The sequence below is a fragment of the Astatotilapia calliptera genome, chromosome 5, assembly GCF_964374335.1.
Source record: "Astatotilapia calliptera chromosome 5, fAstCal68.1, whole genome shotgun sequence".
Classification (NCBI taxonomy): domain Eukaryota; kingdom Metazoa; phylum Chordata; class Actinopteri; order Cichliformes; family Cichlidae; genus Astatotilapia; species Astatotilapia calliptera.
The window spans coordinates 2,121,470-2,175,248 of NC_137426.1; the positions used below are offsets into that span (position 1 = coordinate 2,121,470).

Genomic DNA, 53,779 nt, shown 5'->3' on the forward strand with positions numbered 1-53,779 from the left:
AGCAACCAGGCTCACACCTGCCTGCTTAACGAGCTCTGCCTGCCACTGTACCAAGATTCATCTTAAGCACTTCTCTTTCAACTGCTGCTGTGTCCACAGTGTTACAGCCATCATTTTACCCTCAAATTGTCGCCATTATTGTTCTCTTTCCAACACCGTATCTTTCAAAGCTCAGGCATTTAAACTTTTTAAACTGTGTGGATCAAAGTGGAGGGATCACATTTGAGTCATTCAGTGATTCAAAGAATATGACCTTTTAATATTCATTCAGATGTTTTCTGACTCTAAATGTTCTTTTCTCATTTCTTAGGGTTTTCTAATTTACATTTAAAACATTTTCAGTTTTTTTCCAACTCCTTCTTCTGTGTAACCTTCAGCTTTTAGCAGTTCAGCACCTTTGTTTTCAGGTTAAATTCGGGTTTTTTTTGTTTGTCTCTCATTCAATATTTTTAACTCAAAATTCAGCAATTAATTCATTTCAGTGCATACATTCAGATTCAAGCATTCACACTGCAGTTTCTTCAGAAAATGCACTTTCTAGTTATATTTTATTATTATTATTATCTATTCCGTACGTTTTTTGAAAGCCTACTCCTTCAAAACCGTTCAACTTAGAAAAACCATTCAAACACCATTAGATTCCTATTCTTTTGGACAACATTGCTTCTATTTTTCATATTTTTAACATTTATATTTTTAATTTTATTCAACTTTATTCAACAAAAATTTATAATGTATTTCAATGGGGAGACCCTTCAAATCCTCATTCAACTTACTCATTTTTAAACTCTTACTACTTCCACATACATTGACATAGAGCCACCATTCAAACTTTAAAACGAAGACAAGACATTCAACTATTCAACTTGTATTTATCTTTTCAATATCTATTATACTTTTTCTTCAGTTCCAGTTTAAGTTTCATGATGTTTTTTCACCCGTTTCAGAGTTTATAATGGGTGTGTATGGGACGGAATGTTGGGGCTAGAGTGAGGCAGCTCAACTGCTAGAGTGAGAGGAGCAAAAAAATTAATCTTAAAATCTTTTTTAAAACTGCTGCTGTGTCCGCAGCGTTTGCTCTACAGGTATGATTTTACCCTCAAAACGTAGCCATGGCTGTCCTCTTTCATCCAATGTGTTTACTATTGTACTAGGTGTTGTGGTTCTTTCATAAATGTCACCAATGCACAGCCTCCTCCCTCCAACTCTTCCATAGACTCTAATGTTAAAATGGCTCAGAAGGTTCGTTTGAAAATCAGAAGAGCATGGTGTCTTTCCACTGTCACCACGTCCATATAATAAGCTTCACAGGCATGAAAACTGAGAATTAGGTAGACTAGACATTGCTGTCGCTCACGGTGAAAGAATTTTGTCAATACGACTTTTACTTTTCATTTGGGAGCGATTTGTTTCGGCCTGACTTTTCTGTTCATTTTAAGCAGCAAAAGTGAGGCGCATGTCTGTGTACGTGTGTATGGAGCCATTGGGTGCGGTCACTATAGCAACCAGGCTCACACCTGCCTGCTTAACGAGCTCTGCCTGCCACTGTACCAAGATTCATCTTAAGCACTTCTCTTTCAACTGCTGCTGTGTCCACAGTGTTACAGCCATCATTTTACGCTCAAAACGTCGCCATCGTTGTTCTTTTTCCAACATCTTGTCTTTCAAAGCTCAGAGATGTAAACTTTTTAAACTGTGTGGGTCCAAGTGGAGGGATCACATTTTAGTCATTCAGTGATTCAAAGAATATGACCTTTTAATATTTTTTCAGATGTTTTCTGACTCTAAATGTTCTTTTCTCATTTCTTAGGTTTTTCTAATTTACAATTAAAACATTTTCAGCTTTTTTCCAACTTCTTCTTCTGTGTAACCTTCAGCTTTTAGCAGTTCAGCACTGTTGTTTTCAGGTTAAATTCAGGTTGTTTCTTTTTTTTTTTTTTATCTCATTCAAAATTTTTAACTCAAAATTCAGCAATTAATTCATTTCAGTCCATACATTCAGATTCAAGCATTCACACTGCAGTTTCTTCAGAAAATGCACTTTCTAGTTATTAGTGTGAATGCTTGAAAAGCATTCACAGTATTGTTCTTCTAATCTTTATTCTATTTTATTCTGTATTCCGTACGTTTTTTGTACTCCTACTCCTTCAAAACCGTTCAACTTAGAAAAACCATTCAAACACCATTAGATTCCTCTTCTTTTGGACATGACTGCTTCTATTTTTCTCATTTTTAACATTTATATTTTTAATTTTATTCAACTTTATTCAACAAAAATTTCCCAAAATTTCCCATGTATTTCAATGGGGAGACCCTTCAAATTCTCATTCAACTTATTAATTTTTAAACTCTTACTACTTCCACATACATTGACATAGAGCCACCATTCAAACTTTAAAACGAAGACAAGACATTCAACTATTGAACTTGTATTTATCTTTTCAATATCTATTATACTTTTTCTTCAGTTCCAGTTTAAGTTTCATGATGTTTTTTCACCCGTTTCAGAGTTTATAATGGGTGTGTATGGGACGGAATGTTGGGGCTAGAGTGAGACAGCTCAACTGCTAGAGTGAGAGGAGCAAAAAAATTAATCTTAAAATCTTTTTTAAAACTGCTGCTGTGTCCGCAGCGTTTGCTCTACAGGTATGATTTTACCCTCAAAACGTAGCCATCGCTGTCCTCTTTCATCCAATGTGTTTACTATTGTCCTAGGTGTTATGGTTCTTTCGTAAATATCACCAATGCACAGCCTCCTCCCTCCAACTCTTCCATAGACTCTAATGTTAAAATGGCTCAGAAGGTTCGTTTGAAAATCAGAAGAGCATGGTGTCTTTCCACTGTCACCACGCCCATATAATAAACTCCACAGGCATGAAAACTGAGAATTCAGTAGACTAGACATTGCTGTCACTCACGGTGAAAGAATTTTGTCAATACGACTTTTACTTTTCATTTGGGAACGATTTGTTTCGGCCTGACTTTTCTGTTCATTTTAAGCAGCAAAAGTGAGGCGCATGTCTGTGTCCGTGTGTATGGAGCCATTGGGTGCGGTCACTATAGCAACCAGGCTCACACCTGCCTGCTTAACGAGCTCTGCCTGCCACTGTACCAAGATTCATCTTAAGCACTTCTCTTTCAACTGCTGCTGTGTCCACAGTGTTACAGCCATCATTTTACCCTCAAATTGTCGCCATTATTGTTCTCTTTCCAACATCGTATCTTTCAAAGCTCAGGCATTTAAACTTTTTAAACTGTGTGGATCAAAGTGGAGGGATCACATTTGAGTCATTCAGTGATTCAAAGAATATGACCTTTTAATATTCATTCAGATGTTTTCTGACTCTAAATGTTCTTTTCTCATTTCTTAGGGTTTTCTAATTTACATTTAAAACATTTTCAGTTTTTTTCCAACTCCTTCTTCTGTGTAACCTTCAGCTTTTAGCAGTTCAGCACCTTTGTTTTCAGGTTAAATTCGTTGTTTTTTTTTGTTTTTTGTTTAATCTCATTCAATATTTTTAACTCAAAATTCAGCAATTAATTCATTTCAGTGCATACATTCAGATTCAAGCATTCACACTGCAGTTTCTTCAGAAAATGCACTTTCTAGTTATATTTTATTTTTCCGTACATTTTTTGTAAGCCTACTCCTTCAAAACCGTTCAACTTAGAAAAACCATTCAAACACCGTTAGATTCCTATTCTTTTGGACAACACTGCTTCTATTTTTCATATTTTTAACATTTATATTTTTAATTTTATTCAACTTTATTCAACAAAAATTTATAATGTATTTCAATGGGGAGACCCTTCAAATCCTCATTCAACTTACTCATTTTTAAACTCTTACTACTTCCACATACATTGACATAGAGCCACCATTCAAACTTTAAAACGAAGACAAGACATTCAACTATTCAACTTGTATTTATCTTTTCAATATCTATTATACTTTTTCTTCAGTTCCAGTTTAAGTTTCATGATGTTTTTTCACCCGTTTCAGAGTTTATAATGGGTGTGTATGGGACGGAATGTTGGGGCTAGAGTGAGGCAGCTCAACTGCTAGAGTGAGAGGAGCAAAAAAATTAATCTTAAAATCTTTTTTAAAACTGCTGCTGTGTCCGCAGCGTTTGCTCTACAGGTATGATTTTACCCTCAAAACGTAGCCATCGCTGTCCTCTTTCATCCAATGTGTTTACTATTGTCCTAGGTGTTATGGTTCTTTCGTAAATGTCACCAATGCACAGCCTCCTCCCTCCAACTCTTCCATAGACTCTAATGTTAAAATGGCTCAGAAGGTTCGTTTGAAAATCAGAAGAGCATGGTGTCTTTCCACTGTCACCACGTCCATATAATAAACTCCACAGGCATGAAAACTGAGAATTCAGTAGACTAGACATTGCTGTCACTCACGGTGAAAGAATTTTGTCAATACGACTTGTACTTTTCATTTGGGAACGATTTGTTTCGGCCTGACTTTTCTGTTCATTTTAAGCAGCAAAAGTGAGGCGCATGTCTGTGTGCGTGTGTATGGAGCCATTGGGTGCGGTCACTATAGCAACCAGGCTCACACCTGCCTGCTTAACGAGCTCTGCCTGCCACTCTGCCAAAATTCATCTTAAACACTTCTCTTTCAACTGCTGCTGTGTCCACAGTGTTAAAGCCATCATTTTACCCTCAAAACGTCGCCATCGTTGTTCTTTTTCCAACATCTTGTCTTTCAAAGCTCAGAGATGTAAACTTTTTAAACTGTGTGGGTCCAAGTGGAGGGATCACATTTTAGTCATTCAGTGATTCAAAGAATATGACCTTTTAATATTCTTTCAGATGTTTTCTGACTCTAAATGTTCTTTTCTCATTTCTTAGGGTTTTCTAATTTACAATTAAAACATTTTCAGCTTTTTTCCAACTTCTTCTTCTGTGTAACCTTCAGCTTTTAGCAGTTCAGCACTTTTGTTTTCAGGTTAAATTCGGGTTTTTTTTTTAATCTCATTCAAAATTTTTAACTTAAATTCAGTAATTATTTCATTTCAATGCATACATTCAGATTCAAGCATTCACACTGCAGTTTCTTCAGAAAATGCACTTTCTAGTTCTATTTTATTATTATCTATTCCGTACGTTTTTTGAAAGCCTACTCCTTCAAAGCCGTTCAACTTAGAAAAACCATTCAAACACCATTAGATTCCTATTCTTTTGGACACTGTTGCTTGTATTTTTCTCATTTTTAACATTTATATTTTTAATTTTATTCAACTTTATTCAACAAAAATTTCCCATGTATTTCAATGGAGAGACCCTTCAAATTCTCATTCAACTTACTCATTTTTAAACTCTTACTACTTCAACATACGTTCACATAGAGCCACCATTCAAACTTTAAAACGAAGACAAGACATTCAACTATTCAACTTGTATTTATCTTTTCAATATCTATTATACTTTTTCTTCAGTTCCAGTTTAAGTTTCATGATGTTTTTTCACCCGTTTCAGAGTTTATAATGGGTGTGTATGGGACGGAATGTTGGGGCTAGAGTGAGGCAGCTCAACTGCTAGAGTGAGAGGAGCAAAAAAAATAATCTTAAAATCTTTTTTAAAACTGCTGCTGTGTCCGCAGCGTTTGCTCTACAGGTATGATTTTACCCTCAAAACGTAGCCATGGCTGTCCTCTTTCATCCAATGTGTTTACTATTGTACTAGGTGTTATGGTTCTTTCATAAATGTCACCAATGCACAGCCTCCTCCCTCAAACTCTTCCATAGACTCTAATGTTAAAATGGCTCAGAAGGTTCGTTTGAAAATCAGAAGAGCATGGTGTCTTTCCACTGTCACCACGTCCATATAATAAACTCCACAGGCATGAAAACTGAGAATTTGGTAGACTAGACATTGCTGTCGCTCACGGTGAAAGAATTTTGTCAATACGACTTTTACTTTTCATTTGGGAACGATTTGTTTCGACCTGACTTTTCTGTTCATTTTAAGCAGCAAAAGTGAGGTGCATGTCTGTGTGCGTGTGTATGGAGCCATTGGGTGCGGTCACTATAGCAACCAGGCTCACACCTGCCTGCTTAACGAGCTCTCTCTCTCACTCTGCCAAAATTAATCTTAAACACTTCTCTTTCAACTGCTGCTGTGTCCACAGTGTTAAAGCCATCATTTTACCCTCAAAACGTCGCCATCGTTGTTCTTTTTCCAACATCTTGTCTTTCAAAGCTCAGAGATGTAAACTTTTTAAACTGTGTGGGTCCAAGTGGAGGGATCACATTTGAGTCATTCAGTGATTCAAAGAATATGACCTTTTAATATTCTTTCAGATGTTTTCTGACTCTAAATAGTCTTTTCTCATTTCTTAGGTTTTTCTAATTTACAATTAAAACATTTTCAGCTTTTTTCCAACTTCTTCTTCTGTGTAACCTTCAGCTTTTAGCAGTTCAGCACTTTTGTTTTCAGGTTAAATTCGGGTTGTTTTTTTTTTATCTCATTCAAAATTTTTAACTTAAATTCAGTAATTATTTCATTTCAGTGCATACATTCAGATTCAAGCATTCACACTGCAGTTTCTTCAGAAAATGCACTTTCTAGTTAGTGTGAATGCTTGAAAAGCATTCACAGTATTGTTCTTCTAATCTTTATTAGTGTGAATGCTTGAAAAGCATTCACAGTATTGTTCTTCTAATCTTTATTATTATTATTATTATTATTATATTTTATTTTTCCGTACGTTTTTTCAAAGCCTACTCCTTCAAAACCGTTCAACTTAGAAAAACCATTCAAACATCGTTAGATTCCTATTATTTTGGACATGACTGCTTCTAATTTTCTCATTTTTAACATTTATATTTTTAATTTTATTCAACTTTATTCAACAAAAATTTCCCATGTATTTCAATGGGGAGACCCTTCAAATTCTCATTCAACTTACTCATTTTTAAACTCTTACTACTTCCACATACATTGACATAGAGCCACCATTCAAACTTTAAAATGAAGACAAGACATTCAACTATTCAACTTGTATTTATCTTTTCAATATCTATTATACTTTTTCTTCAGTTCCAGTTTAAGTTTCATGATGTTTTTTCACCCGTTTCAGAGTTTATAATGGGTGTGTATGGGACGGAATGTTGGGGCTAGAGTGAGGCAGCTCAACTGCTAGAGTGAGAGGAGCAAAAAAATTAATCTTAAAATCTTTTTTAAAACTGCTGCTGTGTCCGCAGCGTTTGCTCTACAGGTATGATTTTACCCTCAAAACGTAGCCATCGCTGTCCTCTTTCATCCAATGTGTTTACTATTGTCCTAGGTGTTATGGTTCTTTCATAAATGTCACCAATGCACAGCCTCCTCCCTCCAACTCTTCCATAGACTCTAATGTTAAAATGGCTCAGAAGGTTCGTTTGAAAATCAGAAGAGCATGGTGTCTTTCCACTGTCACCACGTCCATATAATAAGCTCCACAGGCATGAAAACTGAGAATTAGGTAGACTAGACATTGCTGTCGCTCACGGTGAAAGAATTTTGTCAATACGACTTTTACTTTTCATTTGGGAGCGATTTGTTTCGGCCTGACTTTTCTGTTCATTTTAAGCAGCAAAAGTGAGGCGCATGTCTGTGTACGTGTGTATGGAGCCATTGGGTGCGGTCACTATAGCAACCAGGCTCACATCTGCCTGCTTAACGAGCTCTGCCTGCCACTGTACCAAGATTCATCTTAAGCACTTCTCTTTCAACTGCTGCTGTGTCCACAGTGTTACAGCCATCATTTTACCCTCAAATTGTCGCCATTATTGTTCTCTTTCCAACACCGTATCTTTCAAAGCTCAGGCATTTAAACTTTTTAAACTGTGTGGATCAAAGTGGAGGGATCACATTTGAGTCATTCAGTGATTCAAAGAATATGACCTTTTAATATTCATTCAGATGTTTTCTGACTCTAAATGTTCTTTTCTCATTTCTTAGGGTTTTCTAATTTACATTTAAAACATTTTCAGTTTTTTTCCAACACCTTCTTCTGTGTAACCTTCAGCTTTTAGCAGTTCAGCACCTTTGTTTTCAGGTTAAATTCGTTTTTTGTTTTTTTGTTTTTTTTTTAATTTCATTCAATATTTTTAACTCAAAATTCAGCAATTAATTCATTTCAGTGCATACATTCAGATTCAAGCATTCACACTGCAGTTTCTTCAGAAAATGCACTTTCTAGTTATTATTATTATATTTTATTCTGTATTCCGTACGTTTTTTGTAATCCTACTCCTTCAAAACCGTTCAACTTAGAAAAACCATTCAAACACCGTTAGATTCCTATTATTTTGGACAACACTGCTTCTATTTTTCATATTTTTAACATTTATATTTTTAATTTTATTCAACTTTATTCAACAAAAATTTATAATGTATTTCAATGGGGAGACCCTTCAAATCCTCATTCAACTTACTCATTTTTAAACTCTTACTACTTCCACATACATTGGCATAGAGCCACCATTCAAACTTTAAAACGAAGACAAGACATTCAACTATTCAACTTGTATTTATCTTTTCAATATCTATTATACTTTTTCTTCAGTTCCAGTTTAAGTTTCATGATGTTTTTTCACCCGTTTCAGAGTTTATAATGGGTGTGTATGGGACGGAATGTTGGGGCTAGAGTGAGACAGCTCAACTGCTAGAGTGAGAGGAGCAAAAAAATTAATCTTAAAATATTTTTTAAAACTGCTGCTGTGTCCGCAGCGTTTGCGCTACAGGTATGATTTTACCCTCAAAACGTAGCCATCGCTGTCCTCTTTCATCCAATGTGTTTACTATTGTACTAGGTGTTATGGTTCTTTCATAAATGTCACCAATGCGCAGCCTCCTCCCTCCAACTCTTCCATAGACTCTAATGTTAAAATGGCTCAGAAGGTTCGTTTGAAAATCAGAAGAGCATGGTGTCTTTACACTGTCACCACGTCCATATAATAAACTCCACAGGCATGAAAACTGAGAATTCAGTAGACTAGAAGCTGCTGTCGCTCACGGTGAAAGAATTTCGTCAATACGACTTGTACTTTTCATATGGGAACGATTTGTTTCGGCCTGACTTTTCTGTTCATTTTAAGCAGCAAAAGTGAGGTGCATGTCTGTGTCGTGTGTATGGAGCCATTGTCACTATAGCAATCAGGCTCACACCTGCCTGCTTAAGAGCTCTCTCTCACTCTGCCAAGGTTAAACCTAAAAATGTTAGATTGTAGTAAGATTAACTTTTTCAAAAGTACAATAAGACAGATTTGACAGGGTTTTGCCACAGATTAATAGTTTGTCACTAGTTAGTATATGCCAACTAAGTAGAGCATTGTGATTGGCACAAAGGTTTTTCAGATCTGGGCAGTTGGAGTCAGTTGATGACTTCAAAATCATCCTTTCTGACTGGATAATTAAAGCTCTCAGCATCTATCGGTCTGTAGTTAATTTCCCCACCTTTTAACTAACGTTTAACTAACCTAATCTCATTTAATGTCTCTGTTTATAGTCTGTATAGTTTATCTCCCCACGAATACACTCAAAGTAGTCTTAAAATAAAACCCACAAAACAGTTCAAGATTTAATACTTTTTATTTGCTCATTTAATGCCAGTTGCCCTGTTTTTCTGTATGTCACTCATTCGCTTATACTTGGGCAAAAAGGACCAATTTTTACACTAGTATAGTGTATTTTTTCCCTCTATCTCTCTATGTCTGTCACACACAGAGACCAACACACAGACATGTATATGCTCATTATTGCTGTTCAAACTGATGGTCAAATTTCCAAGCACCACCTGAACGCCTCATCTGTTTTTAACCTATCACTGGACCAACTGTCGTCATTCCGCTTTGCTCTCTGCTGTGGTAAGTACAGTACACTCAGTACTGCAGTGTTTTATTTTTATGATGGAAAAAATACATGTTTGACATTTAAACTCACATATCAAGTCCAACAGAGTTAAAAACAATTCAAAGAAGAAAGAAAGAAAAAAGAATAACCTTCGCTATCATTTATATACGTTTATTACGTTTTGCTGTTAGCAGCAGTGCTAACGCTAGCTTCAATGCTAATGCTAGCAACAATGCTAACGCTAGCTATAGTGCTAACACTAGCCTTAGCAGTTGTTAACTGACAAAAATAATATTCCTGTGATATTTCTTGCCGGTCAGTGAGACAAAAGTAAGAAATTAGCTTTATTATTGCCATTGTGGCTCAGTTTTAACAGTAAGAGTGCTAGCGCTAGCAGCAGTGCTAGCGCTAGCAGCATTGCTAACGCTAGCTGTAATGCTAATGCTAGCTGCAATGCTAACGCTAGCTGCAATGCTAACACTAACTGAAGTGCTAATGCTAGCCGGAATGCTAGCGCTAGCAGCAATGCTAAGGCTAGTAACAGTCTAACAGTAGCCTTACATAAGTGGCAATACTTCAGTTAACTAGTTTGAATTGTAAAATGACTGCTGTATCAGTTGGTGTGCTATATTACTCTATAATTACCCTGCTGACTAGAAGTTCAGTGTATCATGTCGTGTGGGCTTTGTATTTCTGTTAGTCTGATAACACTGTACAGACAACTAACGTATTATTTCTCGTTTCTTTCAGGAACCTGACTGACACTGTGCTTTGCCTGGTAGGTGTGCACATACTGTAAGAGAAGTAGACCAAAATAAAAAAATTATATGACTAATATAAGCTGTAAAGTGATGGGTTCAAACTTTGTGCTAGACCTTTTAAACACAATTTTATAATAAATACACATAAGTTCAGCTTAACAATTGGGCTAAAATATTTTTTTCGTACATTTTTGTAGTCACACTACATGTGATTAATTAATGATTCACTCAATCATATTTGTATTTAAAAATATTATTGCTGAATTTAATTAAATATTTATTCTTTTAAAAAGTGCCCAATTATGCAACTTTTTGCACATGGCAGCCGACAACAGTTTAGCTTGAATATTTGTTTTGTCCTTTTGCAGTAGTCACATTTAGTTCATACAATTACCATGTGATATAATTTTAATAAAATTATTATTTTTTCTTGTTTTTTGTTCAGAGTGTGTAGAAGAAGAAGAACAAGGACCAGATCTCCAGTCTTCTCTCTCACATCCCAACCCCCCAACCCCTCTATCCTCTGTCCTGCTCCACCTATTGTCTCTGCCTTCTTTCCATCTGTATTTCACTCTGTGGTTTGTGAGAAATTTTGCCAAACCAACAATCCTTTTGCGGTTTGATTTAAAGCCGTGTCTCTCCTGCTCTGTCTGTTCTCTCTGCTAAATTTTCTCTCTACCTGTTTTTCACTCTTGGCTTGCTGCTGAAAAACGCCAAGCCAACAAAGCAATAAAGAGTGCATATTTTGCCTCAACCTATGAACAAACTGAACAAACAAAGAAAAATCTGCGGTTTGATTTAAAGCCGTGTCTCTCCTGCTCTGTCTGTTCTCACTGCTAAATTTTCTCTCTACCTGTTTTTCACTCTTGGCTTGCTGCTGAAAAACGCCAAGCCATTAAAGCAATAAAGAGTGCATATATTGCCTCTACCTGAGAACAAACTGAACAAACAAAGAAAACTAATTCACGGTTTGATTGTGATTTCCCAGCCGTGTCTCTCCTGCTCTGCCTGTTCTCTCTTCTAAATTTTCTCTCTACCTGTTTTTCACTCTTGGCTTGCTGCTGAAAAATGCCAAGCCAATAAAGAGAGTGCATAATATTCTCTCAACTGAAGAACAAACTGTCAAACGAAAGACAACTGTTTAAGACAAATAAAAACTGAAATATAAAAACAAAGACAACATCTCCTGGTGTGTGCCACTCTTATCTTGTGAACATATTTTCTAAAGACTAAGAAACACTTGCAGGTGTGTGAAAATGCCAAGGAAGCAGAAAAAGTCACAAGCTGCAAAACAACGCTGGAAGAAGTTTCATGAGTTTCACAAAATACCAACATGTGAACAAGCTGAGTTTGATTTTCCTCAGAGCTCTGCAGAAAACAGTGTGTCTACAAAGACCAATTCTGACAGTGTCAAACAGGCAGGTCAACATGTTCCTGCACATGTACAACAGGTATCTTATGCTGATGCTGTAAAGAGTGGACTGCAGCATAAAGTTAATGAACAACATGAGGTGTCAAGTGCCCCACAGGTGGGTTATGCTGACTTTTTGAAAAGAGGCTGTCACAGTGATGTGGCAGGACCATCTCATGCAGAAAGAGTGAACCTTGAAAACCAGCCCTCTATTACACTTGTCTGTGCATCTCACAGCCAGGCACATCCTAAATATGGACACTCCAGAAACAAGCAGTGCACATGCAACTCACTCACATTTCTTGCATTCCTTCATGAGAATGAAAACATGACTACAGCTGACCTTAATCTGGTCTTGGATAAAGGTGATGTGATGTACAAAGAGGCCAAGAAAAGATTTCCTAAAAATATTCATTTGGCAACCGATGAGCTGCCAGACAAAGTTGATGCTCGCTGGTCTATGTATGATGTCGACATGACACAGCCTTCCCGGTATGGGACATTTGAAGAACCTCCAGAGGAGGCAGTAGATACCTTTCTCAGCTTAGAAGCAGGACTGAGCTGCCTGTTGTCAGATGTGCAGTATGCCTTACTGATTATGAGTGGATTGTGTATCGCAGTGTTCAGATCCACATCAGGCAAATATGGTTTCTTTGATCCACACTCCAGAACACCCAGTGGTCTTCCTCTATTACTACAGTCACGTAATCGTGGTACAGCAGTGATGCTGAAATTCACACTCCTCAGTGACATGATTAAGAGGATCCAAGATTCTTATGAAATGATGGAGATATCACCCTCTTGTAACTATGAACTGAAGCCTGTGCAGTTCTACAGTATGAGCACAGTCAACCTGAGTGATACTATCACAGACACAGTCTGCAGACCAACAGCTGCCACTGCTGTGGCATCTACTCACTCTGATACAACTGTTGATGAAGCAAACTCCTCTACTCCAAGGAGAAACACAACGACTGATCTGACTGAGAACATCTTTTGTCAAATGTCCATTTGTACGCCACCGGTGAAACAAAAAGAAGTTCACGTGACTCAGTTCACATCATATGAAGATCAGAATGAACCTCCTAATATACCAACTGAAGAACTATGCAGTGAATTAAGTTTCCTTCCATCAAGGGATGCTTTTTTATGTCAATCAAATGCTGCAATAACAAATGTTGCTTCCTGTGATCTTTCTGATATAGTTTTACAAAAACTGAAAAAAGTTAATAAACAACAAAGGCACAAAATGAAAAGAAGATTAATGGCATCAGAGAAACCCAGAAATCAGAGAAAAGAAAACCAAAAAAGGAAAGAACGACAAAAGTATGCTTCAAACAAAGAGTACAAAGAAAAGAAAAAGTCTTGCACAAGCGAGGCATATAAAAACAATCCTGAAGTCAGACAGAAAAAACAACAGTATATGAAAAGACGTTATTGTGAGAATGATGAATTGAGACAGAAACAACAGAGATATATTAGAAGACGTTACTGTGAAAATGATGAATTCAGAAAGAAACAAAAACAATATGTTAAAAAACGTTTTTCTGAGAATGCTACAGTTAGAAAGAAACAACAACAATATATTAAAAGACGCTACTGTGAGAACGATGAATTCAGAAAGAAACAACAACAATATATTAAAAGACGCTACTGTGAGAACGATGAATTCAGAAAGAAACAACAACAATATATTAAAAGACGCTACTGTGACAATGCTGAATTTAGACAAAAACAAAAAAACTATATCACTAAAAGGTATCAAGAAAACCCTGAATTCAGAGAGAGACAGAGATCTCGAGTGACTCAGCGTTATGCACGTGATAACGCATTCAGAGTAAGACACAGACAACTAATGAAACAACTAATGCGAGACAGGTATCAAAGTAATCTTGCATTCAGGATTATGCACAACATGAGATGTGCAATGAAAATAAAAAGGAAATACAGATGGGTGAACAGACAAACCCAAGAGAGTGACAACAGTGTGATCAACGAGGCCATATCTGTGTTCAAATCACAAATCAAAGCTGGACCATCATACCCATGTACTGTATGCTTCAAGGCTTCATTTCCAAACCAAGTGCGACCCTGCACAAGGTCAAAGTATGTCAAAAACCCACATGTGGTTGCAACATGTTTGACTGGAAGATTTGTTCATGTTTGTGATGAAAACTGCAGAAATGAGCAGTGCAATGTTCCCGATGAGAGAAAGAGAGAGTGGATTTGTCACACCTGCCACGATCATCTTAAAAATGGATCCATGCCAGCGCTTGCTGTTGCCAATAAACTGGATCTTGCTGATACTCCACCTGAACTGTCTGATCTCAACATACTGGAGAGACATCTCATAGCCAAGTGCATACCATTTGCCAAGATCATTCCTCTTCCCAAAGGCAGACAAAGAGCAATTAGAGGAAATGTGGTCTGTGTCCCATCAGAGGTACAGGAAACTGTTGAAGCATTGCCTCGATTAAGAATTAATTCTCAGGTCATGAGAATAAAATTGAAGAGACGCTTGTCTTACAAAGGTCATCAGCTGTTTCAGACTGTAAGCTGGTCTAAACTTGTGCAAGCACTGCATAAACTCAAGCAGATTCATCCACAGTATAAGGATGTGAGCATCAGAGATGATGCTGAGCTGTGTGATCCAACACTTCCTGATGAAGATGATGATGATGATGAAAACATGAATGAGGACGATTATGATGAGGCTGATTTAATGGAAATTGACAGCTGTGAGAAAAATGCACTGAGTGAAGCACAAAATATAAATGAACAGGACATTGACATGTTACCCTGTGATGGTGAACAATCACATGAACAGATGAGAGATGATTCAGAGCAAGCAGATGGACTGACTAATGGTGGTTTTGCACTCGAGTCCTGTTTGCAGCCCCCTGATGTGGCTGAGGAGATATTATGTTTCAGTGAAGGAATCTACTCTGTTGCTCCTGCAGAGAGAAACAATCCAATAAGTTTTTTCAAAACACCTAAACTGGAGGCCATGGCCTTCCCTGTGCAGTTTCCTACAGGCCAAAACACACTTGATGAAAGAAGGCTGATCAAAGTATCCCCCAGTGGGTATTTCAAATCAAGACTTTTCTGCATTGATGATCGTTTTGCCAAAGACACAAACTATTTATTCTTTGCACAGTTTGTGACTGAAATACACTTGGCTACATCCAGCATGACAGTACAGTTAAGGAAGGCAAAGCCTCTGACCAGAGATGGTAGAAAAATAACCTCAGGCATGTTACAAGATAAACATGAGGTGGAGAAACTGGTGCGAAATAAAGATGCAGTGAGATTCATGCAGCCTCTGAGAGGAACCCCAGCCTATTGGGAGAAAACAACAAGAGATCTTTTTGCCATGATCAGACAGTTGGGAACTCCCACGTTCTTTTGCACATTTTCAGCTGCTGAAATGCGCTGGCCTGAAGTGATCGAGGCAATAACAAGGCAGCAAGGTGAACAAGTGAATTTTGAAGGACTCGACTGGTCAGCAAAGTGTGACATCCTGAGAAGCAATCCTGTCACAACAATGCGCATGTTTGACAAGAGAGTTGAAGCATTATTCAGAGATTTACTCTTATCTCCCGCAGAGCCACTTGGCAAAGTCATTGACTACTTTTACAGAGTTGAGTTTCAGCACAGAGGAAGCCCACACATACACTGCCTCCTGTGGGTAGAAGGTGCTCCTGTGTTTGAGGAGGATGATGAGCAAACTGTTCTTGATTTTATAAACAAATACATCACAGCTCAGCTGCCTGATCCACATAAACAACCTGAACTGTACAAAAAAGTAACAGAAGTGCAAAAACACAGTAAGAACCACACAAAGACGTGCTTTAGGAGTTTAAGCTCCGGGTGCCGTTTTGGTTTTCCCAAACCACCCTGCAATGAGACAATGATCACAAGACCCAGTGAGGATGATGCACTGGAAGTAGAAACGGCAAAGAACAAGCTCAGACCACTGAACCAGCTGCTGAATGAACCTGAAACTGCTTCCATGAGTTTAGAGCAGCTCTTGGAAAGATGCAAGTTGACACATGCAGAATATGAGAGATACCTGAATAAAATGAACATGAGGAGTACGATCATACTAAAGCGTGATCCAAAAGACTCTTGGATAAACGGCTATAATCCACATCTGCTTGAAGCCTGGAACAGTAATATCGACATAAGCTTTGTTTTAGATGCTTTTGGTGCTGCAAATTATTTAATGAAATATATATCAAAAAAAGAGGGCGGGCTATCTGAGTACCTGAAAACTGTCATTGAGAACTCCCATAAGGACAGTGTAAATGAGTGCGATGAAATGAGAGCCGTCATGCAGGCATATTCAAAGAAGCGAGAGATCAGTGCACAGGAGTGTGTTGCTCGTGCATGTGGTCTTCACATGAAGCAATGCTCACGTGCTGTAATATTCATTCCAACTGATGATAATCCTGTGAAAATGAGTCGTCCCCTGTCAGTTCTGGACAACACAACACCTGAGTCTTCCAATGTTTGGATGACATCTTTGAATGACAAATACAAAGCCAGACCTGAAACACCAGAGTATGAGGAGATGTGCATGGCAGACTTTGCTGCTACTTGCAGGATTGTCTATGGCCAACAGAAAAAAGGTAAAGATGTTTTGCCCCTTCTCAATGAGATGGGGTTTGTGCAAAGGCGCAAAAACAATAAGCCTGCTATCATCAGATTTCACCGCTGCTCACAAGAAAAACATCCAGAGCAATATTACGGAAGACTGCTTAAACTGTACCTTCCTCATCGTTCAGACCACGAACTGAAAACACCATCGTTGCCAACCTATCAGGCTTTCTATGGTGCTGGCTGTGTACAGCTACCAGGTACTGACCATCTTGAGTACGTGCAACACATTGTCAAAAGAAACAGAGAAAAATATGAGAAAAACAGTGAGGAGATCGAGAGCGCTGTTGAGGAATATGAGCAGAACAGAGGTGTGACTGACGAATGGTGTAATCTGGCACCTGAATCAGATCTCGTAAGGTTGCCACTTGTCGAACAAGAAAGAGAGCGAGACAATGAAAATGAACAGGAAGATGTGCCCGACTACAGCCGTCAGGCTGATGCTTCAACAGAAGTCAGAGCCATCAGGGAACCCCCTGCTATTGATCCCACATTGTTACGTCAGATGTTTCAGAATCTGAACAAGAAGCAAGCCTGCATATTTTATGCAGTTAGAGACTGGTGCATTAAAAGAGTCTGTGCTCTAAATCCAGAACAGTTTTTCTTTTATATTAATGGTGGTGCTGGAACAGGAAAATCACATCTTATCAAATGCATCTACTCAGAAGCATCTAAGATACTGAGCAAAGTGCCCAGATATGCAGACGACGTTGACATATCAAAACCCACTGTCCTGTTAACTGCTTTCACTGGGACTGCAGCTTTTAACATTTCTGGAACAACACTGCATTCTCTTCTCAAGCTGCCTAGAAGCTTAAAACCTCCCATTCAGGGACTTGGCAATCAGCTGGATGAAGTCAGATCAGAACTTTTGAATGCTGAAATAATCGTCATTGACGAAGTGTCTATGGTGTCAAGACATCTGTTTGCATATGTAGATGCAAGACTCAAACAGATCAAAGGGACTCGGAGACCCTTTGGAGGCATGTCAGTCATTGCTGTCGGAGACTTCTATCAGCTACCCCCAGTGCGACAGTCTAAACCTCTCTGTGTGCACGACCCGTCTGAGATCGACCTGTGGCGGGAGCATTTTCAGATGATCACTCTGACTGAGATTATGCGTCAGAAAGATGATGTTGTCTTTGCAGAGATGCTGAACAGAATTCGTGTGAAAGGAAAGTTGGATGAGCTTTGCGAAGCAGATAGAGATTTGTTGTTACAGGCCATAACTGAACCAGCCCATTGTCCAACTGATGCGTTGCACATTTTTGCAACTAATAAAGAAGTGGATGCACACAACTCTGCAACACTGGCTCTGCTCCACACTCATATCATTGACATCCATGCAGATGATTATAGAAAAGATCCTAGAACTGGCAGAATGGCACTTCAAGACAGACCATTGAAAGGAGGTAAAAACGAGTTACCAGACACACTGAAAGTTGCAGAAGGAGCTCGTGTCATGCTCACCAGAAACATTGACATACAAAATGGTTTGGTTAATGGAGCTTTTGGAATACTACTTAGAGTAGTTCACTCTGAAAACGACCAACACATCATCAAGCTTGGACTTAAAATGGATAATGAGACATCTGGAAAGAATAACCGCACACCAGCAGACGACATGGTGTACATTGAGAGAGCAGAGGAGAATCTGAAGCAGAAAGGAGTGGTACGAAGACAGTTCCCAGTGAAGCTGGCCTTTGCATGTACAATACATAAGGTACAGGGTATGACAACTACATCAGCTGTTGTCTCTCTTAAGAGCATTTTTGAGCCCGGCATGGCCTACGTAGCTGTCAGTAGAGTGACGTCTCTCAGTGGACTGTATCTTCTTGATATGGAGGAGAAAAAAATATTCACCAACCCAGAAATCACTGCAGCGCTTGAGAACATGAGACAAGCCAACCTTGATGACATGATGCCTCTTCTACACGTGAGGCAAACACTGAGCAGGTCAGAGGTTTTCACCATTGTTCATCATAATACAGAGGGACTGCCAGCTCACATTAATGACATCAAAAGTCACCATGAATTGTGTCTAGCAGATGTTTTGTGCCTAACAGAAACACACCTGCGGGGCTCTTTTGTCGCAGAGAGTCTCCACTTGGAAAATTACAATTTGTTCAAACGCAACAGACACCTGTCCTACACAAACTTTCCCCAGATGGCAAACAGAAGTGGTGGTGGAGTTGCTGTTTATGTGAAAAGTGACATTCAAGTGCATGAAAAGCAGTACATCCATAATGTAACTGACCTTGAATTTCTGGCTTTAAAGGTTGAAGCACCAGTCAGTGCTCTGATTGCAGTTGTATACAGACCTCCAGACTACACTCTGAGGCCATTCCTGAAAAACCTGGTAAGCCTATTAGACTCATTGGAGATCATGGACTGTCATCCCATCATAGTTTGTGGTGATTTTAATGAGAATGTTTTATCCAGTGCAAACAAACCAATCCTGGAGCTGTTTGAGTCTAGGGGATACGCACAGGTCATCACTGCCCCTACCACAGAGAAGAACACACTGCTTGACCTAATTTTCATTTCTCAGTCAGATCGATGTCTCCATTCTGGAGTCATGAAGACATACCATAGTTACCATGACCCAGTATACTGTGTATTGTCCTGTGATGATTCATGATCTAGATCTTTGAATACAGTAAGTAATATCTATATTTTTGAATGACTTAAGAAAGTAGAGCGATATTTAAAAGTTGACGCTCTGCATTGCAGTATAATGGTTGAATTGTTTACATAAAATACAATTACATGAATTAAGTAATGATATCAGTAAAAGATGACAATTTTATTTATCACAGAAAATCTAAAATTCACTAACAGTAACCTATAAATGTCAGAAAAATCAAATATAGCAGTTTAAAATGAATAGTGTAGGCATATCCTCTCTGCAGCCAGGCTTCAACATCCTGCCAGGCTGCCCCAGTCTCACTGTGGCTGGGAGGGAGGGAGGGTGGACCAGAGGATTGCCTACACAACACATAAATGTTCAACAGCTTCTTCATTGTTTCTGAGAGAACAATAATGACTAAAGGTTGCTTTTTAAAAAAACAAACAAACAAACAAACAAACCTAATTACAGCAATAATGACAGTTAAGCCACTTTATGTGTGCCTCTATTTTGAAATACTATTTACAAAAATGTTATTATTTTGGTTTGTTATAAACTTTAAACTTTTTCAAAAGTATACGATTATATTTTTGGACAAATCTTTCGATGAAACATACATTTTTATGAGCTTTTATCATGTTTCTGGCCAGTGCAATCATCAGGGTGGGTCTGGGTTGATAACTGCACATTTCTGGCCAGAAATGTTTCAGCAGTGTTACATAAGTAGTACATATGTAACACTTGCTTTCTGTTACCAGCTGATACCCTACATTTGTATAGACATTGGATGGTGTGAGGTTGGGGAGTTGAGTGGGGGGGGGGGGGTTACGGTGGGAGCTGAGGGGGGGGGTGTTAGGTTTCCTTTTTTCTTTTTCTTTTTTAAGAGAGACACAGTCCTCCTGTGTCTTCTCCAAGCTTCACATGTAAGATCCAACAGTGTGAAGCACATAGCAGCTAGAAACTGTAATGCCACAGATCAGAGAGGCTTCATCATCACCATCTTCATCGCCATACGATCAGAGCGTGAGACTTCACATCTGGAGCACAGGAGAGATTCTGTGATAAGTCCTCCTTCTAGCTTGTCCCACAAGCAGTCGGTGAGATTTACTCACAACAAAAAGGGTTAATGACATAATTTCCATGAAAACATGTATTCATTCTTTGTAAAGTGTTTAAATTGTGTTTTCACTTGACCTTAGGAGTGTTAGAGTGTATTGTAATGTCTGTACTCAGGTGTTTCCCTTTGTGATCCATCCCCATCAGAGCTGAGACACTCAGGACTGAACAGACTGCACAGTTTCTGTGACCGAGCCTCCAAAACACCTTCTTTGAAACCACTCATGATAGAAGGGCTTCATATTTGCAGCAGCACTACTACAGGTATTCAGTTTATTACAGGATGTGTTTGTTTCTTAGGACCAGCTCTGAGTGCACACTACCTAACATATACACCTTTCTGTTTATTACAAACCAACTACTCTGGATCATACGGCCAGTTGGCTGGAATGTTGCTGCAGGAAAACATCCCTGGAGATCACCATCATTGTCAGACTGACTGTGCCTCCTCTGTGCAGTGTCAAGATCCTCTCTAAATGAGTGTGTAAGTTAACATTTTCATTATTTTATTCCCTTTGACAAGACAAGTATCACTGATATTTACATTTACAACTACATATGTTCCCGTTTTCTGCTCTTCTTTTAAAGTCCTCAGCTATCCTGCTTCTGTGCTGCTTGCCACACATCAAACACTGGCCGGATGACAGGGAGGATCCACTCTGAAGTCACTGGACGTGATGAGGATCATATGGGACTTCATAGTTTCACAGAAACATTGTGCTCTGTGATTACAGGTTTTAAATGGATACAATGACTGCCTCTCTCTGATCAACAGGCTAAAGGATTGTTTTCATTGTTAGTGCTCTGTACAATGTATGCTTATTTAATATTTCATCACAGAGCAAACCTTTATTTATTTAACATTTTTTTTTATTTTGTTTTAATGTTGAATTAACTGTGGGGATTTTTTTAAGTGGGCACTTGGGATGTCATATGACCAGAAATGTGGTAACTGGAATTCAACAGTATGGAAGAAAAAATCTGCTGAGAACGAAACACATACAAAAACCCCCAAGAAAATTCAAATTCATTCCATGTAATCCAATCTAAAACATTTTAAACTGCTGAACAGCAACACAAACAGTGTTAAAAAACAGTGTTAACAGAATGATTATGATGATTTTGTACCAAAGTTTCAGGTCACATGGCACACCTAGTGTGTAGTGTGGGGTATCAGCTGGTAAGTATAGTTTTTTTCATATTTGTGTCCTTAGAGTTTAGATAGATAAAGCCTTGTGTATAATAATTAGTCATAACCACAACTCAAAGTCAGGGACTAACTAAATTTGGGACTTTGTGTCTGAGCCCAGGTTAAAACAATGTGTAAAAAAGCATTTAGTGGCATGGCTGAACAATGCTGTATTGATACTTATTTATCCATGTTCACAAAAAGGACTAATGTGTTTATTTGATTATTTGCATGTGTTAAACTGTGTCACCACCTTAGGCTTTCATTTGAGTTTACTCACAAATCTCTATACAGTTCTCTTTTACCACTGTGTGGACTCTGTTTACATTAAAACATAAAAAAGAATGAGTAATAAAAAGATGTGTAGACAGATCAGAAGATTAAGTAGACCGATAGAAACAGCTGTTCAGCCATGTTCTAAGAAACCAACACAATTTAAAGGTTCAGGATTGTGGTTTTAAAAGTTGAATTTTCATGTATTTCATATGTTGCTCATTATTTTTTATTTAGTTATTTAATTTAGTTATTTTTCTTTATTCTACCAGTCCTTTTCAGAAAGAAGCTGTAAAATATGACTTAAGATTTTTATGTTATTTTCTATGACATACAAAACAAATTGATGTATGTAATACTATTAAACATGATATACACATGTGTATATGTCTGAAAAACATCATGCTGTATATTAAAGTTTGTATTTTCTGCAGAATGTTTGTTCATCTTTTAAGTTCATTTCAATTAGAAGAATATGAACTTTTAATATTCATTCAGAGGTTTTCTGACTCTAAATTTTCTTTTGTCATTACTCATCTTTTTATTATTTACATTTTAAACATGCTTAGCTTTTTCCAACTTCTTCTGTGTGAACATCAGCTTTCAAAAGTTCTGCACTTTTATTTTCAGGTTAAAAATTCTGTATTTTCCAGCTCATTCAGATTTTTAACTTAACATTCAGCAATTAATTCATTTCAGTGCATACATTCAGATTCAAGCATTCACACTGCAGTTTCTTCAGAAAATGCACTTTCTAGTTAGTGTGAATGCTTGAAAAGCATTCACAGTATTGTTATTCGAATCTTTATTATTATTATTATATTTTATTCTGTATTCCGTACGTTTTTTGTACTCCTACTCCTTCAAAACCGTTCAACTTAGAAAAACCATTCAAACACCATTAGATTCCTCTTCTTTTGGACATGACTGCTTCTATTTTTCATATTTTTAACATTTATATTTTTAATTTTATTCAACTTTATTCAAAAAAAATTTCCCAAAATTTCCCATGTATTTCAATGGGGAGACCCTTCAAATCCTCATTCAACTTACTCATTTTTAAACTCTTACTACTTCCACATACATTGACATAGAGCCACCATTCAAACTTTAAAACGAAGACAAGACATTCAACTATTCAACTTGTATTTATCTTTTCAATATCTATTATACTTTTTCTTCAGTTCCAGTTTAAGTTTCATGATGTTTTTTCACCCGTTTCAGAGTTTATAATGGGTGTGTATGGGACGGAATGTTGGGGCTAGAGTGAGGCAGCTCAACTGCTAGAGTGAGAGGAGCAAAAAAATTAATCTTAAAATCTTTTTTAAAACTGCTGCTGTGTCCACAGCGTTTGCTCTACAGGTATGATTTTACCCTCAAAACGTAGCCATGGCTGTCCTCTTTCATCCAATGTGTTTACTATTGTCCTAGGTGTTACGGTTCTTTCATAAATGTCACCAATGCACAGCCTCCTCCCTCCAACTCTTCCATAGACTCTAATGTTAAAACGGCTCAGAAGGTTGGTTTGAAAATCAGAAGAGCATGGTGTTTTTACACTGTCACCACGTCCATATAATAAACTCCACAGGCATGAAAACTGAGAATTAGGTAGAGTGGACATTGCTGCCGCTCACGGTGAAAGAATTTCGTCAATACGACCTATACTTTTCATTTGGGAGCGATTTGTTTCGGCCTGACTTTTCTGTTCATTTTAAGCAGCAAAAGTGAGGCGCATGTCTGTGTACGTGTGTATGGAACCATTGGGTGCAGTCACTATAGCAACCAGGCTCACACCTGCCTGCTTAACGAGCTCTGCCTGCCACTGTACCAAGATTCATCTTAAGCACTTCTCTTTCAACTGCTGCTGTGTCCACAGTGTTACATCCATCATTTTACCCTCAAATTGTCGCCATTATTGTTCTCTTTCCAACACCGTATCTTTCAAAGCTCAGGCATTTAAACTTTTTAAACTGTGTGGATCAAAGTGGAGGGATCACATTTGAGTCATTCAGTGATTCAAAGAATATGACCTTTTAATATTCTTTCAGATGTTTTCTGACTCTAAATGTTCTTTTCTCATTTCTTAGGTTTTTCTAATTTACAATTAAAACATTTTCAGCTTTTTTCCAACTTCTTCTTCTGTGTAACCTTCAGCTTTTAGCAGTTCAGCACTTTTGTTTTCAGGTTAAATTCGGGTTTTTTTTTTTTTTATCTCATTCAAAATTTTTAACTTAAATTCAGTAATTATTTCATTTCAATGCATACATTCAGATTCAAGCATTCACACTGCAGTTTCTTCAGAAAATGCACTTTCTAGTTATTATTATTATTATATTTTATTCTGTATTCCGTACGTTTTTTGTAATCCTATAACTTCAAAACCGTTCAACTTAGAAAAACCATTCAAACACCGTTAGATTCCTATTCTTTTGGACAACACTGCTTCTATTTTTCATATTTTTAACATTTATATTTTTAATTTTATTCAACTTTATTCAACAAAAATTTATAATGTATTTCAATGGGGAGACCCTTCAAATCCTCATTCAACTTACTCATTTTTAAACTCTTACTACTTCCACATACATTGACATAGAGCCACCATTCAAACTTTAAAACGAAGACAAGACATTCAACTATTCAACTTGTATTTATCTTTTCAATATCTATTATACTTTTTCTTCAGTTCCAGTTTAAGTTTCATGATGTTTTTTCACCCGTTTCAGAGTTTATAATGGGTGTGTATGGGACGGAATGTTGGGGCTAGAGTGAGAGAGCTCAACTGCTAGAGTGAGAGGAGCAAAAAAATTAATCTTAAAATCTTTTTTAAAACTGCTGCTGTGTCCGCAGCGTTTGCTCTACAGGTATGATTTTACCCTCAAAACGTAGCCATCGCTGTCCTCTTTCATCCAATGTGTTTACTATTGTCCTAGGTGTTATGGTTCTTTCATAAATGTCACCAATGCACAGCCTCCTCCCTCCAACTCTTCCATAGACTCTAATGTTAAAACGGCTCAGAAGGTTGGTTTGAAAATCAGAAGAGCATGGTGTTTTTACACTGTCACCACGTCCATATAATAAACTCCACAGGCATGAAAACTGAGAAATAGGTAGAGTAGACATTGCTGCCGCTCACGGTGAAAGAATTTCGTCAATACGACCTATACTTTTCATTTGGGAGCGATTTGTTTCGGCCTGACTTTTCTGTTCATTTTAAGCAGCAAAAGTGAGGCGCATGTCTGTGTACGTGTGTATGGAGCCATTGGGTGCAGTCACTATAGCAACCAGGCTCACACCTGCCTGCTTAACGAGCTCTGCCTGCCACTGTACCAAGATTCATCTTAAGCACTTCTCTTTCAACTGCTGCTGTGTCCACAGTGTTACAGCCATCATTTTACCCTCAAATTGTCGCCATTATTGTTCTTTTTCCAACATCTTGTCTTTCAAAGCTCAGAGATGTAAACTTTTTAAACTGTGTGGGTCCAAGTGGAGGGATCACATTTTAGTCATTCAGTGATTCAAAGAATATGACCTTTTAATATTCTTTCAGATGTTTTCTGACTCTAAATGTTCTTTTCTCATTTCTTAGGTTTTTCTAATTTACAATTAAAACATTTTCAGCTTTTTTCCAACTTCTTCTTCTGTGTAACCTTCAGCTTTTAGCAGTTCAGCACTTTTGTTTTCAGGTTAAATTCAGGTTGTTTTTTTTTTTTTATCTCATTCAAAATTTTTAACTCAAAATTCAGCAATTAATTCATTTCAGTCCATACATTCAGATTCAAGCATTCACACTGCAGTTTCTTCAGAAAATGCACTTTCTAGTTAGTGTGAATGCTTGAAAAGCATTCACAGTATTGTTATTCTAATCTTTATTATTATTATTAGTGTGAATGCTTGAAAAGCATTCACAGTATTGTTATTCGAATCTTTATTATTATTATTAGTGTGAATGCTTGAAAAGCATTCACAGTATTGTTATTCGAATCTTTATTATTATTATATATTCCGTACGTTTTTTGGCATCTAACTCCTTCAAAACCGTTCAACTTAGAAAAACCATTCAAACACCGTTAGATTCCTATTATTTTGGACATGACTGCTTCTATTTTTCATATTTTTAACATTTATATTTTTAATTTTATTCAACTTTATTCAACAAAAATTTCCCATGTATTTCAATGGGGAGACCCTTCAAATTCTCATTCAACTTACTCATTTTTAAACTCTTACTACTTCCACATACATTGACATAGAACCACCATTCAAACTTTAAAACGAAGACAAGACATTCAACTATTCAACTTGTATTTATCTTTTCAATATCTATTATACTTTTTCTTCAGTTCCAGTTTAAGTTTCATGATGTTTTTTCACCCGTTTCAGAGTTTATAATGGGTGTGTATGGGACGGAATGTTGGGGCTAGAGTGAGGCAGCTCAACTGCTAGAGTGAGAGGAGCAAAAAAATTAATCTTAAAATCTTTTTTAAAACTGCTGCTGTGTCTGCAGCGTTTGCTCTACAGGTATGATTTTACCCTCAAAACGTAGCCATCGCTGTCCTCTTTCATCCAATGTGTTTACTATTGTACTAGGTGTTATGGTTCTTTCATAAATGTCACCAATGCACAGCCTCCTCCCTCCAACTCTTCCATAGACTCTAATGTTAAAATGGCTCAGAAGGTTCGTTTGAAAATCAGAAGAGCATGGTGTCTTTCCACTGTCACCACGTCCATATAATAAGCTCCACAGGCATGAAAACTGAGAATTAGGTAGACTAGACATTGCTGTCGCTCACGGTGAAAGAATTTTGTCAATACGACTTTTACTTTTCATTTGGGAACGATTTGTTTCGGCCTGACTTTTCTGTTCATTTTAAGCAGCAAAAGTGAGGCGCATGTCTGTGTACGTGTGTATGGAGCCATTGGGTGCGGTCACTATAGCAACCAGGCTCACACCTGCCTGCTTAACGAGCTCTCTCTGCCACTCTGCCAAGATTCATCTTAAACACTTCTCTTTCAACTGCTGCTGTGTCCACAGTGTTAAAGCCATCATTTTACCCTCAAAACGTTGTTCTCTTTCCAACATCTTGTCTTTCAAAGCTCAGAGATGTAAACTTTTTAAACTGTGTGGATCCAAGTGGAGGGATCACATTTTAGTCATTCAGTGATTCAAAGAATATGAACTTTTAATATTCTTTCAGATGTTTTCTGACTCTAAATGTTCTTTTCTCATTTCTTAGGGTTTTCTAATTTACAATTAAAACATTTTCAGCTTTTTTCCAACTTCTTCTTCTGTGTAACCTTCAGCTTTTAGCAGTTCAGCACTTTTGTTTTCAGGATAAATTCGGACTTTTTTTTTTTATCTCATTCAATATTTTTAACTCAAAATTCAGCAATTAATTCATTTCAGTGCATACATTCAGATTCAAGCATTCACACTGCAGTTTCTTCAGAAAATGCACTTTCTAGTTATTATATTTTATTCTGTATTCCGTACGTTTTTTGTAATCCTATAACTTCAAAACCGTTCAACTTAGAAAAACCATTCAAACACCGTTAGATTCCTATTCTTTTGGACAACACTGCTTCTATTTTTCATATTTTTAACATTTATATTTCTAATTTTATTCAACTTTATTCAACAAAAATTTATAATGTATTTCAATGGGGAGACCCTTCAAATCCTCATTCAACTTACTCATTTTTAAACTCTTACTACTTCCACATACATTGACATAGAGCCACCATTCAAACTTTAAAACGAAGACAAGACATTCAACTATTCAACTTGTATTTATCTTTTCAATATCTATTATACTTTTTCTTCAGTTCCAGTTTAAGTTTCATGATGTTTTTTCACCCGTTTCAGAGTTTATAATGGGTGTGTATGGGACGGAATGTTGGGGCTAGAGTGAGGCAGCTCAACTGCTAGAGTGAGAGGAGCAAAAAAATTAATCTTAAAATATTTTTTAAAACTGCTGCTGTGTCCACAGCGTTTGCTCTACAGGTATGATTTTACCCTCAAAACGTAGCCATCGCTGTCCTCTTTCATCCAATGTGTTTACTATTGTACTAGGTGTTATGGTTCTTTCATAAATGTCACCAATGCACAGCCTCCTCCCTCCAACTCTTCCATAGACTCTAATGTTAAAATGGCTCAGAAGGTTCGTTTGAAAATCAGAAGAGCATGGTGTCTTTCCACTGTCACCACGTCCATATAATAAGCTCCACAGGCATGAAAACTGAGAATTAGGTAGACTAGACATTGCTGTCGCTCACGGTGAAAGAATTTTGTCAATACGACTTTTACTTTTCATTTGGGAGCGATTTGTTTCGGCCTGACTTTTCTGTTCATTTTAAGCAGCAAAAGTGAGGCGCATGTCTGTGTACGTGTGTATGGAGCCATTGGGTGCGGTCACTATAGCAACCAGGCTCACACCTGCCTGCTTAACGAGCTCTGCCTGCCACTGTACCAAGATTCATCTTAAGCACTTCTCTTTCAACTGCTGCTGTGTCCACAGTGTTACAGCCATCATTTTACCCTCAAATTGTCGCCATTATTGTTCTCTTTCCAACACCGTATCTTTCAAAGCTCAGGCATTTAAACTTTTTAAACTGTGTGGATCAAAGTGGAGGGATCACATTTGAGTCATTCAGTGATTCAAAGAATATGACCTTTTAATATTCATTCAGATGTTTTCTGACTCTAAATGTTCTTTTCTCATTTCTTAGGGTTTTCTAATTTACATTTAAAACATTTTCAGTTTTTTTCCAACTCCTTCTTCTGTGTAACCTTCAGCTTTTAGCAGTTCAGCACCTTTGTTTTCAGGTTAAATTCGTTTTTTTTTGTGTTTTTTTTTTAATCTCATTCAATATTTTTAACTCAAAATTCAGCAATTAATTCATTTCAGTGCATACATTCAGATTCAAGCATTCACACTGCAGTTTCTTCAGAAAATGCACTTTCTAGTTATTAGTGTGAATGCTTGAAAAGCATTCACAGTATTGTTATTCGAATCTTTATTATTATTATTATTATTATTATATTTTATTTTTCCGTACGTTTTTTCAAAGCCTACTCCTTCAAAACCGTTCAACTTAGAAAAACCATTCAAACACCGTTAGATTCCTATTCTTTTGGACAACACTGCTTCTATTTTTCATATTTTTAACATTTATATTTTTAATTTTATTCAACTTTATTCAACAAAAATTTATAATGTATTTCAATGGGGAGACCCTTCAAATCCTCATTCAACTTACTCATTTTTAAACTCTTACTACTTCCACATACATTGACATAGAGCCACCATTCAAACTTTAAAACGAAGACAAGACATTCAACTATTCAACTTGTATTTATCTTTTCAATATCTATTATACTTTTTCTTCAGTTCCAGTTTAAGTTTCATGATGTTTTTTCACCCGTTTCAGAGTTTATAATGGGTGTGTATGGGACGGAATGTTGGGGCTAGAGTGAGACAGCTCAACTGCTAGAGTGAGAGGAGCAAAAAAATTAATCTTAAAATCTTTTTTAAAACTGCTGCTGTGTCCACAGCGTTTGCTCTACAGGTATAATTTTACCCTCAAAACGTAGCCATGGCTGTCCTCTTTCATCCAATGTGTTTACTATTGTACTAGGTGTTATGGTTCTTTCATAAATGTCACCAATGCACAGCCTCCTCCCTCCAACTCTTCCATAGACTCTAATGTTAAAATGGCTCAGAAGGTTCGTTTGAAAATCAGAAGAGCATGGTGTCTTTACACTGTCACCACGTCCATATAATAAACTCCACAGGCATGAAAACTGAGAATTAGGTAGACTAGACATGGCTGTCGCTCACGGTGAAAGAATTTTGTCAATACGACATGTACTTTTCATTTGGGAAGAATTTGTTTGGGCCTGACTTTTCTGTTCATTTTAAGCAGCAAAAGTGAGGCGCATGTCTGTGTACGTGTGTATGGAGCCATTGGGTGCGGTCACTATAGCAACCAGGCTCACACCTGCCTGCTTAACGAGCTCTGCCTGCCACTGTACCAAGATTCATCTTAAGCACTTCTCTTTCAACTGCTGCTGTGTCCACAGTGTTACAGCCATCATTTTACCCTCAAATTGTCGCCATTATTGTTCTCTTTCCAACACCGTATCTTTCAAAGCTCAGGCATTTAAACTTTTTAAACTGTGTGGATCAAAGTGGAGGGATCACATTTGAGTCATTCAGTGATTCAAAGAATATGACCTTTTAATATTCATTCAGATGTTTTCTGACTCTAAATGTTCTTTTCTCATTTCTTAGGGTTTTCTAATTTACATTTAAAACATTTTCAGCTTTTTTCCAACTTCTGCTTCTGTGTAACCTTCAGCTTTTAGCAGTTCAGCACCTTTGTTTTCAGGTTAAATTTGGTTGTTTTTTTTTTGTTTTTTTTTAATCTCATTCAATATTTTTAACTCAAAATTCAGCAATTAATTCATTTCAGTGCATACATTCAGATTCAAGCATTCACACTGCAGTTTCTTCAGAAAATGCACTTTCTAGTTATTAGTGTGAATGCTTGAAAAGCATTCACAGTATTGTTCTTCTAATCTTTATTCTATTTTATTATTATTCTGTATTCCGTACGTTTTTTGTAATCTATCTCCTTCAAAACCGTTCAACTTAGAAAAACCATTCAAACACCGTTAGATTCCTATTCTTTTGGACAACATTGCTTCTATTTTTCTCATTTTTAACATTTATATTTTTAATTTTATTCAACTTTTTTCAACAAAAATTTATAATGTATTTCAATGGGGAGACCCTTCAAATTCTCATTCAACTTCCTCCTCTTTAAACTGTATCTACTTCCACATACATTGACATAGAGCCACCATTCAAACTTTAAAACGAAGACAAGACATTCAACTATTCAACTTGTATTTATCTTTTCAATATCTATTATACTTTTTCTTCAGTTCCAGTTTAAGTTTCATGATGTTTTTTCACCCGTTTCAGAGTTTATAATGGGTGTGTATGGGACGGAATGTTGGGGCTAGAGTGAGGCAGCTCAACTGCTAGAGTGAGAGGAGCAAAAAAATTAATCTTAAAATCTTTTTTAAAACTGCTGCTGTGTCTGCAGCGTTTGCTCTACAGGTATGATTTTACCCTCAAAACGTAGCCATCGCTGTCCTCTTTCATCCAATGTGTTTACTATTGTCCTAGGTGTTATGGTTCTTTCGTAAATGTCACCAATGCACAGCCTCCTCCCTCCAACTCTTCCATAGACTCTAATGTTAAAATGGCTCAGAAGGTTCGTTTGAAAATCAGAAGAGCATGGTGTCTTTACACTGTCACCACGTCCATATAATAAACTCCACAGGCATGAAAACTGAGAATTCAGTAGACTGGACATTGCTGTCACTCACGGTGAAAGAATTTTGTCAATACGACTTTTACTTTTCATTTGGGAACAATTTGTTTCGGCCTGACTTTTCTGTTCATTTTAAGCAGCAAAAGTGAGGCGCATGTCTGTGTACGTGTGTATGGAGCCATTGGGTGCGGTCACTATAGCAACCAGGCTCACACCTGCCTGCTTAACGAGCTCTGCCTGCCACTCTGCCAAGATTCATCTTAAGCACTTCTCTTTCAACTGCTGCTGTGTCCACAGTGTTAAAGCCATCATTTTACCCTCAAAACGTCGCCATCGTTGTTCTTTTTCCAACATCTTGTCTTTCAAAGCTCAGAGATGTAAACTTTTTAAACTGTGTGGGTCCAAGTGGAGGGATCACATTTTAGTCATTCAGTGATTCAAAGAATATGACCTTTTAATATTCATTCAGATGTTTTCTGACTCTAAATGTTCTTTTCTCATTTCTTAGGTTTTTCTAATTTACATTTAAAACATTTTCAGTTTTTTTCCAACTCCTTCTTCTGTGTAACCTTCAGCTTTTAGCAGTTCAGCACCTTTGTTTTCAGGTTAAATTCGTTTGTTTTTTTTTGGTTTTTTTTTTAATCTCATTCAATATTTCTAACTCATTCAGCAATTAATTCATTTCAGTGCATACATTCAGATTCAAGCATTCACACTGCAGTTTCTTCAGAAAATGCACTTTCTAGTTCGAATCTTTATTCTATTTTATTATTATGGATTCCGTACGTTTTTTGTACTCTATCTCCTTCAAAACCGTTCAACTTAGAAAAACCATTCAAACACCATTAGATTCCTATTCTTTTGGACATGACTGCTTCTATTTTTCTCATTTTTAACATTTATATTTTTAATTTTATTCAACTTTTTTCAACAAAAATTTCCCATGTATTTCAATGGGGAGACCCTTCAAATTCTCATTCAACTTCCTCCTCTTTAAACTGTATCTACTTCCACATACATTGACATAGAGCCACCATTCAAACTTTAAAACGAAGACAAGACATTCAACTATTCAACTTGTATTTATCTTTTCAATATCTATTATACTTTTTCTTCAGTTCCAGTTTAAGTTTCATGATGTTTTTTCACCCGTTTCAGAGTTTATAATGGGTGTGTATGGGACGGAATGTTGGGGCTAGAGTGAGGCAGCTCAACTGCTAGAGTGAGAGGAGCAAAAAAATTAATCTTAAAATCTTTTTTAAAACTGCTGCTGTGTCCGCAGCGTTTGCTCTACAGGTATGATTTTACCCTCAAAACGTAGCCATGGCTGTCCTCTTTCATCCAATGTGTTTACTATTGTCCTAGGTGTTGTGGTTCTTTCATAAATGTCACCAATGCACAGCCTCCTCCCTCCAACTCTTCCATAGACTCTAATGTTAAAATGGCTCAGAAGGTTCGTTTGAAAATCAGAAGAGCATGGTGTCTTTACACTGTCACCACGTCCATATAATAAGCTCCACAGGCATGAAAACTGAGAATTAGGTAGACTAGACATGGCTGTCGCTCACGGTGAAAGAATTTTGTCAATACGACTTTTACTTTTCATTTGGGAACGATTTGTTTCGGCCTGACTTTTCTGTTCATTTTAAGCAGCAAAAGTGAGGTGCATGTCTGTGTACGTGTGTATGGAGCCATTGGGTGCGGTCACTATAGCAACCAGGCTCACACCTGCCTGCTTAACGAGCTCTGCCTGCCACTGTGCCAAGATTCATCTTAAGCACTTCTCTTTCAACTGCTGCTGTGTCCACAGTGTTACAGCCATCATTTTACCCTCAAATTGTCGCCATTATTGTTCTCTTTCCAACACCGTATCTTTCAAAGCTCAGGCATTTAAACTTTTTAAACTGTGTGGATCAAAGTGGAGGGATCACATTTGAGTCATTCAGTGATTCAAAGAATATGACCTTTTAATATTCATTCAGATGTTTTCTGACTCTAAATGTTCTTTTCTCATTTCTTAGGGTTTTCTAATTTACATTTAAAACATTTTCAGTTTTTTTCCAACTCCTTCTTCTGTGTAACCTTCAGCTTTTAGCAGTTCAGCACCTTTGTTTTCAGGTTAAATTCGGGGGTTTTTTGTTTGTTTTTTTAAAATTTCATTTAATATTTTTAACTCAAAATTCAGCAATTAATTCATTTCAGTGCATACATTCAGATTCAAGCATTCACACTGCAGTTTCTTCAGAAAATGCACTTTCTAGTTCTATTTTATTATTATCTATTCCGTACGTTTTTTGTAATCTATCTCCTTCAAAACCGTTCAACTTAGAAAAACCATTCAAACACCATTAGATTCCTATTCTTTTGGACATGACTGCTTCTACTTTTCTCATTTTTAACATTTATATTTTTAATTTTATTCAACTTTATTCAACAAAAATTTCCCATGTATTTCAATGGGGAGACCCTTCAAATTCTCATTCAACTTACTCATTTTTAAACTCCTACTACTTCCACATACGTTGACATAGAGCCACCATTCAAACTTTAAAACGAAGACAAGACATTCAACTATTCAACTTGTATTTATCTTTTCAATATCTATTATACTTTTTCTTTAGTTCCAGTTTAAGTTTCATGATGTTTTTTCACCTGTTTCAGAGTTTATAATGGGTGTGTATGGGACGGAATGTTGGGGCTAGAGTGAGGCAGCTCAACTGCTAGAGTGAGAGGAGCAAAAAAATTAATCTTAAAATCTTTTTTGAAACTGCTGCTGTGTCCGCAGCGTTTGCTCTACAGGTATGATTTTACCCTCAAAACGTAGCCATCGCTGTCCTCTTTCATCCAATGTGTTTACTATTGTCCTAGGTGTTATGGTTCTTTCGTAAATGTCACCAATGCACAGCCTCCTCCCTCCAACTCTTCCATAGACTCTAATGTTAAAATGGCTCAGAAGGTTCGTTTGAAAATCAGAAGAGCATGGTGTCTTTCCACTGTCACCACGTCCATATAATAAGCTCCACAGGCATGAAAACTGAGAATTAGGTAGACTAGACATTGCTGTCGCTCACGGTGAAAGAATTTTGTCAATACGACTTTTACTTTTCATTTGGGAACGATTTGTTTCGGCCTGACTTTTCTGTTCATTTTAAGCAGCAAAAGTGAGGTGCATGTCTGTGTACGTGTGTATGGAGCCATTGGGTGCGGTCACTATAGCAACCAGGCTCACACCTGCCTGCTTAACGAGCTCTGCCTGCCACTCTGCCAAAATTCATCTTAAACACTTCTCTTTCAACTGCTGCTGTGTCCACAGTGTCACAGCCATCATTTTACCCTCAAATTGTCGCCATTATTGTTCTCTTTCCAACACCGTATCTTTCAAAGCTCAGGCATTTAAACTTTTTAAACTGTGTGGATCAAAGTGGAGGGATCACATTTGAGTCATTCAGTGATTCAAAGAATATGACCTTTTAATATTCATTCAGATGTTTTCTGACTCTAAATGTTCTTTTCTCATTTCTTAGGGTTTTCTAATTTACATTTAAAACATTTTCAGTTTTTTTCCAACTCCTTCTTCTGTGTAACCTTCAGCTTTTAGCAGTTCAGCACCTTTGTTTTCAGGTTAAATTCGTTTTTTTTTTTTTGTTTTTTTTTAATCTCATTCAATATTTTTAACTCAAAATCCAGCAATTAATTCATTTCAGTGCATACATTCAGATTCAAGCATTCACACTGCAGTTTCTTCAGAAAATGCACTTTCTAGTTCTATTTTATCTATTCCGTACGTTTTTTGTACTCCTACTCCTTCAAAACCGTTCAACTTAGAAAAACCATTCAAACACCATTAGATTCCTATTCTTTTGGACATGACTGCTTCTATTTTTCTCATTTTTAACATTTATATTTTTAATTTTATTCAACTTTATTCAACAAAAATTTCCCATGTATTTCAATGGGGAGACCCTTCAAATTCTCATTCAATTTACTCATTTTTAAACTCTTACTACTTCCACATACATTGACATAGAGCCACCATTCAAACTTTAAAACGAAGACAAGACATTCAACTATTCAACTTGTATTTATCTTTTCAATATCTATTATACTTTTTCTTCAGTTCCAGTTTAAGTTTCATGATGTTTTTTCACCCGTTTCAGAGTTTATAATGGGTGTGTATGGGACGGAATGTTGGGGCTAGAGTGAGGCAGCTCAACTGCTAGAGTGAGAGGAGCAAAAAAATTAATCTTAAAATATTTTTTAAAACTGCTGCTGTGTCCGCAGCGTTTGCTCTACAGGTATGATTTTACCCTCAAAACGTAGCCATCGTTGTCCTCTTTCATCCAATGTGTTTACTATTGTCCTAGGTGTTATGGTTCTTTCATAAATGTCACCAATGCACAGCCTCCTCCCTCCAACTCTTCCATAGACTCTAATGTTAAAATGGCTCAGAAGGTTCGTTTGAAAATCAGAAGAGCATGGTGTCTTTCCACTGTCACCACGTCCATATAATAAACTCCACAGGCATGAAAACTGAGAATTCAGTAGACTAGACATTGCTGTCGCTCACGGTGAAAGAATTTTGTCAATACGACTTTTACTTTTCATTTGGGAACGATTTGTTTCGGCCTGACTTTTCTGTTCATTTTAAGCAGCAAAAGTGAGGCGCATGTCTGTGTACGTGTGTATGGAGCCATTGGGTGCGGTCACTATAGCAACCAGGCTCACACCTGCCTGCTTAACGAGCTCTGCCTGCCACTGTGCCAAGATTCATCTTAAGCTCTTCTCTTTCAACTGCTGCTGTGTCCACAGTGTTACAGCCATCATTTTACCCTCAAAACGTCGCCATCGTTGTTCTTTTTCCAACATCTTGTCTTTCAAAGCTCAGAGATGTAAACTTTTTAAACTGTGAGGTTTTTCTAATTTACAATTAAAACATTTTCAGTTTTTTTCCAACTCCTTCTTCTGTGTAACCTTCAGCTTTTAGCAGTTCAGCACCTTTGTTTTCAGGTTAAATTCGGGGTTTTTTTTGTTTTTTTTTAATCTCATTCAATATTTTTAACTCAAAATTCAGCAATTAATTCATTTCAGTGCATACATTCAGATTCAAGCATTCACACTGCAGTTTCTTCAGAAAATGCACTTTCTAGTTAATAATTAAAGTCATACGGCAGTCTGAGGACACTGTGCTGCAGAACTTCAGAGAGGCTCTGTCTTGTTACAGGGTCGAGTCCAGGAGACCAGACATGCGAGCGCTCATCAAAGATGAGCGTGCAGAGCTGGCCTCAGCTGCCGAGGTTCTCTCTCCAGCAGCTTCTTCGTGGCTTTGAGCTCCGAGTCGATCTCCTGCAGCACAGAGTGCAGCGATGCTGCTGTGGGCTCAGTGGGAAATGAGGCTGTCATCCTTCCACGGGCCTCGTCAATCAGGACTTTGTTCAGTCTGTTTACTCACCATCACCACTTCTGGGAAGACAAGCTTCTTTTTCAGGTCACTAGCATCTACTTTCATTAGTAAACTGAGACGCATGATCTTTCCAGCAGGTCCTAAGAATATTGCAGTTCTCCTGGGAGTGGGACGTGCCCAACTCCCCACAGCCAGGAAGCATCCAGGAAGCATGCAGAATGCTGTACACCGAGTCCCTCCTGAGATCCTCGCCCTCCCTCTGATCCTGACATCCACAGTCAATTCAATTCAATTTTATTTACACAGCGCCAAATCACAACAGTCGCCTCAAGGCGCTTTATACTGTAAGGCAGACCCTACAATAATACATACAGAGAAAAACCCAACAATCATATGACCCCCTGTGAGCAGCACTTTGGCGACAGTGGGAAGGAAAAACTCCCTTTTAACAGGAAGAAACCTCCGGCAGAACCAGGCTCAGGGAGGGGCGGGGCCATCTGCTGTGATTGGTTGGGGTGAGAGAAGGAAGACAGGATAAAGACATGCTGTGGAAGAGAGACAGAGATTAATAACAGATATGATTCAATGCAGAGAGGTCTGTTAATACATAGTGAGTGAGAAAGGTGACTGGAAAGGAAAAACTCAATGCATCATGGGAATCCCCGGCAGCCTACGTCTATTGCAGCATAACTAAGGGAGGATTCAGGGTCACCTGGTCCAGCCCTAACTATATGCTTTAGCAAAAATGAAAGTTTGAAGCCTAATCTTGAAAGCAGAGATAGTGTCTGTCTCCTGAATCCAAACTGGAAGCTGGTTCCACAGAAGAGGGAAACTAAGGCTCTGTGTCAGCCTTTCTAATTTGAACCTTTTAAAATCCACAGCAACCCACCAAGACACACGTTTAACAGCTGAAAGACTGCATCATTTATTTTTTGAAAGGTTTTCTATTTAGCAGCCAAAAACACAGACAGAGTGTTTTTAAATATTTCATATTGTAACTGAAAGATCAGTTTTATTTCCATAGCACCAGGAGCCGGTGTATAAGCTCCACAGCTCCGTGTTTAATTTCCACAAGAACTTCATTAATCTCCCGATTCATCGTAAGACACTGAGCAAGCATGCGTCCTCAAATGCCAACTGCTTCCTTTACGTTTCCTCAACTGACATAAAAACTGTAAACTGTCCAACACGCAGACACGCTCACAGCCCGACCCGGTTTGGAGGAATTTGCTGCTTTAAGGGGAAAAACCAGGAAAAGTCTGAAACACGTGACTGAAAGTCTGCGGCCGCTGGATTTTCTCCTGGTGCTGGCGGGTATTTGTACAGGAGAGGGAGAGAGTTCTCTGACCTCCTCTGTTTCATGATAATGCTCCACAAACTGTGTTACTGCATGGAAATGAGCTCCTTTTAAACAGAATAAATCAAAGATAATTAAGACAAAACACAAAGTTACAATATCGCTACGTTTAAATATCAAAGTCTGGCCTGTTCAGTCTGATAACAGACTCGCCATTTAAAGGCTGAATAAAAAGCAGAGTCTCCATTTTCACGATGGCGTCCCTTTAGCATCCTCGGACGTGTGGTGCTGAACGTGCAGCTCCTGTGGAAACATCTCACTGACCACTGATATTAATTTATCGTAGGTTAACACGATGCCTGAAAATAACGACACAAACAAGCGTCCAGAGGATTTTAGAGATGGCTGCTAACTGTGAGACGTTCTTCAGTTCCAGGGATGAAGGGTTGGATCTTTGAGTCCAACTAACCTCTGAGAATAAAGTTATTTTAGATGTGAGAAAACACACAGAAAGGTGTGCATATTTATGCTGACGGAGAATATTTTGTGTCAAAGTGCTAAACTGGGATTTCCCTTCATTTGTTTTACTCTGTGTTCTTTTAACTTGATGCATTTGGTATTTTCTCTTTGACATTTTCATTTTTTGGAGGAACTGAAGCAGCTTCAGCGCTGACCAGAAGAGAAAGTTCTCAGTGAGCTGCAGATGTGGAGTCCATCATTTTCTGTGTGACAGCTGATGAAGACGGATGAAGCTCAAACTCAACATCAGAATGAGGAAGCAAAGTGATTTAGGGCGGCTTTGACATGATTGTTGGTGAGTATTTCAGAAACTGCTGATCTGCTGGGACTTTCTCACACAACCATCTCAGAGGAGAGAATGTCAGCCTGTCGATGCTGACCCTGTCCGTCCCTTTATGACCGCAGTCTCCCTCTTCTGATGGCTCAGATGGTTTCCTGAATGCGACTCTCTGACGTTCTTTCTTTTGAAATATGTGACCAGGAGCTGCGTGTGAGCAAAAACAAAAGGTATGAAACTAAATCATCGACTCTCGGGTCAAACCGACGCCTATGACGATGGCTGCAGCCTCAAAGATGAAAAGATCAAAAGTGAGACTAAAATGTTGCCGAACGTAACGGAAGAAAAATACAAAACACTCGAACTAAATCAGCATCAGGTGGCAAAACTAAGCATTGGTATTCAGTCATATTCACGGTCATGCACGCATCACATGTGAGACACATGAAGCCGGGCTGCCACACTGTGAAACATGATTGCACATATATAACAGCGAGGCCGGGACAGAAAGAAAGGGAATCGTATTACTTTGACTCCATACATAAAGTCCCCCCCCCCCCCCCCCCCCCGAGGGCGGGGACTCTTGAAGGGCTTTTAGCCAGCTTAACATTTATCCCCCCCTCCCTAAAATGAAGCCGGGGGCAGCGCGCTGGATTTACTGTACCTTCAAACACACATGGAGCTGATTTAGCTCGAGCCGCATGGAAAAGTCCCAAACGTCTCATTCCTCCTCCGGCCTGTCAAACACATCAGAGCCTCCCGTCTGCAGGAGAGCTCGCTGTCAGGCCGGATCTTTCTATAACATCAGCAGTCTCTGAAATAGAGAAAAACCGTGAGTATGCACGTCGCAGCTGCTGTAGGCGAGCATTTCGGCACAGGGATCACCTTCTTCTTCATTTTGATGCAGGTTTGCTCAAACACCTCACCCTCTCAGGACTTTTCCACACTGTGATTTGATTGGTTAGCAGCAGGAGTATTGGAATAAAGGCGACTTCACTGGCTGATGCAACCCCAGCCAGCATGTGTGATCAAACCATTTCTAGTTGACCCCAAGCATCTTCTTATGTGTTAAGTCTTTGATGGTAGGCGAAATATCAAGCCTCACAGTTCAGCATCACGTGACGCCAACACGTCGGAAGTGAATGAGAAGCAGGACCATCAAAGAATCCCGAACAGGAACAGGGAAGCTGGCGACTGACCGTGAGACACACCAGCCAATCATGTTGTTACACACTTGAGAGGTTCACAACGACTTCAGCAGAACAAATATGTCGTTTTAATGTTGTTGTGTTGGGAGCAGTGTAGGTGAGCGTATGACTGTGTGTTTCTGTGCGCTTGCTCTTTGTGCATTGCTTGGCAGGTCACACCGCCATGTAAGCTGATCCTCACGGAGCTCAGGCTGATTTGGGGAACAATGCAGGAGGCGGAACACGTCCGCGTTGTTTCTGACGGCTCGAACGAGCCGCTGGAGAGCCTGAGAACGTGATCCTCATTACTGCCAACAGCTCACATGGACTCAGGTCCAGGCCAAACACAGAGGAGTCATTAAAAGAGCGGGACCAAGACTAAACATGAGTTTGTGATCATTCTGTCAGTGTTCATTGACTCTGATGGTTTGGCTGCTTGTTTTATACGACATTCAATGTCACAAAAGTCCACATGAATAAAAACAAAAACCTGCTGTGTTTTCATATAAATCTGGAAACAATCGCAAAGTTTGAGGACTCAGAAAAAAAAGATTTCAGATGCTGCTTACATCCAGATCCAGGGGAAGCAGCTTTGTGCTCCCGACCGTGTTAGCAGCTTTTTATGAAAGACCAGCCTCCACTGAAGCAGCGTTCAGGTGACTTATCAGAAGTTTGCTCAGGTAACATCCGAGTCCCACCTGGGAACTCCTCCTGATCTCTCCAGCCAATCCTTTTGATTCCACCAGATATTCTGAGCAAAGAGATGTCTGCAACCATCAGGGCAGCCAAGCTCCTCAAAGGCGAACCTCCACAGCTTAAAAATACACCCAAAAGCTGCAGTTCCTCCAATGTCCACCAGAGGCTCTAGCAGTGAGTCAGTTCCATGTTAAAATGTTAAAGCTTTACAGCAAAGATTAGCATGTTCACAGCCTGATACCAACACTGTTATTGTCTCTATACATAAGTTTGTCCTTCAAAAAACTGTAAGGGGTGAAAATGTTTTTATAACTCACCTGTTTAAATGGTTTTAAGGCTTAAAGTTTGCGTTGTTAGGTGGATGGTGACCAGAGATGGGTAGTAATGCGTTACTGTAATCCGATTACTTTTTCAGGTAACGAGTAAAGTTAGGGATTACTATTGCAAAAACGGTAATTAGATTACCGTTACTTTCCCGTAGGAACGCTGCGTTGCTGCGTTACTAAAACCGTGATTTTTTGAGAGAATGTCTCATGACAGTGACGTAAGCGAGTGCGACGTTTGTGACAACAGCTGTGTGCAGATCAACAGTGCATCATATATCAGTGCGGAGAGAGTGTGAGCGTGCAGCGTTTAAAGCGTGGAAGTACTGACCTTACTTTGAGTTTGATTCCATAAAAAGTGACAAAAACATTAGTGTCCGCTGTGCGTGGGAAGAAAACTTCTTTTTACAGCGAAAAAACCCCTAAACTTCCAAACAAGCACCGAGTAGCTACGACGTAATGGGAAACTCACAGAGAAACTCGCGGATTCTTCCACTGACCGCGGCACACCTGCACCAGGGTAAACCTCCGCCTGCTTTACAGGTGAAAATAGAGCAACAGGACCGCTGAGTCTGTGACTTTATTTATTTTCTGCTGTGTTTTACTTGCATCTATTTGAAAGACTGAGTGTAAACACAAAAAATATTTTATTTTATTTTATGAGCTGGAATGTGCAGAAAATAGGTTTCAATGTTAAACTAATTTCTTCCAGTCAGAGAATGTTGCATATAATTACATTTTTGCTTGATGCATAAAGTTAAAAGATTAAAACTAATAAAACAAGTTAAAAAAAGAGACTTTTCCATTTGATTACATTTTGTATGATGGATTATGCAGAAAAAGTAGAATTGGGCTGAAAGATCTATCGCTTTATCACCTCTTCAGGTTGTAAATCGTGTTTTTAAAAAGTAACTAAGTAACTAAGTAATTAATTACTTTCGAAAATAAGTAATCAGTAAAGTAATGGGATTACTTTTGGGGGGAAATAATCAGTAATTAGTTACTGATTACTTTTTTCAAGTAACTTGACCAACACTGATGGTGACACAGGCGGCTGTAGCTGCTGAAGCCTTTGGAGCATTTTTACTGCAATTATTCACAGTCACCTCAAGGCTCTCTGTGTTGTAAGGTAGACAATATAAAGCTCCAATATAAGCGACAATATGTTATCTGACCAATAATATGGCTGCTGTGCAGAAGTCCTGGCAGAAGAAGGCTGTAGTGGTCCCAAATCCAGATTTCACAACCCCCTGTGACTCCAGAGTGCACAAAACTTTCATCACACAACACGTGGATTCTATTTTCAGAGGTTTAGTTTTGCTCATGTAAGTGATTCAGATGCTCATTATGTGCAAAACGATCAGATAATCAGAGAGGCCAGATATGAAATCCTGTAACACTCATTCTGAATCAGCGAGCCTTCATCACCAGCTCAGGAAATTCCAGTCATTCCTCTGTAATTCCTGCTATCACTGCCTCCGTCTCACACACATAAGGCAGAGCCTCTCTCTCGCTCTTCCTCCCTCCTCCCTGTCAACACTACGTCTGTCCTCCACCTCTCACCCTTCACCTCCGACACTCAGCCAGACTTAATAACAGGAAGTGATCGAGTCCCTGCTGTGCCAGGAAGAAAACTGGGGCGAGTGCAGCCAAAGATACGGATCTTAAAAAGCTCTCGGAGGAGGATTTTTCTTTCTGCAGTCAGTGTTTTCATCCCATTTCCTTCAGAATTTAACAAAACTTTATTTAAAACTTTCCATAGAAACATCGCATACTTCAGTTTGCAACAGTATTAATTTATATTATATTCATATATAATATAACTACCATTAGATTCACATGGACTGCATGCAGCAGCCTGTCACCACAGCCACCTCCTCCTGGATATCCACTCTGTATCAAACAGCAGTTTTCAAAATTAATATTAACTGATTATTGATTATCCATAAGCGATAAATGGAGCTTATAAATCTGAAATCCGACATTTCTTCTGTTCTTATAAAACACTGTGTCATAGCTGCAGGTGGAGGTCTGTGGCAGAGTTGTATCACTGTAGTTGTAGCATGACACATCTGCCAATGATCCATTTAAATTCAGTGAGAAAGGTCAATAACGGCCATTTAAACCTATGTGAACATTTTCTTTCAGCACCAAAATCGCATGCTAACAACATATGACATCGACTAACTGGATATAACAACGTCTGAGGTAGAGGTGGGTTGTAAAGCAGCTTGCAGAGCTGATCAGCTGGATGTTTTGAAGGTTGTCAGGTGAGCAATCAGGTGATGTGAGCATCCTTATATGCAAAGTCACTGACCTCGCAACATCCACCAGATCAACACCAGTGCATCATGGGTCAGGAGGAGAGTTCGGCTTGATGTCCAGGCCTTTTTCATTTTCACTTGTTTGGATCACCCAAAAGGAAAACCTTTTACAGAAGATCCATAAAAATAAGAGACTTTAAATGTCAAAAGTTTTTGAAAAATTTTCTGCTTTATGTGTGGCTGAACCCTAAATATGACCTGGTGGATGTTAAAGCAGAGTTAGGGTCAGACTGAAACACACATGAAGCACCAAGTAGAGGAAACAAACAGTAATATTAACTTTACAGATGTGCTGTAATCCACTTTATTGAACAAAGCCATATCCTTTAATACAATCCCAGTGCAGACACTGGTCTTTAATATTGTTCAACAGTTATTCCAAACACATTTGTTTACGTGTGTACTGATTTTTTGTGGGCTGTCCAGGTATATGTGGTGACTTATTTTGGTTTTGTGCATCTAAGGCAACGATTCGATCGATTTACTAGCAGACAATCATATCATTCTTATTTGAAAATGAAAATGATGATGCAGGTAACTATATTTTATTTATTTTCTCATTAAACATCTTGTCAAGGTCTGGCTGGCAGACCGTGGGGATATGGGGAATGAGGAGCCAAAACGCAGGTTTCTGCGATGGAAACTGCACTTTATTTACAGTGAAAGCTGTAAACACAATAACTCCCCGTTTCTCCCTTGACTCCCATGTGTGTGCTCCCCTCCGACGTCTGTGCTCATGCTCCCCGCTGTCGTGTTTCCGCACACCCCGTGCGTGCTGCCTTTCTGGTCCACTCCTCCACCTGCAGGAAAACCACAGAAACAGCCGTCAACACTGACCCCCGCGGGCATACACGAACTGCACTCTTATACACTGCCACACACTAACTTTGGATGACAACGCAATGATCCCGCGCCGGTGGGAGCTCCAACACTCTCCAAAGTAGCTCCCCCGACGAGCCCTGATCACCAACAGGTGTGGCAGGAACTTCAGGTGTGGCCAGTCCTCCCGCAGGGCCACAACCATCAGGCCTGCAGGTGGCTGTGCTCCATCCTCCAGCCACACCCGCAGACACGCACACGTACACACCCACACCCTGCCTATACATATAATGAGTGGAACACAGATTAACACACACATCACCAAATAATAACGATAATAATAACAACAACAGTCAAAACTGCTCACGGACCCCTGAGTCCTCCAGAGCCGGTCCGTGACACATCTCCTGTTTCAATAGTGGATTCATGTGAAACATGAGTAAAGTTTCAAATAATAAAGTCAGTGTATGTATGGGTCATTCCTGTGAGCCAAAACAGTCTTTTTTTACTCTTGGATCTGCATGATGTCAAAGAGAGGGGATATCCCTTCAGACGATGAGCAGAATACGATAAAGGCTGATTATTTTGAACGGGGAATCATGCAAAGCTACTCATGTCTTGGAGTACAAGAATAAAAAGCTGGAGATTGAAATGAGCACCAAAGGTTGAACATCAACCTGCAGCATCAGGTGGCGCAAGCTTCTAAAGCAAATTAATGGACATATTTGTACTGATGAGCAGTGTTGGTCAAGTTACTTGAAAAAAGTAATCAGTAACTAATTACTGATTACTTCCCCCAAAAAAGTAATCCCATTACTTTACTGATTACTTATTTTCAAAAGTAATTAATTACTTAGTTACTTAGTTACTTTTTAAAAACACGATTTACAACCTGAAGAGGTGATAAAGTGATAGATCTTTCAGCCCAATTCTACTTTTTCTACATAATCATCATACAAAATGTAATCAAATGGAAAAGTCTCTTTTTAAAACTTGTTTTATTAGTTTTAATCTTTTAACTTTATGCATCAAGCAAAGATTTAATTATCTGCAACTTTCTCTGACTGGAAGAAATTAGTTTAACATTTAAACCTATTTTCTGCACATTCCAGCTCATAAAATAAAATATTTTTTGTGTTTACACTCAGTCTTTCAAATAGATGCAAGTAAAACACAGCAGAAAATAAATAAAGTCAAAGACTCAGCGGTCCTGTTGCTCTATTTTCACCTGTAAAGCAGGAGTGGGGCAGGCGGAGGTTTACCCTGGTGCAGGTGTGGAAGAATCCGCGAGTTTCTCTGTGAGTTTCCCATTACGTCGTAGCTACTCGGTGCTTGTTGGAAGTTTAGGGGTTTTTTTCGCTGTAAAAAGAAGTTTTCTTCCCACGCACAACGGACACTAATGTTTTTGTCACTTTTTATGGAATCAAACTCAAAGTAAGGTCAGTACTTCCAAGCTTTAAACGCTGCACGCTCATACTCTCTCTGCACTCGATATATGATCCATTGTTGATCTGCACACAGCTGTTGTCACAAACGGCGCACTCGCTTACGTCACTGTCATGAGACATTCTCGCAATAAATCACGGTTTTAGTAACGCAGTAACGCAGCGTTCCTACGGGAAAGTAACGGTAATCTCATTACCGTTTTTGCAATAGTAATCCCTTACTTTACTCATTACTTGAAAAAAGTAATTGGATTACAGTAACGCGTTACTGCCCATCTCTGCTGATGAGAGACATAGGATTAAATCGGTCCGTAAGGTTACGTAACTCCTGCAAATGCTGTTAGTAAAAGTGATGACACTGTCTGTAATAATTAAGTAAGATGTGAGATCAAAAATAATGAATAATGAATTTAATACGGGTGACATAAAACGCAATAGTTCTGCTTTGAATTTGCTGCAGGAAGAGTAAATATGTGCAGCTCATCTGGGTGCTGTGCAGAAAAACATTCAGGTTGATGAGAAAGAAAATGTCATCAGCAAAGAAGTGGGGCAAACGTTGCACATTATTGAAGAACACAATGTTCTGTGTGTGTTTAGAAAGGTTAGAGAAGGAGGGCGGAGAGGGAAACAGAGAGTGGAACGAGCGAGTCCAAAGTTCAGGTGGGTGTGATGTTCGCTTCCCTCCCCCTTTCACCTCCCATTAGTCAGCGAGCCACTACAAAAATACAACACAAAGGGCTAAAGCAGAAAGAGAGGCGCAGTTACAGGAAGGCTGTATGAGTGAACAAAGAGATGATGGATGGGAAAAGAAAAAAGAGGCAATGAAAGACAACTTACAGTGCACGAAAGGGTCAAATATGAACTTATTGATCAGATATTCAGTACAATAAAAGTACAATAATGAAAACAGAGGAAATGAAGCTTGCTCTGATGGCTAATCTGACTGCTGCACTGGAGAAGATGAAAGTAGAAAAATAGAAAATAGATCTCTACACATGATGCAGTATACAGATAATAAAAGAGGCCGAAAACAGAAACATCATTCACATCATCCAAGTCTTCAACAGGCCTTGAAAAGCACTTTAATAACAGCCTAATTGAATTTTTAAAGTTGCTTTATGCAATTTTAATTATTATTACTACTTTTAACAGGAAGAAGCCTCCGGCAGAACCAGGCGGGGGGGGGGGGCTATCTGCTGCGACCGGACACATTAAGTAATAAATGAACACATTAGAAGCTGTGTCTATTTCCCAGATTGATGTGAGCGTGTACAGTCCTGATATTAGTGCTGAGCTGTAACCGTCTGAATCTTTAGGTGGAATTTCAGAGGGCGGAGCTTTGCACCAGCCAGTGACAGTGATTGTTCTCTTAAGAGGTCCCAAATAAAGTGACAAAATCAAAGCCGAAAAAGTGAAGCTAGAGTGCCACAACCTGCAGTTACTCTAATGTCCACCAGAGGCTCCAGCAGTCAGGCATTCCCCATTGACTCCCATGTTAAAACATCCAATTTTACAGCAGAAAAAAACACTTTTACAGTCTGATACAAAAACTGTTCAGGCCTCTGTGGATATTTTCCTCTTCATGATAACTGTACATTTTTATCATTCACCTGTTTGGACTGCATAACAGCTTCAGATTAAGGCTTAAAGTAGACTTCACCTCTCCATCACTGTATTGTTGGAGCCTTTTGTAGCATTTTTAATTAAATACAAATCCTTGGGAAATAAGAGAGCAGCCAAAAGTAGAAGGAAATGATCAATAATAGGGTTTACTGTGAAGTGAGAGGAGACAAAATGATAGGTGGGAGAGTGTAGTAGGTACTGAAATACCTGACTAACTGATTGAACAAAGGTGTGGTAGAAACAAGGTGTGAAACAGAATAAAGTCTGGAGGTAGATCCAGCTGAAGTGTGTGGCAGCATTTCAAAATAAAACAGGAAATGACAGAAACTCCACATCAGCCTGGGATTGGTGGGTGACTGAAAGGATGCTTAGTGGAGTGGAACCAGCTGAGTAGTGAGGAGGGGCAAGTCATGAGACTCTGCTGGTGCGAAGAGATAGTCAGGCTGAGGTTTGAAACAACCACAGAAATGAAGCACAGGAGCAGAAAAACCACCGTCATCCAGAGTTTACAGATGACTGAAAGAAAAAACAGTTCTGTGATGAAACTGCAGGATGGAGCGAGGCCTCAGCACACTTCATTAGAAAGAAAAGGAGGATTATTAGATTAAAGCTGATGTCTCATAGTGACTGACCCTACAGACAGAAACCAGGGTGGAAAAGTCTGTGCCTGTGAAGGCGAGCAGGTGTGACTCACTCAGGTGTAACAGCAGCTCCTGTTATTTCAGACTGGATAATGGTGTTATTGCAGACGCCTCGTCACTCTTTCCACCATCATGAAATTAGACTGCAAAGAAACCCGCTGTGCAACGAGGCAACAACCATCGCATTCACACCCTCACACACACTGAATAAAATAACTCCCCAGAGTTTAAGACATGATTTTAGCATGAAAAATGTTCCGTGTTTGCTCAGCCGTCCACTGTTAGTGGAGAAGTAATGATGCGTAACGATGCTACGGTCAGTTTATTAGATTTGGGTACACACACACACACACACACACACACACACACACACACACACACACACACACACACACATACACACACACACACGTTGGTGTTTGTATATGTGTGAGAACTCTCGCTCACACGTCACACACATTCTGGCCCCTTAAACCTAATTCAACTTTTCTGCACTTTCTATTAAAAAGAAGTTACGGCAAGTTTGTGAGTCACTGAAATTCAGTATTTCACAAGATTAATTATGTTTGCAGATAAAATTTCAATATTAACTCAGCCCAGAATCAGAATATTTCATCCCTGTGTCCTCAGTGGTAACTTTTTTGGTAGGTAATTAAACATGTTAAGTAACTAAAGTTAATGAATTCAGCACTTTTCAAGAACAAGTCACAAAGTGCTTCATGATGTAAATAAGATGAAATGGTATACAGGAGGACTGCACAGGTCTGCTTTCCACGCTTGTCCATCCTATGACGGTCTTGTGTGCGTCGTGTTGAGTTCTACGTCTCCTGTCTCATTAACCCTGATTTGTTGCCGATGTGTTTCCTGGTGTTTCCCATCTCCCTAATTACCCGGAGTCTATATGTTCCCCATGTCCTCCCCACTAGGTAGTGTGCTTCCCTCCTCTTCTGATTCTCAGTTTTTAGTTGTGTAGCTCCATCTCAGCTGTGTTTGATTTAACAAATATTAATAAATCCACCCTTTGAGTTTATATTCCATCTCTGGAGTACTGCACTGGGCTCTTATTGCTGCCCTAAAAGTAAGTCAAGTAAAAATTGCAGTTCTTCTTTGATAATAGTAAAAAAGTTTAGCATTGAAATACACTTACAGGAACAAAAACCACACTTTGCAGTACATTTGACCACTAACATGCCTGCTGTGTGGATAATTGTATTAACAGACTGTCCAAAAAGTCTGAGCTCCAGTTTGGGGAGTGATATTGATTTGGATGTAACTGAGCACTAACTAGCCAGGCTCTGTGTCTGTGATGCTCCCATACAGTCTGTGGATGCAGTTTAAAGTAAAGACTTAGATTGGCCCCATAGAACAACACTGACTAAACCTGTGACACTGGAGTATAAAACCAGTAGGCGACGTCATCGTGGCCACATCCATATTTTATCAACTGTCTGTGGTTGGACGTGATGGCCTCAGAGGATGTTCCTGCTTTCACACAAAGGCTCTGCAAACATAAAGGCCTGTCACTGAGCGGGAAGCAGCTTGAGGCGAAGCCGAGCAGGTACGCACACAGGCATGCAGCTCTGCAGAAACTGGGTTACCTGACTGTGCGCTGTCTCTGAGGGAGCTTTGTGCCTGAGTCGACGCTAAAATTTCAAACGCTTTGCAGGTGTCCCGTCACCAAAATACCCGCCATTGTTCTGCGCGGCTGTAAAAACTAAATGTTTGACGGCTGATATAAATTTTACAGCCGCTGTCTTATGTAAGCAGGCAGAAACACAGACACACGGCCCTGTGTGAGACACTGCGTTTGTGTAGTTTGACCTTTGCTAAACTTTGTTGTTAAATATAACTGAGATGATCCTGGCAAAAGATTCTACTGAATAAACTATTAAAAGTTAGAAAACAGGAAGCACGAGGACCTGACCTCGACTGAATCCAGCTGAGACGTGTGTTTATATTAGTGGAAGTAATAAGTGTTGAAAATTGATTGTAGAAGGAAAAAAATGGATTCATGGGAAGAAAGGATTACAAAATAAAACAGGAAATGGCTCTTTTAGGCTCTTTGTGCTGGTCTTTTTTAATTCAATGTTACTTTTATAATAACAGTCTTAATGTGCAAAGTTCTGTCCGGGTTGTAGTGGATCAAATACTTATTTCAGTCAGTGAAATGCAAATCAGTTTGTAACTTTTATGTGGTGTTACTGTGGAGCGCTGGCTGGTATTCTGCCTCGCTGCGTTAAGATAAAGCTACTATAGAAATAGAGAAGCTCATTTCTTTGTGAATAAACTTCAGACGGGGATCAAATGCTTTCCTCCACTGTGTGGTTGTATGAACTGGCCGGCTGTGTGTGGTGGGAGAGGAAAAACTTTATTTTGGGTAAAATCTACAAACGTTTTCATGGACTTCCTTCTAGAAGAACTTAAATTGCACTGAATTTAAAGCTCGATGTTATGTTACTGCACGCTAACGTGCTTCTTTTCTTTTGTCTCTGTATTTTTTTATTCTTTAGGATTTATCGTTCTTTTGTGTGCCTTTTGTGTAGCACTTTACACAGATGATCCAAGGCCTCACTTTGGTCCAGGTCACCCTAACAGACTGATGATGTAACTAAATATAAAACTGGGAGGAGCAAAAAAATATGACATCATGATTGGCTCATTGTGTGTTTTCTGGTAAGGCCATTACGGGTTTTTTTTTTCTTTTTTATTTGAACAGTGTGCGCTATTAAAGAGATCTTAAATGTCTTAACGTTAATCTGGTGTAAATCTGCAGAAAATCTGCTGTAATTCATCAAATCTTTTATCTCCGCTCACTTCCTGCTCTTCTCTGCCTCTTCAGTTTTCACAGCCTTCAACCTTTTGGCTTTAAGCAGCTGAAACAAAAACAAAACTCAAGTCAGGTTCCTCTGAAGACATGCAGCCCTTTGTCCTTGGATCATGTGGTGGTGTGTTTCTGCATGCGTGTGCATTGTGGGAGATCACACACACACACACAGTGCAGCTGCCGGCCTCCTTGACTACCAGCCGTCAAACAAAAAAAAATCTTTTCAAAACCAGCCTCAGGAACCGACGGAGAGATGATTAAATTCTCCATGCAAGGAGTTCAAAAGCAATAAAAAATGAAATGAAAACACGGGCGGTGTGCAACACAAAGACCTCATTGTTGCTGCGCAAAGGAATGCCTACAAGTGTGTGTGTGTGTGTGTGTGTGTGTGTGTGTGTGTGTGTGTGTGTGTGTGTGTGTGTGTGTGTGTGTGTGTGTGTCTGTGGGCAGAGGCCATGAGGAATGTGAGTTTTTGCATGGAGACAAAAGGTGGCCTATGACTGGGAGAGAGGCAGCGAGGAAGAGGCACAGAGAGGGAAACAGAGGAAGAAACAGACAGAAGGCAGGAGCTGCTCTCATTTCTATGCTAATACGTTAGCTTACACTTGTGTTAGCGTTTGCAAAGAAAGGCGACGAGTTAATCTCAAAGTTGTGTTTTGCTTTGCTTAGAATGAGCTACATGTTTAATATTTTTTTACTAATGTTAATAAAGATTGCTCCTCTGTAAGTGATGAAGTATGAAACCTGCTTCTGTGTTTATTAAGGCTGTTGTGTTTTTAACATGTTTTAAAGCTTTGGATCTTGTTCTATTTAATCTGAACAAGCCCCTAAAAAGAGCCAAAAATGACACAATCCAGAATGAAACTGCTTGTTTGATGGAGGACAGGTACGTGGCAACAAGCAAACGATGGCTTTAAACTCAGGAACTTGCAGAAACACAGAGCAACGAGGTTCCCAATCACGATGCAGACGGCCTGATGACAACTGAGAGCTGAAGCTGGTCCTTAAATACTGACAGAAGGGTCGCCACTATAAAAATGATGATCTCGCCAAAAATAAATTACTTATTTTTGATGATCCCTAACAAACCATCACAAGATTGGTTCAGATCTCTGGATTCATATATTTCCAAATTCCTTTGGAAAGATAAACCCCCGCGTATCAGCTTAAAAACGCTACAAAGAACCAAGGATAGAGGAGGATTAGATCTGCCTAATTTTCACCAATACTTCTTAGCCAACAGGCTTCAGTTCATCTCAGAATGGTTAAAACATACCTTCTTAGTTGAGCCCTGGCTAGATGTTGAACAGGCACTATGCAAGGATCTAGAGATTTCAGACCTACCATTTATTAGCTCAAACATCAAAAGACATGAATGCTTTAAAAGTATCAACATCAGCTTTTCTCTGACAGCATGGTGGGAGTTTCTAAAAATAACGGAGTCTTCATTAATCCCATGCAAACGTACACCTATCTGGAATAACCCTGACATATTACAAAACAATAATATGATTAATTTCCCAGAATGGAGTTGTAAATGAATTAAATACTTGGAACATATATTAGAGGGAACAGAATTTATTCCATTTGACAGACTAGTTACACAATATGGGATCAACAAGAAAATTTTTTTAGAATATCAACAAATTAAATCCATAATAAAAAAGAAATTTAACCTCAGTCAAGTTGAATTACAAACACCACTAAGTGCGGCACATTTTCTTACTCTTAAATCCCCCAAATTATTATCTAAAATATACAGAACACTTTCTAAATTAGATGAATCAATATCCCTTCCTATTGCAAAGTGGGAAGCAGATTTATCAGTCAGCTTAGACCAAAACTTCTGGTCTCAGATTTGCTTAAAAACCTTTAAATTAATTAAAAATCCCAGTCTGCAATTAATACAATACAAAATACTACATAGAGTGCACTATACAGGTCATCGGATGTTCAAGATGGGCTTTACATCTTCCAACAACTGCTCACACTGTCAAGGCAATACACCATCCACGCTCTTTGGTTCTGTCCACCAGTGCAAAAGTTTTGGCGCGAGATATGTGAAGACTTATCGAAGTGTCTGAAATGTAACATTCCAACTTCCCCCTTAGTGTGTTTGTTGGGCAGCTTAGATAATGTCACTTCAGAAAAGAATATCGCCCATATGGTTTTCACTGCCCTATGCATAGCCAAGAAAACAGTCCTCATGAACTGGAAAAATAAAAATAATCTTAATTCTAACCAATATAGAAATTATCTATTAGATTACATTAGTCTTGATACAGCCTCTGCCACCACATCAGATCAATTGCTCTGGGCTCCTTTTATCAGCTCCATCACCTAGTGGGGGTGGGGGGTCATAGTTTGGTCCCACCTTCACTGTTGTGATTGGTGTGGGGGTAGGGACAGGCTTAGGGCGTCGGGGGGTTCCCCGGAGGCATCTTCCTTGGGGGGCTCAACCCGGGGTAGCGGTCATGTCCGGTTGGGGGCTCTGTTGGCTCTCAGGTGACTGTTTCCTCGCGGCTGCGTGCAGCGGGGCTAGGGGAGGGTCTGTGCTGACGGACGTGGGTTACTGACCTGGTAGCCTGGCTGCCCCTGGGTGGGTCCGGGATGGGCGTGAGGTTCTGGGGGCGCTCCGTCTCTGGGCTGGGGCCCGGGCCGGGCCTCGGGGGCTTGGATCCTGGTTGGTGTGTTGCCGGGGTTGTGGGCGGGTGGGTGCATGGGGGCCCGGCCCTGGAGCAGGGTGCCGCCGGTGCGTCGAACCGCCTGGGGGGCTCTTCAACTGGTGGGGGAGATGGTCACATCTTGCAGGAGCTTTCCTCTCCTCAGGAGCTGCCTCTGCAGGAGGGGGAGATACAGGAGAGGTGGAGGAAGATCTCAGCCTGGGTGTTTATTGTCTTATGTAGTCTGGAAGATGAGTGGATGGTGGGGTGGGTGCAGTTTTCTCTGTGGTGGGGTTGGGTGGACTGTCCCGGGTTCTGTGGGGCCGGGGGGCGCTGCTGCACTGGGCCCCGGTCTGGATGGGCCTGGGCCCCCTTTCCCTGGCGGGTCGCGGAGTATGGGGGTGCCTACTGGGGTCAGCGGGGGAGCTGGCCCCAGGGAGGGGTCACTTGCCCCTCCCTTCCTTCCCTCCCCATCTCCAGCTGCCTCCCTCTTCCCGCTCCACCA

At 39.1% G+C, this 53,779-nt stretch overlaps 2 protein-coding genes and 2 long non-coding RNA genes across 6 annotated transcripts; 3 read left to right on the plus strand and 1 right to left on the minus strand.

Moving 5' to 3' along the window:
- The first annotated feature begins 9,258 nt into the window (after positions 1–9,258).
- On the plus strand, positions 9,259–11,182 carry LOC145428809 (uncharacterized). Its single transcript, XR_013909130.1, has 3 exons — positions 9,259–9,866; positions 10,603–10,630; positions 11,059–11,182. It is a non-coding gene; the product is annotated as an uncharacterized LOC145428809 (long non-coding RNA).
- Positions 11,183–14,287: 3,105 nt separating this feature from the next.
- On the plus strand, positions 14,288–22,328 carry LOC145419278 (uncharacterized). The gene is made up of 2 exons (XM_080301360.1): positions 14,288–19,042; positions 20,576–22,328. The coding sequence occupies exons 1-2, from the start codon at positions 14,288–14,290 to the stop codon at positions 20,579–20,581; spliced, it is 4,761 nt and encodes a 1,586-aa protein (XP_080157486.1). The 3' UTR covers positions 20,582–22,328.
- A 16,406-nt stretch (positions 22,329–38,734) lies between these two features.
- LOC113021620 (uncharacterized) lies at positions 38,735–51,354 on the plus strand. Of its 3 annotated transcripts, none has more exons than XR_013908954.1 (2): positions 38,735–38,959; positions 50,298–51,354. It is a non-coding gene; the product is annotated as an uncharacterized LOC113021620 (long non-coding RNA). The 3 variants fall into 3 exon arrangements; XR_013908952.1 differs by lacking the exon at positions 38,735–38,959 and adding an exon at positions 48,378–48,865; XR_013908953.1 differs by lacking the exon at positions 38,735–38,959 and adding an exon at positions 48,912–49,345.
- On the minus strand, positions 43,888–46,610 carry LOC145428644 (uncharacterized). The gene is made up of 3 exons (XM_080301112.1): positions 45,341–46,610; positions 44,146–44,357; positions 43,888–44,059 (listed from the first exon to the last, which is right to left on the minus strand). Exons 1-3 carry the CDS (start codon positions 45,387–45,389, stop codon positions 43,994–43,996), a joined length of 327 nt encoding a protein of 108 aa, XP_080157238.1. The 5' UTR covers positions 45,390–46,610; the 3' UTR covers positions 43,888–43,993.
- Positions 51,355–53,779: the final 2,425 nt, after the last annotated feature.

Coding starts and splice junctions, on each gene's coding strand:
- LOC145419278 (XM_080301360.1), top strand. CDS start 14,288: ATGCCAGCGCTTGCTGTTGCCAATAAACTGGATCTTGCTGATACTCCA.
- LOC145428644 (XM_080301112.1), bottom strand. CDS start 45,389: ATGGGAAACTCACAGAGAAACTCGCGGATTCTTCCACACCTGCACCAG. Junction 44,358..45,340: donor TCTTCCACACCTGCACCAGG/GTAAACCTCCGC, acceptor TTATATGTATAG/GCAGGGTGTGGGTGTGTACG. Junction 44,060..44,145: donor TCATTGCGTTGTCATCCAAA/GTTAGTGTGTGG, acceptor GTTTTCCTGCAG/GTGGAGGAGTGGACCAGAAA.